This window comes from Cupressus sempervirens, chromosome 7 (assembly GCF_028749045.1).
Source record: "Cupressus sempervirens isolate cs-2001-9-10 chromosome 7, ASM2874904v1, whole genome shotgun sequence".
Lineage (NCBI taxonomy): Eukaryota > Viridiplantae > Streptophyta > Pinopsida > Cupressales > Cupressaceae > Cupressus > Cupressus sempervirens.
In genome coordinates this window covers 204,752,292-204,824,380 of record NC_143124.1, presented here as the reverse complement: position 1 = coordinate 204,824,380, position 72,089 = coordinate 204,752,292, and positions in this window count along the sequence as shown.

Below are 72,089 nucleotides of genomic sequence, written 5' to 3'. Positions count from 1 at the left end.
ATAGTACAATATAACAATATTACACAATGTGTGTAACACACATAATCTCAACAATCTCCCACTTGTTGTATACATTGCATAGAGTCAATTTGTAGCCACATAAATGAACAAGGGAACAATACCTAATAGCACATCCACCATGATAGATCAAAGTACATGAAGTGATCCATCTTGGTACCCACAAAAAAATCAAAGTATCCTATTATGACTCTAAACATACATAGAAGCCATCAAAAGAGAAAGCCACCCAATGTGTCACATTAGAAGATCATAAAATGGTGTACCAACTAAAATGCCAATTGTAAAAACTTTATCCAAATATAATCACATGTATTCATAGTTGCCAAAATATCCATAGCTGAAATAGAACCAACAACAAGTGCCAAACCCATCCAACTATCCATACCTCAAAAGGTATACCAAGTGAATCTCACATCATCAACATATCCAATCTGTAACCTACAATCATAAGCCTCAAGAAAAATAGTTGCCACATATAAACCAAGAATCTCCCATTGCAAATGATAATATAAAATATATAACCAATCCACTCACAAAATCTATAACAAGTAAATCCATTTAGTCTTAATAACATCAACAACACATAAACCAATAACCTATAGAAACAACTCTCATAAAAAATCTCCAATAGTCTCCCAAGATCTCCTTAACCAATAGAGGAAATAAATAAATGAATAACCTTGTCATCTCTCACATGACATACATTACCGCAAACCAGTGATCACAATCTCTAACCAATCTCAAATCTAATATAAGAAAAAATGAACATCTAGGAAAATAACCAAGACCAAAGACAAACTATGCAAATCATAACATGTATCATGTCCTTCTACACACACCTCTAGATGTAGACTATGCAAGTATTATCTCCTTCATAAAACCCCAACCAAAAAGCTGAAACAACACCCAAACCATACCATATAACTAATCATGAATGTAAGCCCCTCACAAGAAGATCAAACTCATAAACCATTCCTAATCCAATGAATATGTCCACTATAAAAGCATCTCCAAAACTCAACCAACATAACAAAATATGCAAATGGAGATAACCAATGATAACCATCTCTCAAATGAACACTCTAAAACTAAATCATGTACCATAGCTTGAGATCCATAGCCATGAAAGACAAGCATAAACATAATGCACCCAAGAGAAACAATTGGTTATACCTCTCAAGTAGAAAATCACTAAGTAGAGCAAGAGTGGGGAATGAGAATTCTCATCAAGATATCCAAGTGTCTAACCAAGAGTGATATAAGAACAATCTCCTCTCAAGTCCATATTAGGTAAATGCCCCTTAGACTCTGTTGCTGAAACCAAACAACTATCCCAACAAATATTTCTCTAATCCAAGAGAAATTAGCATCACCACCATCTCTAAGTATCCATTACCACCTATAACCAATCAATCTATGCCAACTCCAAATGCAACATAGAAATATCATAAGGTATCTAACAAATGATCAATGCACTCAATACCAAGAAACTAAACCAAGATCATTATCAAAGTTCCAACCATGGCCTCATGAACATAAACATGAAAACATGATCTAACCATCTCAACCAAAGAGATAACATGATCCATATGAACATACCATAACATGTCACAACTATAAATGCATATCAAGAGTATATCATGACATAAAAATGAAACCATCCTAACACCAAGGATAACATGTCAAATGAAAGCATAAACCACATCTTTACCAAGGACCCCATTAGTCCTCAAGATGCAACCATCTCCACACACCATGAAGATAACTAAGAACCCCATGAGTCCTCAAGATGTAACCATCTTCATACACCATGAAGATAACCAAGTGTACCGTGCAAATGTTAAAGATGCTTTTGTATCAATAGGATCTAAGACAAATCTCCAATATTTGCAAACATTGAATGAATACTTCAATTCCAAAAAAATCCCACTCAACCATGGTACCAAGGAATCATGAAACTCATCTCCTACATGAAGATCCCATAGGTCTATACTCACACAACCAAAGTGTTAGTACCAAGTGAAACCAAGATCTCCAAACAAAGAAGATACAAACCAAACCAAGAACTAATCCTACACTACCATCTCATCACTATCACAAGCTTCCACTAAATCATATATCCAAGTTATCCATTACATCATGACAAAAAACCGTCCTTTAACTATGAGAATCAATCAAGGCTTCAAATTTATCAAAGAACTCAAACTGCACATCATGAGCTTCTCAAAAGAAACCAAATAACCATCATCCTCAACCAAGAAGATATACCACCATAACCAAATTAGGAATTCAATCCAAAAAAAATCAAGGATGTACCTATACATCCAATTATGTCATGCCAAAAATCCATGGCACCATGATCACATCCATGAACTGAGCATCTGATTCTCAATATGTCCAACCTATCAGCATAAAATAGTCACCTACAATTTTCCACCATGAATCTACTTGGTAACAACATCTCATCCCTTCTACATGAAGAAAAATTAGAAAATCATGTCACTTAGAGCAAAGACAACCCAAATCAAAGAAAAATCTAAATATGCATCAATAATGAAAGATCAATAGGCAAAGACAACCCATATCCAAGCCATAAATATGACCTTTAAGTATAGACTACTTACAACATTGCACAACTTGTAGACCTAACTAGTCATCATACATATCCAAACCAAACACTAATAACCATATCAGTATGGGAGCAATCTGAAATATAAATTGAGTATACAATGACATTAAATCTTAAATCTCCAAACATACAATGTCATAAACTCACAATGCTACCATAGTCAATATATACCATAAACTATTCATATTAATATATCACTAAATAAACTATGCCAAACCTGCACCAAATCTAAACCAATGTGTAGAGCTCTCCAAGAGATTTCCTTTGACTACTTGAAGTCCAAAATCTAGCTCTGTATTCCCAAGTTATGTCCTAATCTGTGCTCAAAATAAATAACATTTGACTTTTAGGCTCTTAAAACTTGATAAAATATTAATATCAAAAAAACAAAACTACACCAAGATGTAGTACTCTGAATTATCTTTCCAATGCCTATAAGAAGTCTAAAATTTAATATCCTAAGAGAAAGTTATGATAGTTTTACTAAGATAGTCTTTTTACCATTTTCATTGCACCTTTTTTTTGTGACAAAAAATTCTAATGCAATTAAATTTGATGTTTGTCATGGGCTGAAACTTAAAAAATCTTTCATTTCCACTAAACATGGTCAAACTAGGACATATTATATATCAAATTTATGGAAACGTAAACTCTAATCCAATCATGATTTTTGTTTTTATGTAGGAGGTCATTTTTGCAAGCTCCCCTCTAAAACCCTCATTTAAATGAAACATCAAAAAACCTCTTTTTTCCAACAATTTCACATGTCCAAAATCTACCAATATCCCATCATATCAGCAAATCCATAACCATAGATCTATAATAAATAACTCATATATCTTTCCTTTTATTTTATCCTTTCATGCATTCCCATGGATTCAATCTAGGGTTACAATAATAAAACCATAGCTCTAATACCACTTGTAAGGAAACTTACAAGAAAAAATATAATTGTTTACACATAACCCATAATAGATATGAAATAAATATGCAACTGAAATCCACATGCAAGAGAATAGGAAACATACCCACAAAAATCCGACACAAGATAAACCCTAGGAAACCCTTATTAAGGGAGAAACCTAGCCTCCAAAAAAATCCATCAACATGTATTATTCAACAAAAAATACCATTGCAATATAACCATGGAGGACTTCAAAGCCATAGCCACAACCAAGAAATCCATGTGAATAAGCATGAATCCACACATCCCATGCAATGCTTCCAACATCACAAATGCTCCCTTGGCTAACCTATAAAGCCTTATCCCACTCGACTCTTTCCTTTTTGCCTTCTATCTTGTCTCTACAACTACCCTTATGGTTGCTTATATAGTCAAAAGTCCCACAAAACTACCACCAAGTGGTATTACATAAAATATAATTATTTACACATAACCCATAATAGATTGAAAATAAATATGTAATTGAAATCTACATGTAAGAGAATAGATAACATTCCCACAACAATTGTGACACAAGATATATCCTAGGAAATCCTCATTGAGGGAAAAATGTAGCCTTCAAAAGAATCCATTACCATGTATTATTTAGCAAAAAATACCATTGCAATAAAACTATGGAATCCTTTAAATCCATAGCCACAACCAAGCAATCCATGTGAACAAGCATGAATCCACACATCCCATGCCATGCTTCTAAACTTCACAAATACTCCCTTGGCTAACCTCTCAAGCCTTGTCCCACTTGACTTTTTCCTTTCTTACCTTTTATCCTATCTCTAGAACTACCCTTGTGGCTACTTATATAGTAGCAAGCCCTGCAAAATCACCAAGTGGTATTGCATAAACCTTGTGCTACCTTACCCATCGACTTCACATGTAGCATTGAAAATTTAATTCTTTTCCCTAATATTAAATAATTACATGAAATATTATCACAATTTTAAAATACAACTCATCAAATAGATCCCATGGGAATCATTACATGTTGCATGTCCATCTAGGTGTAATATTACATAATAAATTAAATAATATAATATAACAATATTATATAATGTGTGTAATACACATAATCTCAACATCATTTCCTCCGCTTGATTTTCCTTCCTTTGCTCTGCTTAGTTCACCTTGTTCTTCTCTATAATTCACACTTAATTAGTTTATTCAATCAACAACCAAAAGCAATCTCAATCATCACCTTAAATTATTAACCTCAACCTTCCAAATCATTTTAGACTTTTCTACTTAAACACATTTGTAGATTTCAAATTTCCTAATTTCAATGAAGCTAGACACTTGGAAAATAGAACTTTAGTGAACTTTGTGCTCATTCTTATCTTTCTTGAATCTTGTTCATCAAATCTTCATTATTAATTTTGATCTTTAGATCTTGTAAAAAAATTTGAATTTAACCTTTAAGTTCTCAAACATTCTTTATTTTCATCACAAGTAGGCCTTAGGTCTCATCTTTCTTAACTTGTTCTTCTGGATCATACTTAGTAAATATTACAACTTGAATTGGGTAACATTGTGCTTGGTTAACACTAGAATCACTCAATGAATACTAAAATCCATATTTACTTTCCGAGACACTCGATTAATGCTTTAGTTTCTTAGGAAATATTGTGTTCCTTCTTTCACCTTATAAACTATTTAGTTGGTATAACTAGTGTATCTTGATGAGTATATGAACTTCAACACAACATCACATGATTGCAAAACAATCAAACCAATATTATTCTATTGGGTTCTAATTCAATAAAGTGTCCATTGAGTAAAAATACTTATCAACTCTATCATCTTTATACTCCTTCAAATCCTCTTTGTCAATTGAATCCTCTTCATTAGTAAGATGATATGACATTCTACTTAATTCACATAATGTCTAACCAATTAAGGCTTGGCATTAATGATAACATAACAATTTATGTCTCATTTACATACAATAATAAACTTCTTAATTACATTATTAGTTGGGGCTAACACTAAGATAACATATTTGATTGATAAAGTGGATGATAGTTGGTTATGACATACCATAGTTTGTCACATTAAATTTGAAAGCATTGTGAAGATCAGTACAACAAATGTATTTAGAGATTTTCCTAAGATTGTGAAATCTTCTAACATGATTTGTAAATAATGTGTGATGGAAAAGAAAAATAAAAGTTTATTTACAAGCAAAATTTTTACTACTATAGAAAATTTAGAGATTGTGCACATAGATTTGAGTGGTCCTACAAGAACAAGAGAATTTCATGGTGTAAAGTACTTGATGGTTCTTATTGATGATTTTACTATGATGATCTAGGATGTAGCCTTCCTTATAGGGATTTCATGAGATTTTTAGAAATTCAAGATATTTAAGAGTAGTGTTGAGAATAAATTTGGTCTAAGGATTAAGTGTTTATGATCACCTAGAGGAGGATAATGGTATAAGGAGATGACTTTCAAATCTTAAGACACTACAACAGAATGAGATAGTAGAAAGAAGAAACATATTAGTAACTAAAGAAATGATGCTTAAGAATAATTTATCACATATGTTTTGGAGAGAAGTAGTGAACATCATAGTATACACAATGAACAAATTGCAGATTAGATAAGGCACTATTAAAATACATTAAGAACTTTGGTTTGGACATACACCTACAATGAAATACTAATTTAGAATCTTTCTAAGTAAGTTTTATATTAGAAGGGATAATGATATTGGGTATTTTTTATTCTAGAAGTGATGAAAATATGTTTCTTGGATATTTATTAAAGATTAAAGTATATAGATGTTTTAATCAAATATTGAAGACTATTGTCTAGAATGCTAATGTGAGAGTTCATGAAAAGTTTAGAATTCAAGATAGGATACTTGATTATGATTATAATAGAGAGAGTAATAAAAGGACTAAAAATCAAAATTTTGAGAAGGAATTATTTTATGAAACTAATACTAATTTGCAAAATGAATTACAAAAAGAAGAATAGGGAGAACAACCAATAAGTGAACAAAGATCAAAAGCAATAGTGGGAATCAAAATTTCCTTGTGAACAACATAATTGGAAGTGGAAACTGTTGGCCTAGTTTTTCACCATCCTTGTTTTGTTACATTTAGTAGTGAAAAAACTCTAAATGTGTGTTTTAAAATCCTGAAATTAGAAAAGGACCTTGGGTAAAATTACGTTAAAAAAACCTTGAAGCTTTTTTTTTTTTTTTTTTTGTCTTGGCCCTTGAAATTTTTGAAAAATAATATTTCAAATAGAATTTAGGCGCAAAAAGCTTATCCTAATAGTTTTATTGTGTAAGGCTTATTTTATTAATTTTCATGACAAACCTTTATTAACCTTGCCGTTAATCATAGTTATTTTGAATATTCTACTAAAAAGTCTTAACTATAGTAGCCTTTTTGATTAACCATTGAACCCAATAAAATTGATGGAGAGTGCTTACCCACTATAAGAAAATGCAAGATAGTTAAGTAAAGTAGGGAAGCACCAATGTGCCATGTGGCACATAATGATGTCATGGACTCATGTTTTCAGAGGATAGTAATAATGTTTCCTCTACGGCAGTTGTCAGTTATGCTGGATCATAAAGGGAGTATTTCATTGGTTAGTTTGGTTGATTGGGTCCTAAAAAGCTATAAGAAAGGACCTTGTTGAAATAGAAGTAGTTGGAAATTTTGTAATAAAAGTGCAAAGGGAAATTCTAAACTTTGATTGGCCTGATGACACTACTTTCAACGAGTGGAAAGAGAAATTTATGTTTGTAGAATGGATGGCAGAAGATGATGGGGTAGAAGAAGATGCAGAAGTAACTATTACTTTAATAGTCCATAATGAAGACAATGAGAACCCCCAAGTTGAGGCAAGTTTCCAGGTAATAGAACAAGACACATCACTCTCAAGACTAATAGCCACGTATACTGAAGATTTAGAATAGTAGCTACTCAAAATCAATAGCATGTGAAGATGTAACAAAAATGGGGCCTACTAAAAGAATAATTTAATGTGTTACCTTTTTGTTACATAATTTTTTTTCTTTTTGTGACAACTACATGTAAATATCTTTTGTTTAGTTGACAACTGTTATTTCTCTATGCCTCAAGCTTATTGCATGTCCATTATATAAGTGAGATTTTAGGGCTAGAGAGCAGCCTAATTTCTAACACAATTTTAGTTTACATTGAATATTAGTCAGTCCAATTATGGTTGCAAACTTTATGATGTATTTTCTCTGCAAATTTTCTAAGAATACATTGATGTTACATGATTATTATGTCTTGTTCTAGAGTCATTTTGAGTTTTATTGCAATTGTATACAATGTTCAAGGAAGATTATTACAAAATTGAATTGTCCCTATATCTATTCTTGCTAAAAAATTTCTCCATTTGTTATTACCTAGTTATTCTGATGTTGTTTGAGAAAATCTTATCCAATTGAATGCAATTCATTCAGGTTGTATGTTGATTCATTAATGTTATTGATTTAATGAATTAAGTAAACACTTTAGTAAATTTGATAGGGTTGCTAAGTTTATAGGAAGGATATCTATAAGAATGAATTGTAGTAAGAATTGCTAATAGTATTGGTTGTAATGCAATCAATTAGGTCCATAAATTGGAGTAGACTCTGAATCCCAATGGATTAGGCACTAATATACTTAATCCAGTCTATAGATAGAGAGATCATGAATGAGCACCAATTCTAAAATCAATATCAAATTTATTTTACTATTTCAAGAGTCTCAAAGAGGGTCAACACTTTTTTACATATGATATCTGAGTTTTGGATAACTACTATTTCAAGAAATATTTGTAAACCTAAGGAGAATTGTGACCAAATTTTTTATAAGCAATGTGTATCATCTGAAAATATCAATGAATGGATAAACTATATATATGTTAGAGGCATAAAATGAGAATCAGAATGAAACTAATAGATCCTCTTACGAAAACATTTATTTGAATCATCCCCTAGGTATACTCACCTTGGTTTTGTAGAGCCTAAAGAGTAGAAAGAAAATCTTAGTTTTGTTGAGGTTGGATCCAATAATATGCATACATAATTATTAATAGGAAGTAGCTAGTCCCTAGATTTGTAACTACTATTATCTTGGTATTGATCTTTGTTGTTTAGTACTTGAAAAACACCTACAAAATTGCAACTCTTGGGGGGAGTTGTTCAATACATGTGTAAGAAGGACTACAATTTCTTTGGTTGTGTTGTGTATGTGTTTGTTAGATTGTTTTAGTATTTTTTGTGGTTATGATGGAGTTATTTTAGTAGAAAACCTTGAGAATTTAAAAAGAAAAGGAAATCCAAATGCCATATGTGTACACTAATATATACAACCCTTTCAAGTGTCTTATCTATCAAGAAAGAGTTGTAGTTCTATGGATTTTGTGATTTATTCCTTTGTGTGTCATATTATCTTATGTCCTTCCCTAAATCTAGGAGTTATTTTATTGTTACTTTTCCCTAAAAATAGGGTGGCAACTTAGTCAAGGTTTTAAAGCTAGTGCTTATTTGATCAATAATAAACATGGTTTACAAAAGGAAAAACACAAGTGCTAATCCTAATGTACCAATGTATACTAACTTACATCAAGGTGGTAGGAAGAACCTAAATAAGAAAAAGGTAGACCCAAATCCTACCTAGAAACTAAGAGGAAGTGTATTTGTTAATTCTTGTAGACACTCAAAATTGTCCCTAAAGACCATATTAATTTATTTAATATTGCCCATGATATTATAATTAATTATTAATTAATTAATTATATTGCTCACATTCTTCTACTTATTTAATTAAATTAATTAATTAAATAAGTTTATTCCCCTGAGTATTTAAAATTAATTTAAATACTCCTAGCCCTAATGTGTTAAAATAATTTAACACATGATCCTCCATGTTTCCCCTTTTTTAAATAAATTTTATTTATTTAAATCCCCACATCCCATTAATTCTTCTAAACCTATGATTAAATTAAGTCCTATTTAATTTAATCTTAAACCTAGCCTACACCCATCATTTTTATCCTCTTAAGTCTGCTTCTTCTCTAATTCCACTTAATCATCCTAATCTCTTTCCTAATACCCCTCATTAGCCTAAGTGTGTGCTCTCACATGTTTGAGAAGGAATGCTTACACACTCTCTTTTGCACTCTTATCTTCCACTCTTCCTCTCAAGTTTGCTCACACATGTGTGAGAAAACTTTGAATATTTGACCACTTGCATGGCTTGCATGTCACCTTATGTGGCACCTACATGGATGGCACCTCACCAAGCCCTCCCTCAAGCCTATAAGTAGAGGCTTTGTCTCAAGCATTGGTATTTCTCATTATTGCATTGTTATCATGTTGGTTTGAGACTCAAGCTTTCATTATAGTTGAGCTTTCATGTAGTTTTTAAGCTTTCATAGTAGCTTTCATGTAGTTTTTAAGCTTTCATAGTAGCTTTCATGGTAGTTTTCATGGTGATTTCTAGATGCATACTAACCATTTGGTAGCTGGTTTAGCTTTTCACTTGTATTATTAGTCTAGCTTACTTATGCATTCACATTTTAGTTGCATTTACATCTTAGTGTTGCTTGCATACTTACTTAGTTTTCTTGGTTGCATTTCATTTTCATCCCTGAATGCCTTCAAGTATGGCTTTCTCCATAGTCATTTCTTCAGGTGTTCTTCATCTCATTTAGCTTAAGTTCATATTTCATCATCATTCACATTGCACATCCACATTCAAGAGATTCAATACATTGTTTTGTTTGAGAGAGCACACCAAATATACCTCACATCCTTACACACCAGCAAGGCCTCTCATGGGTGCCTTTGTTGAGCTGTAAAGGTGGCTTGAAGGCTTGATTTTTTGGTTGCTTTGAGTTGCAAAACTCAAGCAAGCATTATTTAAGGTTTCTTTCATTTTAATGAGTACTTGTTGCATGTTTTGATTTGAACTAATGTTTGGTCGTTTATTCATGTTCCCAATAGGTCACTTCTTCTAACACATATTTTGGCATGCCTGGTGGGACCCACATCCCTAATTTTGTCTCAAAAATTTACAAACAAAACCTTGTTTAGTCGTAGAAATCATTGCATTGTCGTCTCTGTGAGTTGTAGCGTCATCTGCAATAGTCGTCTACGCAGATCAGCATCTGTACAGATCAACATCTCTGCTTACTAGCATCTCTATCATATCTTAAACCACTCACCTTTTCCACAAGACACCTTATTTTAGCATCTACATAGGAAAACATTCTATCATCTAGGTTTCCACATTGTCATCTGCAAAAGTTTTCTTTGTCATTTGCGAATACCAATCTATCATCTACTTATTGTATGGGTCCTAGTTTGTCGTCTACAACTTTTAGTGTCTCTACATTTTACATTATCATCTATGTCTGGCATAGTGCCACATCACCAAAAAATCACACTAATTTTTTTTCATCTGTGAGCTTTGTCTTCTATGTGTTCTAGCGTCCCTGTATTTTATCATCTATGAGTTCTAGCATCTGCACTTGTAGTTTATCATCTGCACCTGTAGACAAAGTTGCCCAAGTTTTTAAATGATTTTTGCTAACTAGTGATTTGCATGTTTTTTACTAACAGTTTTCATGTAGAGAGTTAGTCTTGAAAACTTAGAAAAATAAAACCAATAGTGATTTTCATCACTAATGAAATTTGAAGTGATTTTTATCACTTAGATTCCAAAAGTTAATGAACTTGTATAGCTTAATCACTTTCATTTGAATGGATGAATGTTAGCATAACAAACATTTGGACTTGGTGCTTAAAATTAACATCAATGTTAGGGTAGCTAACATTTGGACTTGGTGCTTAAAATTGACACAAATTCTTAGGGTAGAAACAACATTTGAATTTGGTGGATAAAAAGAACTCACACTTTCTTGAATGCCTTAAGGGACAATGGACATGTATGCCTAGGCTAGAGAATATTTAGAATTGGTGCTTAAAATTGACATGTATTCCTAGGCTAGAACACATTTTAATTTGGTGCTTAAAATGAAGTCACACACTATTGAATACCCTAAAGTAAATTGACTTTATTTTTAGCATCTTTCATTTTCAGCATTTCATTTACACACACTTTCTTTACTTTCTTGTTGAGGAATCCACATTTTTCATTTATGTTGGTGCCATTTCAAGTTGGAAAGAACCTTGTATTTTTTAATCATGTGTGTCTTCAAGTAGATAGAAAACTTAAAGCTTCATTAGGAAAGAACAAGTTTCTTTTAAACTCCAAGGCCACTTCCGTATTCTCTCCCCTTGTGCCTTTTAGGTGATCTCGGGTGCACAAAAAATAAGTGGTCTTGTTTTTCTTTTTTAAGGAGGTTTATTTGGGGATTTCATCACCCCTTGGGATGACCTCAACTCCAGTGTTCTAGCGGAGTATAAATAGCAGGAGGTGAATTGAAGGACACTGCTTTTGGAAGAAAAATATTGTCACTCTTGGCTAAGCCCCAAAGAACTTTAGACCTTTGGGAAGTGAATGAGGAGATTTGGGTTACCATCTCCCCCTAGTTGTGTGGTAGTATTTTCCTTCATCTACATATTTGGACCTCACATATCTTGTGTATATCAATGATGCCCCTTAGATAAGCCTTGTTCATCCTAGTGGTAGCCTTATTAGGATTGTTGGCATGTTCAGTGTGCTTGTTCAAATATTCAAAACCTAAGAAAAAAATTAGAAAATTTCTAAAACGAGTGAAATTGTGAGGTAACCTTTCATTGAGTCAAATAGTGGTAAGTGAAGTCTTCTTAACTCACGGTTATTTTCAACAGTCTTACATTAAAATTGGTTGAATCTAGTTACATCTTGCTACAAAGCTTTTGGATGCTTGAAATTTGGGTCTTATTTTATTCCTACCATGACTGATAAAGTCAACCAATTCAAGCATAAGAATTGAAATTGTTTAAACCACCCATCTACAAGGAAAGAAAGAACCTAGCACATAGTGACAAACAATTCCAATATGATATCAAAGACATCTAAAAGGAAGAAGCTATATAAGACCATTACGATAGAATTGAATACAATAGGAAACTTCAAAATTGGTCTTCCTTCCCAACAGTGAACCCAAGGTTTTTATTTCCAGTGAAAGAGGATTGAGTTAACCACATAAATGACCATAATATCTTCCATTTTCTATATCTACCTCTATTTTCCAAACTCCTAGTCTTCCATTTTCAAATTTTCTTCTAGAGAGCTTGAACCTTAAAACATCTTTTGAAATTGTGATGCTAGACCTTTTATCCATAAGAAAACATTTATCCTAATTACACTTGCTTATTTGGGATCACAAGTCCATCTCCAAATAGTGAGCAATCAATTTGGTGTAAAATCTTGCCTAAGGATCACTTGACTATCTGTGGTAGGAAAAAGATATTATTATCCTCTAATCAAACTTTGTTTGCTAAACCAAGGTCTTTTGTCCACACTTGGGTAGTTGACCCTTTAATCACATAAGGTTAATAGCTCTCATCATCATTTTCTTTTTCTTCCATAATCTTCTACCCATTGGTTGGTCACTATTGCATGGTACACACATGATCAAGAAGGTTCACATTTAATCCCATGTCATATTTGTGGGAATCATTGAAGCAATAAAAGATGGAGAATCTATTTCCTCCACACACAACTTCATTAGGGAGCACAATTCCCTCTAGTTTGAACCTTGGTATGCCTAACTCAATATCCACACAAGAACCAGAAGATCCCTTTTGTAACACAACTTTGGGGGGTAATGATGAAGAAGTATACTAAAATAAAGATCCTATTGACCCCAACGATGTACCTAGTGATGTTAGGACATTCCTTGTGGGTCCCTACAATGTGGAAATGATGAAAAAATCCATTAGGGCAAACAAAACTCAGATATTCCTAAATTTGGTCAACGATGGTGTTAATTTTTCCCCCAAGCTTTGATGAGAGAAGTTTGTTTAGACAAATTTAAAAAGGTGGTGCTCCCTTAGTGCCCACTTCAAATGTAGCTCCAACATCTAGCAAAGGGAAAGAAACCATGGTAACAACTAGTGCTATGCCTACATCTAGCACTTCAACACAATCCACATTCCAATTGAGTGCACAACATATTCAACAAATCATTAGTGCCATGCCCAATGTTACCACACATGCTAGTATTCCACATCTACCTTGACAACTTCAACTGTGGGATAATTAGGCATTGGGAAAGTGCCTACTCAACCAATTGCAATTCTGACACAAGCAATGCATGCCTCTTATTTACAAGTGCCAACGAGTATGGTAAAGACAATTGGACCAATTCAAACAACTCCATATTAATACATTGGCCAAAGGGGAATACTTCCACCACCTCACACTACATTTGGGACTCCCTACAATTTAGGGGGTGGATTTATGAACTCCCAACAATCACAAGTATAACCCAATCATTATTTGTCTTGAAAATAATAAGAATTATGAAATTTGGTCCTATACATGAACAAAAAAGGAGCGAAGGATTTCTCTTTTGAGGAGATTTTTCCTTTTCCATTTGATAAATCCATTAATATGGGACCATTTCCACCCAATTTTGAAATTCCTAAATTTGACAAGTATATGGGAGAGACATGCCCTATCAGATGCTAAGTGTTCGTGGGCCCAAAATTTTCAAGGGAGCAAGAACAGTATATGGAGGATCTTTCATGATCATTGATCTCATGGAGATCAATGATCAATGGTTTTCTGCAAGATGAAGATGCGAGGAAATTAAACATTGTAGGGAAGCACCTAAAGGACACATGTCCCAGTGGGCCTGGCTAATGCATTAATAGTTAGAGCTGGTAGTTATGTGATATCACAGTTAGGGTTTTGGAGGTGGCACAATTAGTCAATTAGATGTGGTCAAACTTGGGAAGACCTTCTGGGTGGCAAAATGAAATAAAATAATTGGTCCACGTGGCCCATTCTGATTCTAGTATTCTATTGACTACTTTTTTTACCTTTCATGAGCTAGAAATGAAGGAGATCAAATTTTCTCGCTCGATCTAATCCCTATGATCATTGCTAACCACTCTTGGATGAATGTTGAACTCAATGAATGAAGGAGAATGCTCAACCATCTTAGTTTATCCATCTACTTGGTTAGAATTATTTAATAGCACCATTTGCTATCTTCTCGAGGCCCTATTTTGGCAAAATATTGGATTTCATTATATCTAAGTCTATGCCAAGGTTAGATTTGCCCTAGATTTGCATGATTATTCTCTATAACAATTAATGGTAGTGGTTGTGGAGTAAATTTTGTTAGAAAATATCTCAGTTATGCTTAAGCTATAATTGTAGATTTTGTTAAGGTTGACTCTTCTCTTTTTTCCCTGATATTGCTCTGCAATTTCATGTATAAATTCCCTTTGCTGTTGAATTGTATGAAATTCTACCTTATCTCCTTCAACCATTGATGTAAAGTGCAAGAATTATTTTCCTCTCATTAGTGTATTGTGGACATCTACAATCTTGCATGACTATATCTCTTTTGGCCTATGAATGGTATATAAGTGAATCCTCTCTTTCCTTGTGTCATTCATTTGGGGTTTTTGACCTACATGTGATTTTTAAATTTAAAAAAGTCTAGATTTGTATATCCTTTTGGTGTCATGATGGTTCAATAGTGCATGTATGGGTAGAGATTGGTTTTAACACTCTATTTTGGTGCATCACCCCCTTAGGTTAGAATAGGTAGATTTGCTTCTATGCATTCCTTCTCCCTTTTCCTCTTCAAGAGTAGTTAGGTGCACCCTAATAGTAAAGGAAGCTAGCCTTCTTCAAAGACTCAACCTCATAGTTCAAGTCCCACAGCTTGGAGGTTGTTTCCAAGTTTCACAAGGTTGTCCTTAGGCAAAAACTTTGGACAATGGTGTAAACTTTTGTGACAACAAGTTTTGGCATGCTCGATGGGACTAATATCAAATATTGAAATTAGTTTCAGAACCTCCACTAGTCATACCAATAGTTTTTGGCACTCCCAGTGGGACAAAGAAGATTAGCCTTTGGAGGCATCCAATCAAACAACATGGCGACTCTAGTGAAAATCTACTGGTTTCAAGCAGAAATAGTGCTGGTATGTAAAGATCATCTTTGATCTTTTTGTGATTTTCAAGTTTTCTACGAGATTGTAACATTTTATGAAGCTTTTTCCATGGATAAAATTCATAGAAATAGTTATTATTCCCTCCCATATCATGAAAATTTTATTCCTCAGCCTTCATATTGCCAATTTCAATCTCAACCCCAAGTTTCTTATAGCCAACCCACTCAAAGCTATTACTCCCTTCCTACATCTACTCCAACAGTCCCAACAGCCTCATATGAGAAGCTTAAAGATATGATGTTGGATATACAAAGGCAAACTGATTGCAAACTATAGGAGAGGAGTATGAGAATAGACTATAGGTTGCGTGAACAAGATGAGCTATTTCTAGACCTTGATAGGCAGCTTGATGAGGTTGCAGGGCAAAAAGAACTTGAGAGACAATAGGAGGAGATGGCCTACCAAGATTATCTCTAACAAGAAAAAGAAGAGAAGGAGAGACAAAGACATTTTGAGGAGAATCTTTCAAGGCAAGTTGCTGTAACAAGAGAGGAGGAAATGAGGCTCTGGTCAACTCATTTTCAAGCCAAGGAGACAAATGCCCCCCCTTCTTCAAAATATGTGATCTCAAACATTAAGAAGCCCCCTCCCTCACAACAACCTACTATTGTAGCCCCTCCACCCCTTGTAAGAGAGAGTTTGATTAATCATGAACCCCTCAAACCTATCACTATTTCCATATTTCTAAGTGGGCTGGTTGTATGGACTCCTGATGGTCCAAATATGGAGTTTCGGGAGAGTAAATCCAAACCCACAAAGATTCCATGTGAGGAGTTGGAGTCTATTGAGGAAAACAAAGAGGAGGCTACTAAGCTAAATGAAGAGGACCCAATCCTCTTGTTTTAAGTGATTCCCTCTTTTGTTGAGAATGAAAAAGAAGACAATAAGGTTGTTCCTCCCCTTGAGGAACAATTCATGGCTTTTGAGCCCTTGCTAGTGAATGAGGATCTGATGCTAGAGAAGGAAGAGAATCATTTGCTGCAATTGAAAACCCTCTATGATGTGGAGGATGAAAAGAAAGCCTCAAGGATAGCTTTGTCCTTGAGGAGGAATATGCTAACCTACATGAGGTTGCCCCCCAACCTTTGCATGTCTTTGCAATTGTAATAGAGGAGATCAATGATGAGAATGATCTTTTAGATGAGTTGGATGCTATCTCCTCTTCCATGGATATTGAATTAGTATCTCCTATATATGAGGAGCACATTCCACAATAGCAACAAGTGGAAGGTCACACCATACTAGTAGATCCAAAGGAAGCAATTCATGGGCAGCATGAACAAGATCTGAAAAAAAGTTGTTTACAACAAAAAGAGGAGCCACTTCCAAACAACTTGAAGACTACCATTGCAGAGCATAGTCAAGTGGTCAAGGATGATTCCTCTAGCCCTAAACCATCAAGAGGATTCCCCATAAGGTATCTATCTCTACAAAAAATCTACAAGTTGCCCCCAGTCATGCTCACTCTAGAGCATGAGGAAGATTATCACAAAGAGGAGCACGTATCTTTTGCTCCATAAGGAAAAACCCTAGTGCTAGAAAGCTTCATTTTTTTTAGCATTGGGAAGGAGGTATTCCATGCAACAGTATGCTTTTCATACCTGCTGATTCACCTAACTACCATTATGCATGGAACAAAAAACTAGTTGATAAGGGCACCTATTTCAGAAAACTAGTCAATGGGTTTGTTTGACCCCTCTCTTGTAAATATTTGTATATATTAGAATAGTTTTCTTTCTATTGGTTTCATACTTTCCAAGAAGTGCATGAGCACAAGTTCTCTCTGTGACATAGCCATTTTCTTTGAAGTTTTGAAGGTTGTAGAAGTTTTGGTCTCCAGTTCCAGTTGTAGAGGAGCAGAGATAGAGTTTTTAGTGTTTTCCTCCTATAGAGGTAGGGTTAGGGTTTCATAATGCACCAATCCACATATTTTACAACTCTTTAGCACAATGGATGCATAAGGTCATTGGTTAGATGCATAGCTGGCTTGCATCCCCTCTAAGTTGCTAGAAATGTTACCATTTTTTACCTCCCACAAAAAAATTGAATTTGAATGCTTGAACCCACCCAACGGTCACTCTCCATATTTAAATATTTAAAATGCATTAAAATTTTTAAAAAAAACATTTAAAACCTTATGGTATTTTCTTTTATTCCCTAAGTTATTTCTACCAGCCCACAACTTTTCGTGTTGTTAGATCTTTGGAGATATGCAATGGGTGCTTTCCCACATTTTTAAAATAAATGACCTTTACATAATGCGGGGAAGCCCTTCTGTAATGTGTGGTAGGTAGGTCTATGTTCTTTTTGTGGGTCACAGAGGGAAGAAATCTTAGTCTAGTTGGCATTTTGGTTGGTGCTCGCTTTCCCACATTCTGAGTTTTGTCAGACTTCTTGACAATGCAGGCAAGTGCATTTTTGCCATGTGTCCTCACGAGCCCAAAGGAATAAGAACTAAAGTTGTAGTGATGTCACATCTTCTCTATTGTACCTTCCATCATTAGATTCAAATAGATCAAGGGTTGTTGCTTCCTTGCATCATGAAAGTGCAAGGATGTTAAGCAATGCAGGCATGTGCCTTGTTGCCATGTGTCTCTTTGGGACCTCTTTCTTGTGTGGGCCATAGGGTGATGCTAAGTTGGTGCCATGTTAGGCTGAATCAGATCCTGAGTGTTCGTGGGCCCAAAAATTTTAAGGGAGCAAGCACAGTATATGGAGGATCTTTCATGATCATTGATCTCATGGAGATCAATGATTGACGCTTTCTTGCAAGATGAAGATGCAAGGAAATTAAACATTGCAGGGAAGTACCTAAAGGACATGTGTCCCAGTAGGCCTCGCTAAGGCATTAACAGTTAGGGCTGGCACTTATCTAATATCATAGTAAGGGTTTTGGAGGTGGCATGGTTAGTTAGTTAGATGTGGTCAAACTCAGGAAGACCTTGGGGGTGGCAAAATGAAATAAAATAATTGGTCCACATGGGCCATTCTGATTGTAGTATTTTGTTGACTACTATTTTTGGCTGATTCATGAACTAGAAATGAAGGAGATCAAAATTTTCCATGCAATCTAATCCCTGTGATCAATGCCAACCACTCTTGGATGAATGTTGAACTTAATGAATGAAGGAGAATGCTCCAACACCTTATTTTATCCATCTACTTGGTCAAAATGGTTTAATGGCACTATTTTCTACCTTCTTGAGGCCTTGTTTCAGCAAAATATCGAATTTCAGGGCATTTGAGTATGTACCAAGGTTAGATTTTCCCTAGATCTACATGATTATTCATTGTAAGACTTAATGGTAGTGGTTGTGGAGTAACTTCAGTTAGAAAATATCTCAGTTATGCCTAAGCTATAAAGGCAATTTTTGTAGATTTTTTTAAGGTCGACTCTTCTCTATTTTCTTTGATATTTCTTTGCAATTTCATGTGTAAATTCCCTTTGCCTCTAAATTGTATGACATTCTACCTTATCTCCTTTAGCCATTTATGTAAAGTGCAAGAACTATTTGCCTCTCATTGGTGTATTGTGGACATCTGCAATCTTGCATGACTATATCTCTTTTGGCCTATGAATGGTATTTAAGTGAATCCTCTCTTTCCTTTTGTCATCCATTTTGGTTTTTGGATCTGCATGTGATTGTTAGATTAAAACAAGTCTGGATGTGTATATCCTTTTGGTATCATGATGGTTCAATAGTGCATGTATGAGCAGAGATTGGTTTGAACACTCTATTTTGGTGCATCACCCCCTTAGGTTAGAATAGGTATATTTTCTTCTATGCATTCCTTCTCCCTTTTCCTCTCCAAGAGTAGTTAGGTGCACCTTGATAGTAAAGAAAGTTGGCCTTCTCTAGAGACTCAACCTAATTGTTCAATTCCCACAACTTGGAGGTTGTTTCCAAGTTTGACAAGGTTGTCCTTAGGTAAAAACTTTGGACAATTGTGCAAACTTTTGTCACAATAGAAAAATTTGCTAACTTTCTACAATGGTGGAGGCATCTTGCTAAGAACATGCCCTACAAAATTGAGGATTACCACCTTATGGATATATTTATCAAGAACTTGATACTTAAAATGTCTTTCCACATGAAGATGGCTAGCCTCAAATACTTTGCCACTTTAGTCAAGAAGGGCAAGAATATTGAAAATGGACTTTTGGAAAAGGTACCTTTAAATGTTGTAATTCATCATCCTCACACAATGAGACAAACAACAATAGCAAACCCAAATTCTGGTCCAAGAACAAAGGGGTCATCGATGATGGTGTCACTAATGTCAAAAATTTTCAAGGAGGGAACAACAACAACTATCATAACAAAAAAACAACAATTCAAACAATGACAATCAACAACTGTTAGGATAAACCACGGACAGAAATAAAAACTACATGCAAATATAACCAATAACAGAAAATAATAGAACACACAGAAATGAACACAAGGCACCAAGATTTAACGTGGTTCACCCAATCCCTGGGCTACATCCACCAAACAGCAAGTCCGATCTTATTACAATCCAGTGATTACAACCTGATTACAATCCGTAATCCCTTACAGCTCAATACCGCCGCAAGAACCAATTTCGTATCACCACATATGAAAATACCCAACCCTAAGCCCTTTTTATACAAGTATTAAACTGCTTTAGGGTTATAACATGTCGGCCATATGTTGGCCATAATATGTCGGCTACTATTTATGAAGTATGTACAGTACTTTCCTGATCAGTCACCACAATCTAACAACAACCTCACAATCAAACACAATTTTTTCCTTGCAACAACAACAATTAGAACCGTGACTATGATCACAATAGAAAGTTCACTAACTTTCATGAACCTTTGGAGGACATATTTCTCTAACTAGTGGATCACAATTTGATGGTATTTACTAATACATGACCCTTTGATGAGAACCAACCCAAATAAGGACATGACACAAACAAGTGTATCAAGCTCAAGATCTTCATTCAAAATCTTGTTGATGATGGAGAAATTGAGGTAGAAGGAGGACAAAACTCTAAAAATTCTAAATTGAAAATATTCCAAAAATCATTTCCCAATCACAATAATGATAACAACAATATCAAGAATGTGAATCAAGCTTCCACATCAAATGCATTATCTTATGATTATTCTACTAATCACATATCAATATTTGACTCCTTGTGTGGTAAGATAGAAACCAGCAATATATGTGGTTTTGACTCCATGTGTGGTTGCATTGAAGAGGTAAACACTCATGTGAATACCCTTGTCTTGCAAGCAGCTAATTGTGATGCCGCCACTCAACAAGGAATACTTAATGTGCAAGCCACAACTCCTAATTGCACTAATCCATCAATGGCACATGCACCTGTTACACCATCCACTTCACAAAGGTTCACTTCTCACTATGATGTGTTATCCTGGTTAGGTAAGACCCCTGGAAAAATATCCATTCTCAAGCTCCTTACCACATCACCCATCCACAAAGAGATCTTGGAGAAGGCTCATTTAGAGTCTTGTGTTCCTAAAAACATTAATGCTTCCCAATTCACCACCATGATTGGAAATCTTGCTGCCCAATAACACCTTGTTTTCATGGATAAATATTTTCAAGGTCTCAATCACCACCATAATTTGTCACTCCACATTGAAGTCCTTATACAGTGACATAAGATTAAAAGAGTCCTTATAGACAATGGATCTGGTTTGAATCTATGTACATTGAAGATGATTCATTTCTTGAGACTTCTAGAAGATCTCCTAGATGTTAATAAGAGGATAACAATCAAAGCCTATGATGAGAGGGAAAGAGGATGAAAAGGAGTTATTATGTTGCCACTAAAGGTTGGACTAGCCATCATAAATATTGAATGCCATATCCTAGACTTGGATTTGCCATATAACATTTTTCTTGGTCAACCTTGGATACATACACTAAAGGCTATCCCATCCACCTATCATCAATGCTTGAAATTCCCTCACCAAGGAAGGCAGGTCACAATCCCAAGGGATCCTACTCCTTTTGCATTTTGTAAAAGATTGGAAGGTGCACCATAATTTTTTTGTCCAATCAGTGAATTTTCCAAAGGTATACCTAAGCCTCTCACCATAATAGAATCACCTTCTACAATAGTGCCAGAGTTAGCCAATGATGATTCCAATTCTTGCAAAGGAAAAGAGAAGGTGGGAGATACTAAGGTCAATAATAAAAGGAAGAAGGTTACTTTTACTAATCTACGAATGGGAGAGTATAAGTTTTAAAATGCCTTGTGTGTTGGACAACTACCACTCTCCTCCCATTCCTTTGGAAAACCTTCACAATTGCCACCTCTTGCCAACAAAGAGACTATGCATATTAACAAGACAACATTTGAACATTAGGGTTCACTTAGTGATAAGCATATGGAGTCTAATATTTTAGATTGGCTATACTATGATGGAAAAGATGAACTTGTGGAGTTCCTCAATGATAAGAATGTTAAGGCCCCTCCCATTATCAAAAACATGGGATATCATGGTATCGGCCTTGGACCTAAAGAAGATGTAATGAGACAGCCCTTGGAAGCTAATAGCTATCCTAAAGGATGTGGTTTGGGCTCTATTAAAGCTAAGATATTCTTTGTTGACACCTATTGTGTGGTTGAACTTGATTCTAAGACTAAAGAGGATGAATTCTTCAAAGTGCATTTCCAATACATTGAAGATGACCTAGATAACTATGTCCACACCATTACCATAGATGAGCTCTCATCTACCGACCTACCTCTCACCAACCCCAACATGATAGATTGGGACCTTCAAGATAGACCACCAACTCTCAATATCTGTAAGTCTAATGAAGCAATGATGCCACTCTTTGGCCTTAAGAATCTCTGAGATTACGAACATGAGATCCAATACAACAAGGAAGCCTACTTTGGTAGCCAAGTCAACTCTCTTAGATGTAAAAGTGAAAAAGAAAATAAAAAATGGAAAAATAAAAGAAACATCCTCTAGTGAAAACTCTTTTGGGGCACTTTTGGATGAAGAAAGAGATAAAATAAAGGACACATCTTCTGGTGAAAACCTCTTAGAGGTGCCAGAAGAGGGAGAGATTGACTTGCCATTCAGATCTCTAGAAAGGTCATCTATTTTGAATTAAGACACAATTCCAATCAATTTTGGAATAGAGGATAATCCACAAATCACCCACATTGCTGCTACCTTAGGTCTTGAAGAACAAAAAGCCATGACTAAATTCTTGAAAAGGGGAAACATCAATTTTGCATGGACATACAAAGACATGCCTAGATTAGATATAGATTTGGTTGTGCATCATTTGATAGTGGACCCCAAGATTAAACCAGTGAAGCAAAAATTGCACAAGATGCATCCTAAGATAGCACTCTTAGTCAAAGTAGAATTGCAAAAAATGTTAGAGGAAAAGTTCATCTGTCCTATTGATTATCTTGAGTGGGTCTCCAACATTGTTCCTATAGGGAAAGCATCTGGGGGAATCCGTGTTTGTTTAGATTTTTGAGATTTAAATCTTGCATGTCCCAAGGATTATTTTTCACTTCCTAACATAGACATCATAGTGGATTTGACTACTAGACATGAGATGTTGTTTTTGATGGATGGTTTTTCCTATTACAATCAAATCAAAATTGTAGAAGAAGATCAACATAAAATGAAATTTACCACCCCATGGAGAAGCTTATGTTATCAAGTCATGCCTTTTGGATTGAGAAATACTGGTGCCACTTATCAACATGCAATTACTACCATATTTCATGATATTTTACATGTCATAATGGAGGACTATGTTGATGACATCTTAGGAAAATCAAAGACACATGAGTCCCACATTGATGTACTCACCACCATTTTTGAAAGGTTAGAGAAATATAAAGTGCACCTTAATTCAAAGAAATGTGTATTTGGGGTCAAATTAGGAAAATTGTTAGGCTGCATTATGTCAAGAAGAGGTATTGAGGTAGATCTTGCAAAAGTGAAAGCCATCATGGACATGCCTCCACCTACAACATTAAAACAACTCCATAGTTTTCAAGGAAAGTTACAATCCATTAGGAGATTTGTGTCACAATTAGCAGATAAGGGCCATCCACTTCAGCATTTTCTTTTCAAAGGAAACAAGTTTCAATGGGATTGTCTATGCCAAAAAGCATTTGAACAAGTTAATATATATTTGGCTAATCCTCTAGTTCTAGTCCCTCCAGTTGTAGGAAAATCATTGATTCTATACATTTCAGCTACTTTAGTTGCTCTAGGAGTAATTTTGGCCCAATTAGATGACAATGGGAATGAGAAAGCTATATATTACCTTAGTCAAAAACTAGTTGGCTATGAGTTGAACTAAACTGCTATTGAGTGAGCATGTTTGGCTATAGTCTTTTGCACATAGAATTTGTGCCATTATATGCTTAATCATACTACATACCTCATTGGAAAGATATATCCACTCAAATATTTACTATCAAAAGCCACCCTCACTAGTTGAGTAGCAAAATGGGTCTTGATTTTAAGTGAATTCGGCATTGTTTATAAGGATTGTAAGGCCATTAAAGGACAAGTAATTGCATATCAGCTTGTCGAAGCTCCTCTTCAAGGTGACCATCCCATTGTAGTAGATTTTATAGATGACACAATTATGACTATAGCCCCTAGTACACCATGGAAACTATTTTTTGATGGATCCTTTACACAAAAGGGATTGGGGGTAGGAATATTGTTTTTGACACCACAAGGGGATCTCATTCCTAAGTCTTATAAAATCTCATTCCCTTGTACAAATAATATAGCTGAGTATGAAATTTTAGTCACAACACTACATCAAGCTATCAAATAGAATATCAAAAACCTTCTTGTCTTTGGAGACTCACAATTGGTCATTAAACAAGTCATAGATGAATACCACACCAAAGACGAGAAATTATTGCCCTACTATAGGATAATTGAGGATCTTAAATAAAACTTCACAGAGATTGTTTTTTAATAGATAGCAAGGGCTAATAATAAAGTAGTAGATGCCATGGAAACTATTGCATGCATGATTGCCATGCTAGAATATAGTCCTAAATGTGAGTTTATTGTTGAGAATCTTTTTACTCCTGCTTATGAGCAAACTGATTCAAAGTTGGTGTGTGAGATTGTTGGTCTTGAGTCTCCATAGTACACTAACATTTTTTCCTATTTACATCACAAAATCATTCCCATAACCCTCATCCCAAATTAGATAAAAAACTTTATCCATCGCACAACCCGATATACCATCCTAGGTAACACACTTTTCTGAAAACATTTTGATGGAATCCTCCTCCGATGTCTCAATTTAGATGAACCCAAAACAACATTAGAAGAGGTTCACCAAGGGATTTGTGGTTCCCATTCTAGTGGCCTTACATTAGAAAAAAAGCTTCTTAGGACAAGTTACGTAATGGCCCACTATGGAAGCGAATGCATATAATTTTGTGAAGAGATGTGTTCCTTGTTAGCAACATGGTGATTTAATACATGCTCCTACCCAAGGCCTTCAACCCATCATCACTCCATGGCCCTTTTCCTACTTGGGATTCGATCTTGTTGGTCAAGTATACCCAAATTCCTCAAATGGCCACAAGTATATATTTTCCACCACTGAGTACTTCATAAAGTGTGTCAAGGACATTCCATTGACCTACATAACTAGAAAATAGATTTTGAAGTTCATTTTGAACTACATTATTTGTCATTTTGGTATACCTCAAGATATTATGACTGATAATGGAACCCCTTTAAAAAATTAGGAAGTTGCCACATTGTGTAGGAAATTCAAAATTACCCATCATTTTTCCACCAGATACTACCCCCAAGGCAATGGCCAAGCTGAAGCTACCAATAAAATCATTTTCAAAATCCTAAAGAAAACCATTGATGCAACTTGTCATGATTGGCACCTCCAAATTGCTCCTGCCCTTTGGGTCTACTGCACCTCCATCTATATTCCCATAGGAGCCACCCTATTTTCCCTTGTTTATGGTTCTAAGGTAGTCTTACCCATCAAAATTGAGCTCCCTTCCCTCGAAATCTCTCTCAAGAATCTAATGTTTGAAGAAGGATACTGAGTTTCTTACTTGAAAGAGCTACAACTCCTTGATGAGAGACTCCTTAATGCCCTAAACCACCTCCATGTGTATCAAAATTGCCTTCCTCTTCAGTATCACAAGAGAGTCAAGCCACAGGAATTTAAAGTGGCTGATTTAGTTTTGTAGCATAATATGAGGAACCTCTAGAACTATGAAAAGAAAGGAAAATTTGAGGCAAATTGGTTGGGTCCATTTATTATTATAGCCAAATATAGTTTTAGTGCTTATCAGATTGCTACTCTAGAGGGAGATTCACTCCCTAAGCCTATAAATATTCAACATTTCAAGTGGTTCTATGCTTGAGCCTTGTAGTTCCTATACAATGTCTATAGCCTTGCAAAAATCCAACAAAATTGAAAAATCAGAAAAAATACAAAAGAATTCATAAAATGTTCCTAAAGAAAACACCTAAAAAGTAGAAAATGTTCTTGAAAAAAGTATTGTTGATCCATTTTCTATAAGGCTCATTTCACTTCACCCCATTCTACCATTCCATTTGCCTTGTGCAAAGTCTTATCTAGCTTTTTTCTTTTCATGCACCCAATAAAAGACCTCTTATCTACCAGGCTTCACTTCACTTCCATCTTCTAAAGGACCTTTAGTCTACGAGGTAATTTTTCATCGAGTGTTGTTCCAATCCCATCACATTGAGCTTTTTCACAATAGTGACCACACTCGGATTTACAAAAAATCACCATTTGAGTCTTAATAATTTGAGAAACTTTTTTTCTTCACAGCCCTTGCTAGAAACACACAATTTTGACATTCCAATTTGACACATTTTTATAGGATGAATCCCTCCTATAAGCAACATTGCAACATTCACTTCTAGACCTAAGGTTCTTGGTAGGAACTGTGGATTGAATGACTACTTGGTCATGAGGTCTCATTTTGGTTGATTTTATTTTTGTGTCTTAGTGAAAGCCTTTTATGGTGCACCTTGATCTTCTATATTTTGGTTGTACTTGAAGGGCTCTCATTGATTACACATGTTGTTTGTGGTATGATCTATTTTTTTTGAGGCTTTATTTCATATGTGTTAGTTTTAGGTTATGTTAATGCATTTTGCAATGGGGGCAACGAGTTAGCACACTTTCCACCAAAGGTCCCTAAAAAGAATTTGGGTGTGCCCAAACCTCTCCATGACATATACGACATTTGATCCATCATGACTATGTAAACTACACCTATTTTTCTAAAGTCTCTAAAGTCTATACAAAAAAGTCATGTTATTTATGCTTTTATAGCATATAATGCATAAACTCATTTGCAAAATCAACTTAAGATATGCTCTCCATATAAACACAATAGAATCTCTTGATATGATGTAGTTAGATTTAATGTAGCTAGGGTCTTCATTCAAGTCATGCTTGAGACAAGGTCCTATTTATTCCCCTCCTCCTATGCTATGTTGCTGGGTTTCTATGAGTGATAGTTTGGACAAATATTTATTTTAGGTTGCACTTTCATTAGGTTGCATTCATTTTAGTGTTCCTTAGACATTTAGATTGCATTGTTTTTTCATTCCAATAATTACATGCATCCATTTTAGTCATCACATCTAGGAGCATCTACATCAAACAACATCTCATATATTCTTCCATATATAATAAAGTAATACATACATCTCATAATAGCCAACAAACCTGCATCATCCACATGTTAGGCATCATATGCATATAAATCATAGGAAACATCACATAGCATCACATCCCATATCACAAATGTCAATATCCACATCATAGATATCATATGCATCATATGTCTATACAAGTCCATATACAAATCATGTAGAATTATATAGTACAAATGCATCATCAAAAACTCGTTGCATCTGCACATATCTATCAAAAAACTAATCACCATACAAAATCAAGCCACTGGTTGTGAGGGCCTAGCCCCCCCTATATCCCCCCCTTAGGGAGGTCTCTACTATCTTATGGCCTACTCTAATCTGGCTCTGCCACTTGAGATCCATGAGTTGGCCCTCTATCAAAATTTGGCTATCACTAATTGGTAGGCATGGCCTCTATATATAGCGATCTGTAATAGGCTACCTCTCATATGACCTATGCCTCTCCTTGGCTAGCTATGATCACCTCTTGAATGACTATGACAACTACCCTAGGCTATAGAATTTTTCTCACTATGCCCCTTTGCCTATGGTATCTATCCAATTGTGCCTGATGGGTAGCTTGCTCAGCCCATAATGCAGCTACCTCCCCTCTAAGTCTTGCCAACTCCTTTGTATCAGTGTGGATCTCCATGTTTGCAAACTCTCTAGCATCCACTTATGCATGTAGGGCTGCTAAGGCCTCCTATGCACTATCCCCTCTGGCCCTCTACACATGTAGCTCTACCTGTATGGCCACCATGGCTTGCTCTAGGTTGTCTGCTCATGCCTGTTGCACTTATTCTACCCCCTATAATTGGGCTACCTCTACATGGAGGCTATCCCACTTAGCCCTCACCATATATGGGTCATCTTCTAGCTCCTATCTCTATCCACCTCTTGGCATCTATACCTATACCTGTGGCCCCTATCCTAGTGCCTGTGTTGGTGCCTCTACTAGTATCTATAATGGTAGTAGCCTTGGCCCTCTACTCGCTTGGTCTTTGTGACCTCATGGTCCCTCCTATGCCCCCTATGCTAGTGGTGACATCATAGTTGCCTACCCAACATCCCCTACTCCATCCCCCACCCCCTGTGCTTGCTCCACTAGTGGTGGTGCCCTAGGCACTATCAATCTCATGAGTTGATGAGCAGCCCACCACTGTGTATATGTCAGTGTCACACTTGCATCCCCCTTTTCCTCTCTATGTACCCATGGCACTATTGGTGTAGATACCCATGATATGCAAGCCAACTGAAGGTTGGTCCCATGCTCCCATAGTCCACTGTACTCCCTAGAAACCACAAGGTATAGGAATCTTTCTTGTATCACATCTTGTGTCCTCCCAAACTACCATTGCACCCAAGAAAACATGTAATGCATGATCATGTGCATGGGCTACCTAATGATCTAGCAATTAGTCTATGTGTATGGGAGGTAAATCTGATCCTTTGTGTCATCCTCCCTACTTGCTGCTAATGTCCTCTCCCACCAGTCCATCCCATCATATGGAGTCCACTCAAACATAATGATCTCATCAATTAAATGGTGCGAAAATCCCACTAATTCTATGTCTATGTACTAGATTGGTGGCCAATATCTATAGGTGAATAGCTTGCTAGGCTACCTGGTCTCCTGCCAGGTGATGGGCCATGTGACTCCAATGTGCTCCCATGACCACATCATCAAAAAAATCAATCCTAGTCCCATAGTCCATAGTGTATGATAGGCACACATTTGAAATCATGGTATAACTCTGCTAGGATCATCTGTCCCCAACAGTAAACCTCTTCATCCTCTTGTAGAAGGGTGTTTAGTACCTATGCTTAGCCGATAGGCCAACCATATCCTACATGATCAGGTAGCATTCACGATATGAGCAAGGCAAGATATACTGCCAACCTTAGTAATCTTTGCTCTAGAGCTCCCCTCCATGATAGCCACGATTGGTAGATTGGCAGTCTCTACCACTTTTTGCCAAAACACTCTCATAGAAATGCATTTGACTGCTTTAGTACATACTCTGGGTATGCCCCCTAGATGGGCACTGGCAAGATCTACCACACATCCAGAAGTGTGACTATAGCCTCCCTTGTTAGGAGATAGAAGCTCCTCATGGGCATGTACCATCACTCTATCAATGTTGATAGCTATGCTGAGTGAGCCCTTATATCCAACCACTCATGCACGTTCTCCAAGTCACATAGCCACATGTGTCCCCAATCCATGTTAGTCAATCACTCTTATACTACCATGGTAGGAGGGTAGTGCTCCCTCAACCTAAACACCACCATGTCCTCCTACAACATAGACATGTAGAGAGTCAATCCTTTTAGCCTATGTCATCCCTAGAGTGGGGCATCTTCCCTTGCTCTTTGTCGATTTGTCCCAATCAGCAAAGTTGCTAATCAACATACACACTAAAAAGTGAAGTCATTGATCGACACAAATGCTAATCTATGTAGATGTTGATCAGCGTCTATACTAATTAGCATAGACAATAGACCTCTATCATCTACGGAGCCCATACCCTTTCTAGTGTCTATGCAAATGATAGGATTATGCCTATCATCTTCATGGATGCCTTTATTACCACTTTTTTTTCTACATAGACGATAAGGTGGAGACTGTCATCTCTGCCCCAATGACATTTTGCGCACATTTATGGTGCAATAAATGACCCTAATCTAGCCTAGTCTACCAAAAGATGAAGAGGATCAGATGACTTACCAATGGGCCCATCTCAACTACTTTTTGGTACTCCTAAGCATGCTCACTAAGTTGCAATTGATCAATGGGGTCCATGCTTGCTCTGGATGCTCTACTCTTAAGGTGTGAATATGACCTTCTTTGAGCCCCTTAGAGGCTTATATAGCCCCCCTAAGGATCCTATTTGAGCTTGTGTCTTCTTAGAGCCATGTCCATCCCCTGTCTACCTACAAGTCATGCAAATGTTGTCATTTATTCCCTTTTTTTCTCCTTTTCCTTCTTTTCCTTCTTTTCCTAAGACCTTTTCATGGAAATTCCTCAAAATTTATTTTTTGTGCAATTTTTGTGAGGGGGCACCCTTCTCCTCTATGAAAGAAATAATGACATTACCACTATGTGCATATCTTTCATCTAGTTGCCATATCACCAAATAGAAAATATTTTTGATTTACTAAATAGGCTTGAGGATTTTGATAATAAATGGGTTTCTATTTAGAAAAGAATAATAATTTTGCTCTCCAAGTAAATAACTAAGAAGTTTGACCTTTTTCCTAGTGCTCTCAAAAAGGTTGATAGAATAAAAGAAAAGGAAGAATGGAAAAAGGAATTAGATGAGATATTGTGCCAAAGAATGAACAATGTTGTAAACAAAAAGGGGCATATAATATGGGCAATGACTAATGAAGTGTTGGTCAAAGTGAAATTATTTTACAAAGCTATAAGAAAGGACTTATTTGAAATAGAAGTAGTTGGAATTTTTTTAATAAAAGTGAAAAGGGAAAATCTAAACTTTGATTGGTCTAATGACACTGCTTTCAACAAGTGGAAAGAGCAATTTATGTCTATAGAAAAGATGGCAGAAGATGATGGGGTAGAAGAAGATGCAGAAGTAACTATTACTTTAATAGTTCATAATGAAGATAACGAGAACCCCCAAGTTGAGGTAAGCTTCTAGGTAATGGAACAAAACACATCACTCTAAAGACTAATAGCCATGTACACTGAAGATTTAGTATAGTAGCTAGTCAAAATCATTAGCATCTGAAGATGTAATAGAAATGGGGCCTACTAAAAGAATAATTTGATGTATTACCTTTTTGTTACATAAATCTTTTTTCTTTTTGTGATAGCTGCATGTAAATATCTTTTGTTTAGTTGAAAACTATCAATTCTCTATGCCTGAAGCTTGTTGCATCTCCATTATATAAGTAAGATTCTAGGGCTAGATAGCAAATCGATTTCTAATACACTTCTATTTTACATTGAATATTAGTCAGTCCAATTATGGTTGCAAACTTCATGATGTATTTTCTCTACAAATTTTTTGAGAATACATTAATGTTACATGATTCTTGTGTCTTTTTCTAGAGTCATTTTGAGTTTTATTAAATTGTAAACAAGGTTCAAGGAAGATTAATACAAAATTGAACTTCCTCTATATCTATTCTTGCTAAATTTAGTCTCCATTTGTTGTTACCTAGTTATTCTGATGTTGTGTGAGCAAAGCTTGTCCAATTGAATTTAATTCATTTAGGTTGTATGTTGATTCATTACTGTTATTGATTTAACGAATTAATAAACACTTTAGTAAGTTTGATAAGGTTGCTAAGGTAATAGGAGGGACATCTATAAGAAAGAATTCCAATAAGAATTGCTAATAGTATTGGTTGTAATGCAATCAATTAGGTCCATAAATTGGAGTAGACTCTGAATCCCAATGGATGAGGCACTGATCTAGTTAATCTAGTCTATAGATATAGAGATAATGAATGAGCACCAATTCTAAAATCAATATCAACTTTATTTTACTATTTTAAGAGTCTCAAAGAGGGTCAACACTTTTTTACATATGATATCTGAGTTTTGGATAGGTACTATTTCCTAAAATATTTGTAAACCTAAGGAGAATTGTGACCAAATCTATTATAAGGGATTGTATTATTTAAAAATATCAATGAATGGATAAACTATATATATGTTAGAGGTATAAGATGAGAATCTAAATGAAACTAATAGATCCTTATACAAAAACATTTATTTGAATCATCCCCTAGGTATACCCACCTTGGTTTTGGAGAGCCTAAAGAGTAGAAAGCCAATCTTAGTTTTGTTGAAGTTAGATCCAATAATATGCATACATAATTGTTAATGGGAAGTAGATAGTCCCTAGATTTCTTAGTACTATTATCTTGACATTGATCTTTGTTGTTTAGTAGTTGGAAAACACCTATAAAATGGAGACTCCACTAGGGAGTTGTTCAATACATGTGTAAGAAGTACTACAATTTCTTTGGTTGTGTTGTGTATGTGTTTTTTAGATTGTTTCAGTACTATTTGTGGTTATGATGGACTTGTTTTAGTAGAAAACCTTGAGAATTTAAAAAGAAATGGAAATCAAAATGCCATATGTGTACACTGACATATACAACCCTTTCAAGTGTCTTGTCTATCAAGCCAGAGTTGTAGTCTTATGATTTTTGTGATTGGTTCCTTTGTGTGTCATATTATTTTATGTCCTTCCCTAAATCTAGGAGTTATTTTATTGTTACTTTTCCGTAAAAATAGGGCGTCAACTCAATCAACTTTTTGAAGCTAGTGCTGATTTGATCAATAATACACATGGCTAACAAAAGGAAAAACACAAGAGCTAATCTTGATGTAACAATGTATACTGACTTACCTCAAGGTGGTAGGAAGAACCTAAATAAGAAAAAGGTAGACCCAAATGCTACCTAGAAACTAAGAGGAAGTGTATCAATTAATTCTTGTAGATGCTCAAAATCGTCCATAAAGACTATATTAACTTATTTAATATTGTCCATGGTATTGTAATTAATTATTAATTATTTAATTATATTGGTAACATTTTTCTACTTATTTAATTTAATTAATTAATTAAATAAGTTCATTCCCCTGAGTATTTAAAATTAAGTTAAATACTCCTAGCCCTAATGTGTTAAATTAATTTAACACATGATCCTCCATTTTTCACCTTTTTTAAATAAATTTTATTTATTTAAATTCCCACATCCCATTAATTCTTCTAAACCTATTATTAAATTAAATCATATTTAATTTAATATTAAACCTAGCCTACACCCATCATTTTCATCCTCTTAAGCCTACTTCTTCACCAATCCCACTTAATCATCCTAATCTCTTTCCTAATCCCCCTCATTAGCCTAATTGTTTTCTCACACATGTGTGAGAAGGCATGCCTACACACTCCCTTTTGCACTCTTGTCTTCCACTCTTCCTCTCAAATTTTCTCACACATGTGTGAGAAAACTTTGAATATGTGACCACTTGCATTGCTTGCATGTCACCTTATGTGGCACCTACATGGATGCCACCTCACCAAGCCCTCACTCAAGCCTATAAATAGAGGCCTTGTCTCAAGGATTGGCATCTCTCATTATTGCATTTTTATCATGTTGGTTTGAGATTTGATCTTTCATTATAGTTGAGCTTGCATGCTAGTTTGAGCTGTCATAGTAGCTTTTATGGTAGTTTTCATGGTAATTTCTAGATGCATACTAACCATCTAGTAGATGGTTTAGCTTTTCATTTGCATTATTAGTATATTTTACTTATGCATTGACATTTCTATTATATTTACATGTTAGTGTAGCTTGCAAGCTTGGGAGGAGAGATGACCCATGGTTGTTCAATCCCAAGAATAACAAGAAGAAGGAAGTTGATAAAACTTCTACAAATAAGAAACCTGAAGCAGCTAGAATAGGTCAAGTGTTAGATATGTTAAAAAAGAGGAATCCAGTAGTTTTTAACACAAAAAAACCTAATTTTGGTGAGAAGACCCCAATGCATAACAACAATTTTTAGAGACAACCCAGAATGCATAATTATCTTTACACCACTCAAAGGAAAGATGGTAAACCAATCCCTAACTAGGCCCAAAATGTGAAGGAAAAGGGTACTCCATACCCTCTATACAGGAGATCTATTAATATGAATGATGATGTACTATTTTGCATTATATGTCAATCACCTCATTCTTTAGATTATTGTATGGTTGCTCAATCATTTACCTCATATCAAAGTGTATGACATGAAGAGGAAGTTGAAGAGAAAAGCCATGATGATATAAGTTGCAACATGGTAAGCATGTATGATGATTTTATAGATTCTGATTTAAAATAACCTAAGTTAGAGAGTTGCTTACCATTTACACCATCAGCAAGTGCTCTCAGATGATGAAGATTATGATGAAAATAATGTATGTGTTACATCTTCTAATGTTAGTCACATAAACTGGAGAATGCCTTCTAAAGAGAAGATTGAGTATCATTGCAAAAATGATATCCCAAGTTCATAGCAATTACAATTTGAGGAACCTAATAGTCAATAATGATGCTAGAAATCTCTCTAGTGTATTTATCAAGGATATTACACATAAGATGAAGGATGAAAATAAGAAGGTTAATATAGATATTCCCAAGATGAAAGACAATAAGTCTAAGAAATGGGAACACAAGAAGAAGGTTCAATTCCAAGAAAATGAGACAAAAAAAGTAGTTGTGCAAGAAAAGAAAGCAAAAGCTAATGCTATCAAGAAAATAATAGTGCCTACTATTCAAAAGGTTTCAACTCTAGGTATTCTTGTAAAACCCACTATATTTGAACCCATTGATATGATATCTATGTTATCCCAAATAACTGTAAAGGTTCCTTCATCTAAACTATTTAGAATTGAAGAGAATAAAAGAAAAGCCTTGTCATGGTTGGGAGGGATAGGAAATAATGACAATATTGTAGAACAAAATGTTATTCAAAAAACCCCATTGGTAGTAGAAGATAGTGGTATTATATCTCAGATCCCCCAAATGTTTTTGGATGATTCATTAGTAGCAGATATAGAAGATATTTACCCATTCTTTCTCGATTTGATTATAAATGGAAAGACCCTAAAAAATTACATGATAGATTTGGAAGCCTCCAATACCATCATGCCCTTCAAAATAATGGAAGCTTTAGGTTTGAAAGTAGATACTAAGCAAGGTAGATGTAGAGGTATGGATGCTAGGGAAGTCTCAGTCATAGTTACTATCATTGCTTTACCATTTAGACTAGTTGCATACCCTAAGGTGGAATTGACCATGTCACTCCTTGTAGTTGATATTCTCCCACATTATGGAATGTTGCTCTCTAGAAAATGGAGTGCTACTATGGGAGGGAGTCTATAATGTGACCTAACTTATGCAACATTTCAGATAGGAGATAAGCCTGTTAAAGTAGATAGAGAACAAAGGGTCACTCATATTTTGGGGGAAGATATTGACAAAGATTCAAAGTTGAGTTAATTATCAAAGAAGTTGAGAAGTTTCTTGCTATGATTGAACATGAAGTTGAATTTTATATGGATTCACTAGTATTATGGACCATGTATTTTGATGGGGCCATCCCTAAGGAAGGTTCAGGGGTAGGGGTGGTTTTTGTTTCTCCTAAGAAGAATACTTTTAGATACTCCTTCACCATAAATTTTTTATGCAACAACAATATAGCTAAATATGATGCCCTTTTATTGGGACTAAAGGTTGCTACCCACCATGGAATAAAGAAGTTACATGTCATAGGTGATTCTAAATTGATTATCTCATAGATGAGGGAAACATATGCTTCTAAAAATAAAAGGTTGAAACAATGTAGAAATGTTCTTTGGGATTAAATAGAATTTTTTGATGCATTTGGTATTTCATGGAGAGACATAAATCATAATAAGATAGCCGACCTATTAGAAAATGTAGCAATTAAACCAAAGGATGTATCATTTGTAGGACTTTCATAGATTGAGGTTCAAAATAGGCCATCAACATCTGACAATATTGAACATTGGCAAGTCTTTGAAGATGACAAAGACATTGTGAATTTCTTGTTAAATGAAGATAAGTACCATGGTTAGGAATTGGATTGTAGTGATTTGATTGAGAATATAGATGGCAAGGAAACACTTTTTTGGTCAAGAGGTCATACAATTAAAGACTAATAAAGTACCTAAGGGTCTGGTTGTTTTAGAGAACATGCTTGACAACCAAGATAGGGTAAGGCCTAAGGCTAAAGATTGTAAACCTGAAGAGCTGGAAGAAATAAACCTTGAAACTAATGAGGCCCCCAAGAAAGTTTATATTGGTCAAAATTTGTCAACTAAAATCAAAAAACCATTGATTGACCTACTAAGAAAATATAGACATGTTTTTGCATGGTCATATGAGAATCTCAAGGCTTATAGAGAAGACTTTTTCCAACATGTTATACCACTCAAAGAAAATGTGAAATCTTTTATGCAGAAACAAAGACTAGAAAATCCCATTTTAGCACCCAAAATACAAGATGAACTAATGATGTTAAGGGATGAAGGGTAATTATACCTATTAGACATTCCACTTGGGTCTCAAATTTGGTACCTATCAGGAAAAATAATGGAGACATCAGACTGTGTGTGGATTTCAGGAATCTAAACATTGCTTTCCTAAAAGATAATTATGGGTTGCCAAACATGGAGGCTTTGTTACAACATGTAACTAGCTCTAAGTTGATGTCCATGATGGATGGCTTCTCAGGGTATAACTAGGTCTTGGTAAAAGAAGAAGAGAAATTTAAAACAACATTTGCAACTCCATGAGGAACTTATGTGTATGTGAGAATTCCATTTGGATTGATTAATGGTGGTGCCACTTTTCAAAGGGCTATGGATGTAGCTTTCCATGAGTAAATTAATAAGTTCATGGTTGTATACCAAGATGACCTTATAACTTATTCCAAAAGGGATGAAGACCATTATAGACATTTGGAGAAGATTTTTATCAAAGCCTTGGAATATGGAGTGTCATTAAACCCAAAGAAATGTACATTTGGGGTAACTAAAGGAAATCTTCTAGGACACATAGTATCAAAGGATGGAGTAAAGATAGATCTTGAGAGAGTGATAGCCATTGATAAGGTTCTTAAGCCAAAGAATGTGAAGGGAATACAATCTTTCTTTGGGAAAGTTAACTTTTTGAGAAGTTTTGTTACTTTGCTGAGATTAGCAGGCCTATTTTAAAAATGCTTAAGAAAAGAGCTACTATCAAATGGGATGGTGAACCCTCATAGAAATTTCAAGATATTAAAACTACCATAAGGAATGCTCCAGTCCTTAGGACTCTAGATTACACAAAACCAATACACAAATTTTATTTTGCATCTTTCCATGCTATAGCTAGAGTTTTTTTGCAGAAGAATGAGGAAGAATATTAATAGCCAATTGCATTCTTTAGTAAATCACTACAGCCTACTAGACTAAAATATGAAATCAATGAGAAGCAAGCATATGCTTTGGTGAAATTATTTAAATCTTTTAGATGTTATTTGGTAGGTGTCATTGTTATTGCATTTGTACCAAGTGTTGTTGTAAAGGACATTTTTTCTCAACAAGAAGTATTAGGTAGAAGATGTAGGTGGATTAATAGGATTCAAGAATTTAACATTGAAATACAAATATCAAAACTGGTGAGAGGTCAAGGATTAGCTAAGCTTATGGCTTAGTCTAATTTGGATTCTAATTAGATAAATATAGTAGAAAATGACTTAAGGTTTGATTTATGTGATATGGACCATTGTGAATGGTATACTAATGTTATCCATTATTTACAAAACATGGAAGCTCCTTCCCATTTGATTGAAAATGAGAAAAGGAGTACTAAGCTACAAGCCATTAGGTATATTATTGTCAGAAGAAATTTATGGTGGAGAAACTTTGAGGGAGTACTACTAAAATGTGTTCAAGAACAGGAAAAAGGGGTGTTGAATGAAATTCATCTTGGATTTTGTGGAGGGCATTATATGGCCAAGACCACTACACACAAGGTAATGAGAGCTAGATTTTAGTGGCCATCCCTTTTTAAAGATGCTCAGGTCATGGTTAGGAAATGTGATACTTATCAAAGGTATGCAAGAAAATTGAAATTCTCAAGTAATACTCCATTAAATCCATTTGAGGTTCAAGCACCATTTCAGCAAAGGGGAATGGATTTCATAGGTGAAATTTCCCCTGAATCTAGTACTAGTTATTCATGGATACTAGTTGCAACTGATTATTTTACAAAGAGGGTAGATGCCATTCCAAAAAGAAATTTAACTAGTAAGGTTGTAAATAATTTTCTTTCCAACAACATTATTTCTAGATTTGGTTACCCAAAAAATATTGTGATAGATAATGCAATGTGCTTCAGATCTGAAGAATTCATAAAATTTTGTGATAAATATAGATTAACAAGATCAACATCTTCCACTTATCATCCACAAGGAAATGGACAAGATAAATCCACAAATAAAAGCCTATTAAAATTTATTAAGAGAACTCTAGATGATAACAAGAAGGCATGGGATTCCAAGTTGTAATTAGCAATATGGGCTAACAAGGTGTCTATGAGAAAGGCCATTGGTGTAGCACCTTTTGACATTGTATATGGAATCCAGGCAAGGATGCCTCATAATAACCTAGTGGGTTTGTATAAATACATTCAAATTTATGATGAGGATATCATTGATGATATGTAAAAAATATTGGATGAGTTATTTGGACTAAATGAAACCAAGAAAGAGGCAACAATCAGCAATTAGAAGTTGCAATTATAGGTCAAAGCACTTTATGATAAAAGGATAGTGGACAAGAAATTTGAAGAAAGAGATTTAGTCTTCATGTGGAATGCTAGGATTGAGGATAAAGGAAAACATGGTAAGTTTTATCCTATATGGTTAGGTACCTATCTGATTGAAAATACATGCAAAGAAGACTCTTATATTCTCAAGGATTTGTCAAGCAACATTCTTGAACTTCTAGTTCATGGATAGTTCTTGAAGAGGTATTTTTCCTAAAAAAACACTTGTTTCTTCCATGAATAGTAGTCTAGGTTACCTTGTTTATTTTGTAAAATATTTGTGTCTTCTGTATAGCTCCTATATAATTTTTGTTCTGTGTTAATGCTCTCTTAGTGTTGTCAAAAGTAAAAAGGTCAAGCTTGTGGTCTGCTTCTCCCAGGGATTCTAAGCCCACAGATGAATTTTTCCTAATTTTCCACTATTGGCCTAATTTTTCACCATCACATTCAGTAGTGAAAAAACCCTAAACGTGCATTTTAAAATCTTGAAATTAGGATAGGACCTTGGGTATTAATTCATAAAAAAAACCTAAAGCTTTAATTTTTTTTTTCCTTAGCCCTTGAAATTTTTGAAAAATAATATTTCAAACAAAATTTATGCGAGACAAGCTTATCCTAATAGTTTTATTTTGCAAGGCTTACTTTATTAATTTTCATGATAAACCTTTATTAACCTTGCCTTTAATTGCAATTATTTTGAATATTCTACTAAAAAATCTTAACTACAACAACCTTTTTGATTAGCTGTCAATCTCAATAAAATTGATGGAGAGCACTTACCCGCTATAAGAAAATGCAAGACAATTAAGTAAAGTGGGGAAGCACCAATGTGCCATTTGGCACATAATGATATTATGGACCCACCTTTTTAGAGGATAGTAATAATGTTTCTTTCATGGAAATTGTCAGGTAACCTGGATCATAAAGGAAGTATTTCATTGGTTGGTTTGGCTGACTAGGTCCTAAAATGCAAAGAGTTTGATTCACCATCAATCTTGGTAAGATCAATGAAAAGTGCTAACCTGCATTAAGAAAATGACTGAACTTTAAATAATGTAGGCAAGCACCAATATGCCGTATGGCATGGTGGGACCAAGCTTTGAGAAGGATGTTGAGTCAAGCTAGGTTGTAAAGATTTGATGAATTGGAGCATATTCATTAGTAGAACATGACATGTAAATTCCAGGTCAGACATGATGATGTCATGGGTGTGAAAATTTTAAGAGTTAATATTGCAACTTATACCACTCTCAGACTTCTCAAAACACATTTGATTTTTTGGTGATATTATTGGTCAGGAGTAAATAGTATGTTTTTTCTTTGTCATAGCTTTATGTCATAAATCTAAGGAAGATTGATGGAAAGTGCTTCACTACTTGATGAAATTGTATGAGTTTTAAATAATGTGGGAAAGAAATTCAATGACACCTATCCATGCTGATGTAATTATGGGTGTTTACATTACTTGAACATATACAAATTGTTCCACTATTGATCTTTTGAAGATCAATGACTGGTGCTTACCCATTTTGAGAAAGTGATTGATATTAAGATAAAGTAGAGAAGTGCCAACATGATACATAGTGGATAATGACATCAAGCATCAAACCTTCTCAAAGGAATAATGAATTCTCTATCATGGTAGTTTTTAGAGCATGTTGTTTTGGAAGGTGATATTCTATTGGTCAAGTTAGCTGAGTAGATGTTATAAGGATACAATTTTTTGTGATCATCGATTTGTGCAAGATCAAAGGTCAATGCTTACCCACATTATGAAGTTGCATGGTGTTTAAATAATGTTGGAAAGTGCTAATCTAACACATGGAAAGGTGGGACCAATTGTAATAGATATGTGCTGAGTTATGCCAAGTTGGAAAGAGGTGCTAAAGTGTAATGCCAATTGGATCTCAATAGCAAAGGTTGTATTTCAAAGATGTTTGAATCCTCATGACTGTAGATCTTTTGGAGATAAATGGCTAGTGCTTACTCATATTATCAAGATGATTGAACTTTAAAAAGTGTAGGGAAGCACCTATTTGAAATGTGCCCAAGCTTTAAAACTTTAAAGTAGTTTGCTTTTTCAAATAAAGTCATTCGATGTTGTAAGATCAATGGATGAAATTCAAACTTGAGGCACAACATGAAGTTAACGGCTAAAAGAAATTAATATGGTTCAAAATTGCTTCATGTGATTTTAATGCCATGGTATAATTTGCAAAGTTTTCCATTACTGAACCACAAAATCATAAAAAATTATCAGAGCGCAAGGGTTTTTTAGAGTTAGGGCACAAATTCTGAAAAGTATTCAACAAAATTACAACAAAATACATAGAAAAAGGAGAAAAATTCAGTGGGTAAGTGATCTATAACTATTAAAAATCAAGAGATTATCATTATGTGAAGTTAAAATTTTCAAAAGATGCCTCCACAAAAGGAATTCTCCAATCATATTGATTATCATAAGAGGTTTGTGCAGATGATTTTCTTGAACAATTTCCACTATCTATGAATGAAATAGTCAAGGGGAGAGAGCTTGTTTTAAAGAACCCTAGGTTGATTGTAGCTGATGGTTTCTATAATAGGGCTAATTGGGTAAGAGATGCCCAAATTTCTATGGGAGGGTTAGAATTATTCAAAAAATGGTTTGCTAAGAGAAACCTAGACACCCCTATGAGAAATTTTTGGGAATTTGATATTGGAAAATTAGTAGTCCCCTAGGTTTTCTTTGATAGTGATCTACTAGTTGACTTGGCTAAAAGGTATGATCATATTACTAGGGTTGAGAAGAATTATGCTGGAGACAATCTACCTAGGGTTTCTCCTGAATTCATTTGAGAGGTTTTTAACTTCAACCCTAATCATGCTATACATGAGCATATTGACATGGATGACCTTCAAGCAAGATATGATGCATAGAGAATGTATCTAAGAGTAGGGCCTCTGTAACAACATTTTTCTAGAATTGGTACATTACCCTTGGTCACATCCACTACTCTAGAGCCATTAATGAGGAAATACTTCAATCCTAGGCCTCAAGCTTTGTACTTCACCCTCTACAAAATTTTTGGGATGGATGAGGAGGAACACATCCAAAGCTCTATTGTTCTTGTTATGGCTCAAACATTACACTTTGGAATGAGTACTATTCTTGAGTTTGCCACTTTCCTTGCATAAGAAATTCATAATGGTTTGGTGGGGATATCACAAGGAAAGGTAAATAGACCCTTTTTATGGTACTCCTTCCTTATGTACATATGTCTTTATAAAGGAATTTCCTTTATCTCTAAAGGGATGGAACTGGAGCTAACAAAACATGGTGAAAAGTTACTAGTTTAGTTATGGAGTGTTGACATGACCTAGGAAGCTAGGAATGCAAGTTATGTGAGATTTGATAGATATTTTGCATCTAGGCTTAGATTACTTTTGAAAGGTGATAGCCCTAGAATCCCACAATCTCTACTAGAGTTGATTAGACCCAAAGATCATGCAAAAGGACTCTTGGTTAGTTATAATTGGGGGGGATATAATCCCATATAATGTTTATTCAGTGATTAGAGTGTATGGCTTTTTGGTAAGACCCCATGCACCACCTTTCCATGTGCCATTAAAAATAGGGATAGTAGAACTATTGTGGTAGATCAAAATTATTGAAGAAAGAGACATGATTGGTAAACTTAAAGGTACTTTCTTCCCGATTGTCCCTTTGGCTCATGATTTTATTTTTGTAAAGAAAGGATGGAGGCATCTTAATTTGTTTTTGGATAGATAAAAAATGGAAAAATCACATGCAAGGTATATTGATCCAGAGGGATTTTATGATCTTTTGATAGAAAGGACAAAAGCCAAAAGTGTTATACAACAAGTATATTTTCCTGAGGATATTATTAGGAATATCTTCTCATTACAAGAGTAGGAGGTTAGGAAAGAAAATTGGATAGTTTTTAGTAAAGCTCTAGAATTCATTAATGCTTTTGACCCCAATTATAATACTTTAAAAGAAAAAAAAATATTGGGGTGCCAAAATACATGTACCAATGAATAATTTTGCTGAAATGATGCAAACCATGAATGAGAAAAAGGCTACATATGTTAAAGCCTACCTTGATAAAGCAATAGAGGTGGACAAAAGAATTAATAGTAGGATGATTGTTGCTCCAGGGTAGTATACATTGCAAAAGAGGGTAGGATATATTGTGGTCTAGAATATACAATAGGTTCTCCCTCATAGAGAGCTAAGGCTAGAGAGCCCACCTGCAAGTAGTGCTCCAAAAAGGTAGAAACTAGAACAAGGGTCTTCTTCTCATGTAGAAGAGAATTCCCCAAGCCAAACCCAAATTAGAATAGAGGATGAAGCATCTTTAAGAGAGAAACTAAGACAAATGGGTGGGGAAGGGAATGTAATTGTTACTTCTATAGACATGGATAGAGGAGTGCCTCAAGAGCCTCCTATTCCCTCCTTAGACCTCACAGTAGCTGATTATCAAGGTAGGAAAATATACCCAATTATTGCTCAAGCTTCATAAAAATTCATTGATGATGAGAATTTTGTTAAATCTAATACTTTTCCACAATTTTTGTGGAGAAAGAATATAGGAAATTTTAAGCAAAAATGTAAAGCATTGAGAATAGAGCAACCAAATAGATTGGAGTCTAAAATTGAAGATGAGATCAAGGCCAAAATTTTGAGTGACTTTGCCTAGTTAACACTTGAGGTCAAGAGGAAACTAGATAGGGAGTCAGGAGTTGTAATTTTTCTTGATTTGGACATAGCTAATGCTATGATTTTTTATTCAATTAGAAAGGAGAAAAATGTGCAATATAAGACCGAGGAAGAAATATTACAAGCACATAGGGGAGTCAAATTTAGTAATGATTATCAAGCCATGGTAGTTTAGTCAAATGAAAAAAGAAATAAGACTAGAATACAAGAAATTTCTAGTGTAGAACATATTGGTACTCTCATAGTATATAGGGTTGATGAAGTGAGCAATCAACAAATTACTAACATGGCTAAAGAAATACTAGAATTTGGGGCTACAGTGTTTGGAAAAGAACAAGATAGGTTCTTAGAACTCAATGCCAAAACTAAAGAAGTATCAAATGCATATGAGGAAAGGGGAAAATAGATACAATTACTAGAAAATCAGATATCTCAAATGGATAAGCAGCTTGGGAAGAGAAAGATGGGAGAATCCAATAGGCCAAGAATTGTATATCCATGGCCACCAGTTGAACGATTTAAGTCAACCCCTATTGTTGAAATACCATACACCCCATAGACACTCAAGTTTTATACTATAGAGAAATATGAAGAAGAAATGGACAAATTGTAGGAAATTCATATAGAACTGAATAATCAATATGAAGAAAAACTAAGGCAAGCTATTATGTACTTGATAGATAGAATTGAGTGGCCAACATTTTATGATCATTTGGCAAGAATTGTAGCTATTTGGGATGAAATAAAAGGAGGTGAAGATAAATTGATACCCATTGTACATAAGTGGAGTGAAAGAAATAATGACATTACCACTATGTGCATATCTATCATCTAGTTGCCATGTCACCAAATAGAAAAGATTTTTGATTTACTAAATAGGCTAAAGGATTTTGATATTAAATGGGTTTCTATTCAAAAAAGTATAAAAATTTGTGTCTCCAAGTATATAACTGAGAAGTTTGACCTTTAGTTCTCTCAAAAAGGTTGATAGAATAAAAGAAAAGGAAGAATGGAAATATGAATTAGATGAGATATTGGGCCAAAGAATGAAAAATGTTGTAAATGAAAAGGGGCATATAATATGGGCAATGACTTATGAAGAGTTGGTCAAAGTGAAATTATTTTACAAAGATACAAGAAAGGACCTCATTGAAATAGAAGCAATTGGAAATTCTATAATAAAAGTTCAAAGGGAAATTCTAAACTTTGATTGGCCTGATGACATTGCCTTCAATAGGTGGAAAGAGAAATTTATGTCTACAGAATAGATGGCAAAAGATGATGGGGTAGAAGAATATGAAGAAGTAATTTTTACATTAATAGTCCATAATGAAGACAATGAGAACCCACAAGTTGAGGTAAGCTTAGAGGTAATAGAACAAGACACATCACTCCTAAGTCTAATTTCCATGTACACCAAAGATTCAGAATAGTAGCCAATCAAAATTAGTAGCATGTGAAGATGTAATAGAAATGTGACCTACCAAAAGAAAAATTTGATGTATTACCATTTTTTTACATAAAATTTTGTCTTTTTGTGACAACTATATGTAAATATCTCTTGTTTAGTTGACAGATGTCAGTTCTGTATGCTTGAAGCTTGTTGTATCTCACATTATATAAGTGAGATTCCAGGGCTAGAGAGAGGCCCAATTTCTAATATAATTTCAATTTACATTGAATATTAGTCAGTCTAGTTATGGTTGCAAACTTTATGATGTATTTTCTCTACAAATTTTCTAAGAATACATTGATGTTACATGATCCTTGTGTCTTTTTCTAGAGTCATTTTGAGTTTTATTACAATTGTATACAATTTAAGGAAGATTAATATGAAATTAAATTGTCCCTATATCTTTTCTTGCTGAATTTTGTCTCCATTAGTTGTTACCTAGTTATTTTGATGTTGTGTGAGCAAAGCTTGTCCAATTGAATGCAATTCATTTAGGTTATTTGTCAATTCATTATTGCTATTGATTTAATGAATTAAGTAAACAATTTGGTGAATTTGATAGGGTTGCTAAGGTAATAGGAAGGATATCTTTAAGAATGAATTCTAGTAAGAATTGCTGATAGTATTGGTTGTAACACAATTAATTAGGTCCATAAATTGGAGTAGACTCTAAATCCCAATGGATGAGACACTAATCTAGTTAATCTAGTCTGTAGATAGAGAGATCATGAATGAATACCAATTCTAAAATCAAAATAAACTTTATTTTACTATTTGAAAAGTCTCAAAGAGGGTCAACACTTGTTTACATATGATATCTAAGTTTTAGATAGCTACTATTTCTAGAAATATTTGTAAACTTAAGGAGAATTATGACCAAATCTATTATAAGGGATGTGTATAATATGGAAATATCAATGAATGGATAAACTATATATGTATCTTAGAGGTATAAGATGTGAATTAGAATGAAACTAATAGATCCTCATACAACAACGTTTATTTGAATCATCCCCTAGGTATACCCACCTTGGTTTTGAAGAGCCTAAAGAGTAAAAAGATAGTCTTTGTTTTTTTGAAGTTGGATCTAAATAATATGCATACATAATTATTAACGGATAGTAACTAGTACCTAGATTTGTGAGTACTATTATCTTGTTATTAAGATTTTTTGTTCAATAGTTGAAAAAAAGCAACAGAAACAAAGGATTTATGACAAGAAATAAAGTGAGTGAAGAATTGTGTTTAAAATCTCAAGTTGAACCTAAGAATGTAGATGAATTTTGGATTAAGACTATGAAAGAAGAGCTTGAGAAGATAAAAAATAACAAAACTTGGGAATTAGTTCCTAGAACTAAAGAGAAAAACATAATTGGAAAATTTGGGTATTCAGAAACAAGATGGTTGAGGAACATGAAGTAGTGAGAAATAGAGAAAGATTAGTATGCCAAGGGTATTTACAACAAGAAGGAATTGATTTTGAGGAACCTTTTTCACATTTTCTAGATTGGAGGTAGTTAGAATATTTTTGGCACATATAGCTAACCATTTTCTTAAGGTTTATTAGATGTATAGTAAGTCATCTTTTCTTAATGGAGAACTTGAAGAAGAGGTATGCATTGAACAACTTGATGGTTTTTCTTTGATAGAAGAAAAGGATATGCTTTGAAAATTGAAGTGAGCATTATATGAACTAATGAAAACACCTAGTGCTTGGTATGTGAGGTTGGATGTAGATATTTGACTAGGTTGGATGTATCAATGACATTTTGGAGAGAAGACATCAATAAAATAGTATATACAATGAACGAATAAAGATAAAAAAAGGTACAAACAACACACCTTATGAACTATAATTTGGACATGAATCGTTAGAGAAATATTTCATAATTTTTGGAAGTAAATGTTAGATCAAGGGAGATGATGAAATTAGTAAGTTTGATGAAAGAATTGATGAAGGTATGATCCTTAGTTATTCATTTAAAATTGAAAATTGTAGATGTTTTAATCAGAGGACAAACACTGTTGTTGAGAGCACAAATGTGAAAGAGGGTGAGAAGTTTGCAGTTAAATAGATAGTGTTTGATTATAATTCTGATGATGAAGAAGCTAATCCTAAGCCTGATGTAACACCCCAACCTTGCTTCCAAACCCCAAGCTCTCTCTCAGGGCTACCTTAGGTCATTCACTAGACCCACTAGGGCTTCTTCACACCCTATAATTACTAGGACCTTGCTCAAGAGATCCTAATCCTTCAGTTGGGGGTACACCAACAAAGTAACATCAAATTTCTTACTAGCTGGCTCCAGTCCGCTATTAACCCTCAAGTCCATCTATAGCTCCAAGGGTACCAGTTCTTCATCTAGGTTTTTTTTTTAGACTCCTTCTAACATCCATGACCCTAAACATTGCTGATTTCATAGGCGCATTCAATCTACTAGGGAAGATACACCAAATTGCTCCAAAAAGGCTATTAGGAATTAGCCCTCCTAAATAGCTGGAAACAAGATTTTTTTAAAAACTTCTTAACAACCCTACAAAAAAACTATATTTTTGGATACCCTTTTTAGAGTACTTCAAGATTTTGTAATTTTCTAGCCTCCAAACTTTCCGTACAATAAAAGTATTGTTTTAGGCCAAAAATGAGGATTTCAAGTGCTTTATCGCTGTTGTGATGGAAAACCACCTTAGACACCTTTCCAAGACCTCTCCTTTGGACTGGAGCAAGGTTAGACCTTCTCATTACTTGCTATGCAGCTGGATTAAGGTATTTGTACACTCAATCCTCTCCATAACTCATTTTCCAATTGTGATTCCTAGCCAAGTTGCATTTGGCTTGCCTAGGGCATCACCTTAAAAATGCTTGCTGATGCTTTCAAGGGCCCTCCTTCTTGATACATAATTTAAATGGATCCTAGTTCCAAATCCCAAAATACCAGAGGTTTCCAATGGTGGGAAGTGGCCCTAAGATCCCATTTTCTAAGTGCAGCCCTGTTCAGATCAGCAACTTGCCAAGAACAAAAAGATTTTTCTACACTAATGAAAACGAATTAAAATGATCAAACCAACACTACAAAAAGATTAAAAACAATATTTCAGAACTTTTGCAACACAAAAATCAGGCCATTCAATCCTCCTCTATTAAAAATGCCTTGAAATGCATAAAACCGGCAACAAAATACTTGCTCAATTCGTACAAAAATGCAAAACCAACTTGTCCAACCCCCTAAAAATGGCTGTCCTCACGTTTTTAAAGGCTCCTCCATCAGTTCCATAACTGTTCTAAACAGTTAGGACGTTCTAAACACACAAATGCCAAAAAGTTGCTTTTTGCAAGAAAATGTTGTCATGACAACATGACAACATTTCAGCAACTTTTGTTCTACATGGAGTTAGACCTCCAAATTTGGCATAAAAACAAAGTAGACATATAATATGCATAAAATGACTTCAAATAAACAATTCAAAGCCATTGGAACCTTTCTAGACCATTTTAGCCTTTTCCGGACCTAAGTCACCTAGTTGACAATAGTCGGCAACTTCTAGCAACTTGGTCACTTTGGGTCTTGCCAAGTCTCCTAAACACACCTAAGGACCACATAGGACCTATTATTAGAATAGTGATGTGGCTAGCATCACTACAATCCAAAAATAAAGAAATACCTAGGTTTCACACTTAGCCTACCTAGGTGCTCCTGCACCAAAGCCTATCCAAGAAAATATTGAAAATTATTTGAAACTAATGATGATTTGCAGAATGGCATTCAAGTTGTGGAATGGAGAGAATAAGCAAGATTTGAGCCTAGAGAAGAAGTAAGAAATGATTTAGTGACACCAACACCAAACATGAATTTGACAAAGAATCCTTCTGCAAACCATATTTTTGGAAGAAATGCTATAGGATTTATGAAAGGAAATAGAGTTCATCAAGAATTATGTTTGATTTCTCAAGCTGAACCAAATAGTGCTAATGAAGAATGCAGGGATGATCATTGGATTTAAGAAATGAAGGAAGAACTGGATCACATTGTGAAGAATGATACATAAGAATTGGTCACTAAACCTAAAAATTAAAATGTTATAGGAACTAAGTGGGTTTTCAAAATTAAGATGAATGAACAAGGTGAGGTTGTGAGAAAAAAAGAAAGATTTCTATGTAAAGGCTATTCATAGCAAGAAGGTATAGACTATGAAGAGACATTTGAACTTGTTGCTAGAATTAAAGCAGTAAGAATTTTTTGGCTTATGTAGCAAGTAAAATGTTCAAAGTATATGAGATAGATGTGAAGTCAAGATTTTTGAATGGAGAATTTGAAGAATTTTTTTACATTGAGAATCCTAAAGGATTTCCTTTAACAAAGGAAGGAGACATGGTATGCAAGTTGAAAAAAGTATTGTATGGACTAAATCAAGCACCTAAAATGTGGCATTTGAGGTTGGACAAGTATTGGAAAAAAATGGTATTTTCTAAAGGTACTATAGATAGTGACCTTATATTTGAAATAAATTGAGTATGGCTTGTTGGTTATTGTAATATTTGTGGATGATATAATCTTTGGAGGAGATGACGAAGAAAGTGATTTTTTTTTAATGAAATGAAGAATGAATTTGTGATGAACATGATTGATGAGATGAAATGTTTCTTAGTTTTAAAGATTATGTAGAATAATATTGATTTTCTCCTATCATAGAATACATATTTGAAAGATTTGTTGAAGAGATTTTCCTTGGAAAGTTGCAAGCCTATTGGTACACCTATGATAACTAGTCATAAGTTATCTAACAAAGATGAGACACCAATAGTTAAGCATAAGAAGTAGAGATCCATGATTGGAGGTTTACAAATCTAACTCACATAAGGCTAGATATAGAAAATGCACTTGGTATAGTAGCAAGATTTCAAGCTGACCCTAAGGAATCACACTATACAATAGTAAAAATAATGTTTAGACATTTGAAGGGTACACCTAATTTTGGGTTATTGTATGACAAAATCAAATTACTTGGAAGGAAGTATGGATGACATAAAGATTAAAAGTGGTAGAGATTTTTCCTTAGAGGAAGATTGGTTTCTTGGTTGAGAAAGAAACAAGAATGTATTTTATAGAGTACAATAGAGGTAGAGTATGTAGCACCTATAAAAAATTCAATTAGGTCATGTGGATGAAACAAATGCTGACTAATATTGGTTTAGAGTTTTCAAAAGTTGTTATCATACATTATGATAACATGAGTATAGTAAGTATGTCTAAGAATCTTGTGTTAAATTCTAAGAAAAAGAATATATTGATTAAGTATCATGTTCCAAGAGAGAAAGTTTTACAAAAAGAAATCAAATTAAAGATATTAATATAAAGGAGTAGATTAAAGATATTTTTATGAATCCTTTACTTCAAGATACATTTGGGTACTTGTGAGGTATACTTGGGGTTAAGCCCTTGCCTATTTAAAAGTAGATGATGCAATGATTGCATTAATCTAGTGGTATGTAAAGATCTATTGCTTATCTAGACTAAATATTGATGCTTCCTATATGGGAGAGTATATATCTATGGTTGAAAAGAGTCATCAATGACTCTTGGTAGCTAGTATGGAATGGTGTCTTTGAACACTTGAGTTGGTTGAAGACAATGAATTTCCTATTGAAATAATGATGTCTTTTCCATTGATGTCAATGGGGGAGAGAGTTTATGAAAAATAGCTTCTGATATTATGGGAGAGATGTATAATCACATTGAGTTATATCAATTGAAGAAAAGTGTGAACAATTGATTCCCATCCATGTAAGCAATGAGGAAGAACTAATGTAGATTGTTCTTGTAAGTTTCAAATTTAATTGATCAAGAAGATTCAAAAAGATGAAAGCAACAACAACAAGAGAGTTGAATCTAGTATTCTTGGAACTTAGATGTTTGTTACCTATGTTGCCATCAATGTCAAAGGGGTATATTGTTAGCATGAATGATGAAGTATTCCTTTAGGAGAGTATCCAAAGCATTTTTGAACATTTTTAGGAGATTGACATGTTGCATTCATGACATTATTTGTCATTGAAGTCAACATAGTATTATTTCTATAAAGACTAGAAGAATAGTAGATAGAGAATAAGGTCATACTAAATATGTATTGATGATGAGGTTAGATATGGTTGAGAATTGTTGAGATTAAGATCAATTTTTCTATTAGTGACTCAACACTTAGTCAATTGGTTACATTTATATCAAGCTATATAGTTTCTACTAAGCTTATCATGCATCCAACAATGTTAACCAAGTGTTTCAATTTCTACTGTGCTAAACAGTCAATTTATTGTTCATGCCAAGCTACATAGTATCTATTGAGCATTAGAGATAGTTTGCAATATACCTAAGCATAGTAGTGTCAACAAACATATCCAATAGAAGTGATGAAAAATATAGTGTTAACCAATTTTTGTAATGTATACCAAGCTTATAGTATTAAAAAAGTGAATCTAGTGTTGACAAAGTGATGTAGTGTCAACCGAGTGACTCAATAGCTACTGAGTTTCTCAATATTCATTGAGTAACATAGTGTTGATTGAGTTCAAGCTACTCAAAATTTATTAGTATGGACCAAGGTTTAACTTCAACCAAGTGCTAGAGTTTTCTAAGTGTTGATAGTGTTTTTCGAGTATCATAACATTAGCAAGCTTGTCTTTAGAACCCAAGTTATAATAGTTGGGCCAACTTTGTGAATTATGATGAAATTGGTATTGTAGCTAACTACAATAATTAGTTATTTGGATCTATATATATGTAGCTCATTGTATCATATCCAAGTATGTAATTGAGAAGGAATATGAAGTATATGAGTGTGAATTAGAGAAGGCTCAAACCAATATAATGGGCAACAGAGATTCATTTATCACATCGAGGTTATCATTGTAATTCAAGGAATTTCATTAAGAAAATAAAAGTTGCAGATAAGAGATAATCCATTGATTCATCCTAATAGGTGCATCAGCCAAATCCTTTAACCTGGTGGACTTAATAGTCTTTTTCTAAATCTCTTAATAGAGCACATACTTCATTGTATGTTTGTAAATACTTTAAAAAGGTGGACCTTATAGTCCTTATTGCTTCTATTAGGGAAGATCATTAGAAGTGTTCAATTGTAAGAATTAATAGGTTGACTTTATACTGTAGTACTAAAGCTTATGGGTATCATCCCCACCCCAATTTTTCTTTCTAATTGGAAGGTTCCTAGGTCACCATATCCTGGGTCAAAGTTTTATGAATGTTTTAATTCTTTCATTCTTTCATACATGCAATTAGATCAAAATAATAAATGAAGGATTAATTGGTGAAACAAGTTAAATTTTTATTGGTTCCTGATTCACTCCTCCCCTCTCAATAACCTAGCCTACCTTATATTTCCAAAAATTCGTATTAGAGCTTTTGTTTCTCATAGAAGAAGTTTAATAGCTTGAGATAAGATTAGAGGCAATGGAGGTATATAGACTAGATAAGGGTATTGATAAAGAAAATTTGGATTTGGAATTGGTCATTGGACAACTCAAGAGAGAAAAGGAGCAACTCTCTCAATCATTGAAAAGAAGGAAAGATCTTGCAACACAAATGGATGGCAATCTCTACATTGAAGAAAGAATTGAAGACTTATGTCTAGAAAGAAATTTAGATGAAGCTGATATAGAAATCAAAGGCCTTTTAGAGAAGAATTCCAATCTTTAGGAAAAAGTTAGAAAGCTTAAAAGAGAGCAAGAAATCTAATCAGTTAGATTATGTGAAGTCATGGAAGAAAAAGACAAATCCATAGAAGTGATAAAAGAAATGGAAATTGAAATTCATGAACTATCCCTTTAGAAAACATACTTCATTGATCAAATCAATGATGTGAATCAAGATTTTAAAATCTAAGGACAAAGAATGAAGGACTATAGAATGATCTTAGCACTGCAAAGGAAACCAATGAGAGAATGATGAAATCTTAATAAAGTATGAACAATTGAATGAGAAAAATTAGTATAGACACAAAGGAAAAGATGAATTAGGATATACAAAAGAAGGTGAATCATCTTAGCAAGGAGCTCAAAAGAAAAAAAAGACCTACTTTTAATCATTGTGGTAAGATAGGTCATACATCAAATAAATTTTGGAGCAATGGAAAAGAAAAATTCAATGGAAAGTGTTACAATTAAAACAAGCATAGACATAGAGAAAGAGAATGCACAAAAAAACCTAAGTTTGAAGGGAAGAATCACAATTGCAATAAACAAGGACACAAATATGCACAGTGTAAGAGAAAAAAGTGGAACCCAATAGAAAAAATTGTAAAAGAAATATTTGGATGGGATTACAACACATGGTGCATATGTCACTACTATGGTGAGTTTGGGTGTATTGGAGAAAACTATGTAAAACATCACATGAGGAAAAGAGATACTACAAAGAGATGTTTTATTTGTACAAAACTTGGACATCTTACCAAGAACTGTATGAACATAAGAAGAATTGAAGATGAAAAGAAAGCCAAATCTAACAACATTAGAAAATAAATAAGGTAGCAATGTTTGCAAAAATCTCTAGAGAATTCAAGCCAAATTCCTCAAATTGTTGACACCTAGGTCAATGAGTCAGTTGGTCCAACCATTTAAACTTAGTTCCCTATGGAGATCACTAGTACTGTGATTCAAAAGAATTTACCTAACATTAGTTCTAGCTAGCAAGAAAAAACATCCATAGAAGAATTCAAGATGCATAAGGATCACTGAGTGATGATGGAAACTCAAGACCTAACTGAGAAAGGTTAGGTCACAAGACCTTACCAAGCAAGGTCAGGTTAGATATCTTTTCTAGATACAAACACCAAGTTGGTGACTCTACCAAGTACCAAGTTCATACCAAATGGTGGTAATCTTACCAAGTTCAAAGTTCTCTGAGTTGGTAGTACCTAACAAGTAAGGATACCTTACCAAGTTGAAGGTATCTTCCAAGAATTAAAGACCAAACTATGTGGAGGATAACATATCACTAAGTGAGAAGGCATATGAAGCATTAATGATGATCAAAAAGAAGAAATTTGTTAAAAGGAAGAAATCAATTGTATTGTTTCACCAACAAATTTTAGAGGATAGAGTGAAGACTGAATTTAGAGCCTCTAAGAAATTAAAACAATTATTATTGAAGATTCTTGCATATTCAAAACCCTACTAAGAGATAGTATCTTCAAGCATCAAAGTTAAGAAAGGTTTAGAAATGTTGGTTTGTGGAGTGGATTGCAAGGCTCCCACATTCAAACTAAGTCTATAAATTGAAGAGACATTGAACCCCACTGGAGTGTAATGAAAAATTCCACTAAAGCTACTTCTTGTCCACAAAATTCATTCTTTCTATCATTGTTCTAGTTAGGAGCTTGGAACCCTAGAGATGAATGAAGTGTTTGATGAATTATATGTGGATGGCATTCTCAAAGCTATGCACAAACATTTGGAGACAAAGGGTGTAACACATATTTTTGATATGCTGAAAGATTTTCAAGTGAAATGGATTAGATTTATCCTGATTCATGTTCACAATGGACAGTTATGGTTTGATCATCCCTTCCCATTCTGATAACCAATAAGATAATACATAAGATTACTAGATTATCCATGTTAAATAAAGATAAGACCACTGAAACCTTAGGTCTAGTAGAATTGACAAAGAAAACTCTTTCCATGTGGGACATAAGAGGCATGAAGCTAAGTGGTGTGGCTAACATGGAATTGAAGTTTGGAATCCATGTGATAGCTCAAAAAATCTATAACTCAAGCTAGTTGAACAATGTGTTGTGTGAAGTAGTTGATCTAGCATACAAGGTTGTGAAGAACAATATATCTTTTGACCTTACTGATCTAATTTTGAATCAATTTAACAAGAATATGGATGTAAGTTTGGTACTCTCTTGACATGCTTATTCTTAAAATTGTTAGTGTGGTTTTTTATTTTTCCTATTTTGCTAGGTTTTTCCTACACTTTTAATAATCTCGCTTAGGTTAATAAAGCATGTCTTATTAGGTGAATGGTTGTGAGGTGTCACCTTCCTACATGTGAGCATCCATTAGCTATCTTGGGAAGATACTTTGCTATCTTTACTCTGATAGATGGTTGCTCCTCATTGGTTGGTGTTGCCACCTCCTCTCTCTTCCTAGCCTATATAAGCATGCTACCTGGCTTGTATTTGCATCTCTTATTTTTGCATCCTCTTAATGCTATTTTGCTTCCAGCATTTGCATTACTCTCTTGGAGACTAACTCTATGATGCTATTTTGATTTTGTATCATTTGCATTCATAGTTTAGATATTTACTCTTTGCACTAGTTTTCTGGGTTATTAATCTTTTCAGACTTTAACATGGTATCAGAGCTTTTCTATGTGCAAGAGTAGATTTTAGTTTCCTTATTTGAGATATTCGGGGGAGGCAAATAAACTTTACTGTAGTTTTTTGAAAAACAAGTATGCTCTTCTCTTGCATCTTTGGATGATCCTGAGAATCAGAAAAGTTTTGACAAAAATAGTTTTTCTCTGGGGTTTCAATCTCAAATCTGACAACCAACTTGCATATTTGGAGTTTTCAATCAGTTTTGCAGGTTCCAGCATGCCATTGATGGACTTAATAAGCTGATCTAGCATTTTCATGTCATATTTTGGTTGCTGGGGTCATTTTTTAATTTTTGGAGCCATTTTTTTTACTATTAAAGGCGTCTAATTTACACTACAGCAACATCTTCTATACATCAACAAGAAAAATGCTTTTTGGGTTTTGTTTGCAGCCCCAAAAAACCATCTGGGTATCTTTTAGATTTTGCATGCAAGTTGAATATTTTTCAAAATCGAGCATGCAAAGCTACAGCCATACCCCTCTCCGTTGGCAATCGTAGATTTGAATGCAGTTTTCAACTATCTCATTCTTGCTCATACAGACTCTGATTTTGATGATTCTTGTTATGAACTTGGCTATTTTTTTGTGCTCTATCCACTAGTGGAGTTGGTTTTTGATTTTCATGCATGAATTCTTCAAAAATTGCAGATTCTCAGCTATGACTATGCACAGTTCTCGTTTTGAAAACTTCGGAGGATCATAACTTTCTGATATGACCTCATATCAAGGCGATTCTTTTTATGAAAGTGCATGATTTTTTGAGTAGATCATAGTGGTGCTATTTGTTTCCTTGATTATTGTGCCCAAGTTTCACTTTCAACATATGCTCTTCATGAGGGTTTGTAATGCATTAAAATCAAGACCACTATGTATTTCTTTCTAGTGGTAGTTGTAAACACATGAAAATAAAGTGCCAAGTCATATTTCTTCGGGGGGTAGGGGGCAGGGTTCTTTGATTGAATAAAAAAGGGGGGGGCATTGTTGTGGCTGGGTTCTCTTCTTTTTAGCATTTCTTCTCTACATTTTTTCATCATGGATCAAACAAATATGCCCATCCTAACTCCATACAATTACTTTGAGTGGAAATCATGCATGAAAATTCACTTAAGGAAAGCTGGATTAAATAGGATAACTATGGGACTTGAAACTGAACCTGCTAAAGATGAAGATAAGCCAAAGTGGTTTAATAAATGTGATGAGGCATTTGGAACATTATGTTTGTCTGTTTGTCCTAACTTTCTATTTCACATTGAGTCTTTGGATACACCAAATGAAGTATGGACAAAGCTAGAAACACTATTTGGCACACAAGATTCAATGAGGGGTCATATGTTGGAAAATGAATTAATTAGTTTGAGTCTAGGCAATTTCAACACAATCCAGGATTTCTTCACCAAATTAAAATTACTAAGGTTGCAGTTAAAACAATGCGGAATTGAAAAGAAAAATGAACAATTGATTCTTAGTATTCTCTCTAAGCTAAGTTCAAAATATTTTGAGTTTGTCTCTACCTTCTATGCTACTAAGGGTGCACTTGGTACTCAATTCACCATGCCATCTTTAGATGATTTTGCTATCAATCTCACTCTAGAATAGGACAAGCTAATCTAGATGGGCACTCTTAAGTCTTCTAAGTCACATGCCTTGGCTACCAACCAAGGCACACAAGAACAACAAGGACAAAGTAGTAACAATAATAGTAAGATAAGAAACAAAAGAATAGCAAGGAGAAGAAGGATCAGATATCGATTTCTTCAAAAGTAACTATTGATACACCATCTTCCAAGGGCGATAAGCCTAAGAAAGAAAATTTCAAATGTTCCTATTGTAAAAGAACTGGTCATGATGAACATAAATGTTTGCAGAAACAACTTGATCACTTGACATACATTCTTGAGAAGAATAATATTAGTGTTCCTGAGACTATCAAACAAAGTTCTACTGAAGGGTCCAACAAAGAAAAAGAAAATAGAAAGGGGAAAGGAAAGGGCAATGCTCTTTTTGCAGTTGCTTCCTCACCATCCACTTGGGTTCTTGATTTGGGTACTTCACACCACATGGCTTCATCTAAGGAAGAAATTGCATCCTTAGAGCCATGTAATATTCTTTCTATGTTGATGGGTGATAACACTCCTGTTGAGTTGTGTGGGAGAGGGTCTGTTGATGTGGGGGATGGGACATTCCATGATGTTCCTTGTGTACCCTCAATGTCAACTAATCTCCTATCGGTATACCAGATCATGCACACAAGTTTAGGCAAGCAGGTTGAGTTCACTCCTAGTTCAGTGGAGATATGTGAGGTTCACAATGATTCTACAGTTGCAATTGGGAGAGAAGATCATCAGTCATGACTCTATATGTTTTCTCACTTTTTTCCTGATCCTCCTTCGACTGTTTCATTCACTCACTCTAATGATGTGAGCAGATTATGGCATGAGCGGTTTGGCCATCTTAACTTCCACTACTTGCATCAGCTTAACCAGCAGAGCATGGTCATAGGGTTGCCTTCTACTTTGACATTGGAGTCACTTGGAATACATGATAGATCTTCTAATGGGTTAGATTCACTTGAGCAGTCTTCTACCTCCACTTTTGATGCAGAGAGTAACTCAGAGGACTCACCTCCTTCCTCGCCTAGTCATCATTTACAGGTTGATGATTCTCCTCTAGATTCTCCATCTTCTAGTCCACTTTGGGCTAGACAGACCTTGCAGTTTGCAGGTGATTGGGTTGGGGATCCATCAGACACCAAGCAGATTCGTTCACAATTCCAAGATGCTCTACATATCTTCATTGCTATTGCCTCAAATCCACAGTCCTTTCATGAGGCTTCTAGTATTTTTGAGTGGGATACAGCTATGCAAGAAGAGTATAGTTCCTTGATGAGGAACCACACTTGGGATCTTGTCTCTTTTCCTAAGGGAAGAAAACTTGTTCGATGTAAGTGGATCTATCGGACAAAATTTGCAAGGTTTGTTGGAGGTACGGGATGCTTCATCTTTTGGGGGGGCCTCTTCCTCTCACTTGGAGTCCTAATTTTCTTTGGGGAGTCTCTTTTCTCTCTCTTTTGGGGGAATTTTATGTACATGGGTACCTCATCAGGCTTGACTTGCCGAGACCCATTTCTACATCCACCTAAGCTTCGCTTATGGGGGGTTGTTAGTGTAGTTTTTTATTTTTCCTATTTTGCTAGGTTTTTCCTATACTTTTAATAATTTTTCTTAGGTTAATAAAGCATGTCTTATTAGGTGAATGGTTGTGAGGTGTCACCTTCCTACATGTGAGCATCCATTAGCTATCTTGGGAAGATACTTTGATATCTTTAGTCTGATAGATGGTTGCTCCTCATTGGTTGGTGTTGCCACCTCCTCTCTCTTCCTAGCCTATATAAGCATGCTACCTGGCTTGTATTTGCATCTCTTGTTTTTGCATCCTCTTAATGCTATTTTGCTTCCAGGATTTGCATTACTCTCTTAGAGACTAACTCTATGATGCTATTTTGATTTTGTATCATTTGCATTCATAGTTTAGATATTTACTCTTTGCACTAGTTTTTTGGGTTATTAATCTTTTCAGATTCTAATAGAAATGAATAAAGGAAGGAAGAGGGTAGAGAAAATAATCAAGAATACCAAGTCATCAAGCTCTCCTCCAATGCTAATAGAAGGAAAAGGAGATTATGTAGAGGATAAAGATGAAGAGGATGAAATAGAGGAAATAGAATCTAAGGAAGTCAAGCTTCCCAAGGAGAAAGGGAAGGTTATTATAACTAAACCTCCTAAATCCTCCCCTATAGTGTTTACAAGAATAGAAAAACTAAAGAAGATGCTCAAGTTAGGTGAAGATGAAGTTGAATAGATTATCTTTAAGATAACTAAACCTACCCTTCAAGAAAAAACAAAGAAGATGGAAGAAGGAGCATGTATGAGATTTTTTAAGTCTCTTAAGTATGAGACTAGAAGTGAAGAAGAGAAAAAGTAGATTGAGGATAACCTTATGGTAAAATTGGGTAAGTGGAAATACTCACCTTATGAACTTTCACAACAAATTTTTGATGAACTTTTGAAAGTAGTTAAACCTAGATGAAATAGTGCAATGAAGACTACTAAGGACATCTATGAATAAAACTTGGGACAATTTATGCCAAGTCTCAGTGAGAAATAGGTAAAGGAATCTTTGAAGAAGAATGAGAAGAAGCTCACTCTCAAATTCAATACATGTCTGATACTTCTTAAATATATTGAATATGTGGTACAATCTACTACTACCATATGGAAAAACATCTAAGGGTTGCACAAACCAAGTAACTTTATTGTGCATATTGATGACAAAGATGGTGACTACGAGGATACAGAAGAAGATATATAAATAAAGGATGATGAGATAAATGATGTCAATCTTGATGGTGAGGAGGAAGAATAGGAAGTTATTGGAGGAAATCTTCTAGAAATATTGAATATTGAAGAATTCGATGTACACTAATTATGAGTTCCTTTTATTATTCTCTGAGAAAAGCCTTAGTGAAATCAAGCTCAAAGAAGCTTCTACCAAGTTGGTTGTGGTTACCACCTTGCACCCAACCAATCTCTAGATCTATACTGCCAAGTGTTTTATTGACTAAATTGCCCAACACTTCATCTATCAAGTAGCTAGTCCCTCAAACATTAGATTTTATTGAGTAGCAACCAAGTACAAAAAGAATTCCATCTATCACTATATTCATTATTACTTCATATGTTTCTACTATTATTTCAATATCAAGTGTATCCACATCTAGTGCAATGACAATTGAGAGTCAGTCTCTATCGACTACTAAAGTTATCAATAAAGGAAAAGAAATTATTTCATCAATAATTTTAGAAGAAAAGTGTAAAGAGGAACAAATTGATCTGGATGAGGACACTATTATTCCAAATTGGGATATCTCTATCCTCACTCCTGATCAAATGGATAACATAGGAGAAATTTTGAAGAAAAGGGCTAAGTGACAAAAGCTTAGAGAAGAGTACAAGAAGAAAATTAAAGTCCTTGAGGACATAAAGAGAATATTTATTAGTGCTCTAAGTATTGAGGTTGATAGAAAACAACCTATTCTAGATCAGTTAGCTAAAATTGTCCATAAGTATAATGAAGAATTGAATGGACAGGAAAAATTGTCAGAGAGAGCTACACTAGAAACATCTATTAGTAATGTTGTTTCTTTATTTGTCAAATTTAGTAACACATCTATCTTTACAAAGGAGATCAAGGATAAATTATCCAAGATTTATGAGGATATGAAGGCAAGTGGACACCAGCTATCACTTGATCTAATTTATAGTTTTTCACACTTCACAATGATTAGATATCTAAAAAAAATATAGGAAAAATTATTGACGAAAGAAGCCAAAATTAGGACCACACCTATTGAAATTCAGGGCATGATTCTTCCAAACATGGATGCACTTCAAAAGCAAATTGCATATGCAAAGACTCTCATCCATGATAACAACTTCTCCATAGCTGACTGCATGATGAAACTATTAGTAGAAGTGTAGATATCCTTGCATGTAAGTATGGTATTACAAGAGAATTGGGACAAGACTATGGTACTAATCTTGATGGTACATTCTGATTTCTTGTCACATTTTGGTACTAACTTGTAGATATTATACACATTTTTCATTTCTATCAAAAATGGGGAGAAGTAAATATGCTTATTAATAATAAGGAGGATAATATTATTGGTAAAGGGGAGAAAGAATGCTATACTCCAAATATATGTATAGGAGAGATATATGTATGGGAGAGTAGTATGGTAATGTATAGATTTAATAAAAAAATATCTTTACATAAGCAATTTTGAAAAATTGGAAAAATAGAGTATTTTACGGAGCTACTCCAATAGGAAGTCAAAACTAAGTTGGGGACACAAAATGTTGATAAAGGAAGTTTTTGATTTATTCAAATATTTTTTTTTTGATAATTTTTTTTGTCACTAATGCCAAAGGGGGAGATTGTTGACATTAAAGTCAATTTGTCTATTAGTGACTCAACACTTAGTTAGTTGGTTAAATTTCTACTAAGATCTATAGTTGCTACCAAGCTTATCATTCATCTAGTAGTGTTAACTAAGTATTCCAGTTGCTACCAAGCTAAATAATATATTTACTATTTATGCTAAGCTGCATAGTATCTACCAAGCATTAGATACAATTTGCAGTATAGCTCAAGATAGCAATGTCTACCAAGCTAGCCAGTAGAAGTGATGAAGGATCTAGAGTAATTAATCTCTACAATGTCTACCAAGCTCGCAATGTCAAGAAAGTGAATCTAGTGTTGACCAAGTCCTACAGTATCAACTGAGTGATTTAATAGCTACCAAGTTTCTCAGTGTTCACTGAGTCACATAATGTTGACTAAGTTTGAGCTACTTGAAAGTGATTAATATGGACCAAGCTTCAACTTCAATAGAATGCTAGAGTCTATGAGTGTTGATAGTGTTTGCTAAGTATCAGAACATCACCAAGTTTTTCTTTAGAACCTGAGTTATAGCCATTGGGGTAACTTTGTGAATTATGATGAAATTGGTTTTGTAGCTAACTCTAGTAAATAGTTATTTGGATTGATATATATGTAACTCATTGTATCATATCCAAGTATGTAATTGAGAAGGAATATGAAGTATATGAGTATAAATTAAAGAAGGTCGCAAGTTGTATACAGGGAACTAGAGATTTATCTTTCACATCCATGTGATCATTATAATTCAAGGAATCTCATTCAACAAATTAAAGTTTTAGATAAGAGACCAACCACTAATTCATCCTAATAGGTATATTAGTCAAATATTTTAAATGGGTGTGTTGGAGTTTTAAAACTATTGAGCAACAAAATGCTCAATACCAAAATGATATCACTCACACAACCTAAGAATTAGCCAATTCCTATTAACAATCATATGTGCAAACTATTTGGATCCAACATTAACAAAACCAAGGGTGGTTTTCTACTCTTTAGGCTCTGCAAAACCAAGGTGGGTATACCCAGGGACAATTCAAGACTTAGAAGATACTATATGAGAATCATTTTAGTTTCATTCTAATTTTCATCGTCAATTCATAAACACACATCTAATTGTGACTTTTTAAATAGAATACATCCCCTATAACAGTTTTGGTCGTAAAGTCTTCTATAGATCTACAAGTATTCTTGGCAACAAGGGCTACCTATGGCTAGAATATTTCATGCAAACAAGTATTGACCAACTTTGAAGTTCTTCAGGAAATAAAAGTAAAATTGATTGAAATTTTGCATTTGATACCCATTTATGATCTATTTCTCTTTCAGCTAAATCAATTTGACCAGTGCCTGATCCAGTAGGGTTCAAAGTCTACTACAAATCTATAGATCTAATTTTTTGCATTACAACAAATATTATCAGCAGTTCTTATTAGAATCCATCATTCAAAATATCCTTCTCATTACTACAACAACCTTATCCAACTGATCAAAGAATTTACTCAATTCATTGAAGTAATAAAAGTGGTGAATAGATATATAACTTGAAGGATTGCATTCAATTGCACAAGCTTTTACTCATACAAAATCAAGATAACTAAGTAACCCAAAGGAGACAAAATTTAGAGAGAACTAATATGGGGATAGCTCATAATTTGTATTCATTTTCTTTAAAAATTGTATACATTTTGTAGCAAACTCCAAAATACCATAGGAAGAAAAATAGAGATCATTCTATATTAATGTATTCCCATAAACTAACAGAGAAAATACATCATAAAGCTTTTTCAAATTACTTAGAATGAAAAAAAACTAAGTATCACCAATAGCATTAGAAATTGGACCCTCACATTGTCTTGAAAACTCATTTATATAGGCATGAGTTGCAATAAGTAAAGGGAACATGTGATTGATAGGTGTCCTTTACAAGAGATATTTACATACACCTATCACGAAAAGACAAAACTATGAATAACAGAAAGACTAGTACATTAAAAATCCTTTTGTGGGTTCCTTTCTATTATTCCACTTGGAAAGAAAAAAATACTATGATAAGATTCTTTTATCATTCTAGTTCCTTTGGGTAGGTGGCCATCAAATGTGAAAGTGAGGAGTCATCTCTAGCTACCTGAGGATTCTCTTTGTCTTTGTCATCAACAGCAAGGGTGACTTCTATTTTTTTACCTTCTTCTTCCTCATCATCCTCTACCTCATCATCTCCTATCATCTATTCTATAGAAATAAAGTTTTCTTTCCACTCATTGTAGGTAGTGTCATCTGGCCAATCAAAACGCAAGACCTCTCTTTGTATAGTTATCAAGGAATTTGCAATTGCCTCCATATCCACAAGATCTTTTCTCATGGTGTTGTAGAACAACTGCACTTTTACCAGCTCTTCATTTTTCATTGCCCATAATAGGTGGCCTAGCTCATTTATTACATTATTCATTCTTTCACAAAATATTTCATCCAACTCCTTCTTCCATTCCTCCCTTTCCTTCACTTTCTCAATTGTCTTTAAAGCACAAGGGAATAAATCAAATTTCTCTATAAAATACTTGGAAAAAAAAATAGTTAATCTTCTTTGGAAGGAATCTTGTTTATCATCAAAACCTTACAATTTATTTAACAAAATCAAAAATCTTTTCTATCTAATGACATGTCAGCTGAATAATAGATATACACATAACAATGATATCTTCATTTCTTTCTGTCTATTTCTATACAGTGGGTCTAAATATAGCTTCATTTCCTTTTAACTCATCCCTAATAGCTATAATCCTTGTTATTAAATCACAAAATGATGGCCATTCAATTCTATCTACTAAATACATGATACCCTGCCTCAATTTCTCTTCATATTGATTATTAAGTTCTACATGTAATGTATATAATTTATTTTTCTCCTCCTCAAAATCCGTTGCCCTATAGAACTGAGGCCTTTTTGGGGTATTTGGTATCTTAATAATTAGTGTTGATTTAAAAGGCTCAATAGGTGGCTGTGGGGAGTATGCAATCCTAGGGTTACTATATTCTCCTAATTTTATTTTCCTGAGAATCTTCTCCATTTGAGTCATTTTATTTTCTAATGATTATATTTGCATACCTGTATCCTCATATGCATTTACAACTTCTTCAAACCTAGAATTGAGTTGGACAAATCTATCTTCTTCTTGGCCAGACACCACATTGCCAAATTTTAGCATTTCTAATGCCATTCCCCATTATTTGTTTACTACCTCCCTCACCAAACCTAAATACTGTCAATGCACCAGTGTGTTTTGCAGTAGAAATCTAATGCATTCTGGTATTTTTCCTTTTTTCCATAGACCAAATAACAAGGGCTTGGTGGTCATCACTAAACTTGACTCCTCTATGAGCCCGTAATATCTCTTCCTCAATCCTTAGTTGAACATCCCTCTATTTTCTTACTGAATAAAAAATAATGGCATTTACTATATCCCATTCTAGTAGATGGAGGACTCCTGGCTGTTTAACTATCGGCCTCCTAGCTTCAGGAGTAAATTGAGAAAACTCATTCAAGAATTTAGACTTTACTTCTTCTTTAATATCAGAGTCAAGTTTGTCTAATTGTTCTGCCTTTATCTTCTCACAAGTTTTCTCAAAATTTTCAATGTTTAATCTACACAAAAATTGAGCAAAAGCCCTAGATTTTAAAAAATTCTCATCATTAATAAATTTTTTTGAGGCTTGGGCAACTATGGGATCAATCTCTTTACCCTGATAATCAACCATAGTGAGATTTAATAAAGGTGTAGGTGGCTCTTAAGGCTTTCCAATCTCCAAATCTGTGGAAGTAACAATTACATCTCCCTCTTCACCAATTTTTCTAAGATGCTCCCTTAGAGATGTTTCATGATCAATTCTAATAGGGGATTGGCTTGGGGAATATTGCTCCACTTGGGAAGAAGATATTTGCTCTAATCTTTGTCTTTTTGGAGCACTGGGTACAGATGGGCTTCCTGGGTCTGGTCTTTGCTGAAGAGGAACCTGTTACACATTCTGGATCATCACATATCCCTCCCTTTTCTACAATTTATATTGGCCAGGAGCCACTACATTTCTACTATTGATCCTCCTTTGCACCTCTATAGGCTTGTCTAGATATGTCTCAACATATGTGGCTTTCTTTTCATTCATTGTTTGGATAATCACAGTAAAATTATTCATTAATACTGGCATCTTGGCTCCCCAATATTTTTTTATCTTTCAATGGGTCATACTAGGGGTCAAAAACATTTATAAATTCTAGGGTCTTGCTAAATACTATCCATTTCTCCTTTCTCAATTCTTGTTCTTGCAAAGTAAAAATATTTTTGATTATATTCTCTAGATAATAAACTTGTCGCACCATGTGAGAATCTTTCACCCTCTCTCTTAAGAGGTCATAGAATCCTTTAGGATTAATAAATTGGGCATTAGATTCTACCATGTTATATTTTTTCTAGAAACAAATTCAGGTGCTTCCACCCTTTTCTCACAAAGACAAAATCATGGACCACAGTAACAATTGGAAAAAAAGGTACCCTTCTTAGGAAACTCCCTCTCATCTATAGTTCCTATTTTCCATAACAGCTTAGCTATTCCTATATTCAAGGGCACATGAAAAGGTATCACATGTGGCTTCCCCACAAAACCATATACTCTTATTACAATTGAAACATTATAAGGGATTATATCTCCCTAATTATGACTAACCAATAGTCCTTGTGCATGGTCCTTAGGTCTGACCAATTCTAATAGTGCTTGTGCAATTATAGGGCTTTCCCTTTTCAAAAGTAATCTAATCTTTGATGCAAAGTATCTATCAAACCTCACATAACTAGCATCTATAGCCTGTGAAGTCATATCCACACTCCATAACTGCACCAAATTCCTCTCTCCATCCCTGGTTGTTTCTAGTTCCATACCCTTGTAGAAAAAGGTAAATCCCTTGTACAAGCATATATACATAAGTAATGAATACCAATAGAATGGTTTGTCCACTTTTCCTCATGCTATCCCCACCAAACCATTGTGAATGTCCTTTGCAAGAAAAGTAGCAAAATCTAGAATGGTGCTCATCATGAATTGAAGAGTTTAAGCCATAACAATGACAATTGAGCCTAGGATTTGATCAGCTTCATCTATCCCAAAAATTTTGCAAAGAGAAAAATATAATGCCTAAGCCCTAATGTTAAAATGTCTTCTCAGTAATGGCTCTGGGGTGTTGGCAGTAATCACATGCAAAGTACCAATTTTTGCAACATGTTCTAATAGTGTCCCTGTCCTTAAGTAAATCCTTTATACATCATACCTTTCTTGAAGGCCATCCATATCAATAGTTTCATGCATAGCATGGTTAGGGTTGAGATTGAAAACTTCACTAATTAATTCAGGGAAAACCCTAAAAAGATTTACTCCAACATGGTTCTTTACCCACCCTATGATTGGATCATATTTTTTGGCTAAATCCATCGATAAATCAATATCAAAGAAAACTACGGGGACTATTAATTTCTCAATATCAAACTCCTAGACATTGCTCATAGGGGTATCCAATTTGTGCTCTGAAAACCATTTCTTGAACAACTCCAAACCCCCCATGGAAACCTAGGCATCTCTTACCCAATTTTCTTTTTCATAAAAACCTTCTGCTATAGCTACCCTAGGGTGTTTTGGAATGAGTTCCCTCCCCTTAGTTATTTCATGTACTGATAAAGGGAATTGTTCAAGAAAATCATCGTGCACAAAATGTTTCAGATAATCTATTTGTCCAGTGAACTCTTTCTGGGGAGGCATTTTGAATAAACCCTAGAAATTTTATAATAGAATATACTTGATTTTCAAAGAATCTTAGAGCACTTACCCACAAAAATTTGCACTTCTATACTATGTGGTTTTCTCTGCAGCTTACTAGATTGCTAGATAAAAATTTTGTGCCCTAGCTCTGAAATTTTTTAATGCTCTGATGTTCTTTTTGTTCTTTGGTGACTCATTAATGGTGAGATCATGAGTTCTTTGCATGCATTAAAATCACACAAATGAACTCTCCACCATATTTACTCTTAGTAACTATTACCTCCAAATTAAAACTAGATTTGAATCCTATCCGTAGACTTTTGCTAGATCAAATGGCTTTGATTTTAAAAAAATGATCTTTATGGCTTTTAAAAACAAGGCCACATGTCGCAATACTACTTACCTGCATTCCTTAAATTTCTTTAACTTAGAATTGTGGGGAAGTGCCACTCGTTGATCAAGATAAGATCAATGATCAGACCTATTTACATTTAAACAAAGTCTAGTTAGCTATACTGACCAATAGGAAGCCTTTATATGAGTTTATACCTCCTGACAACTTCCATGCCAGTGGGTCCTTGATATCATTCCTTCCACTTGTCAAACTGGTGCATTCTCACTTTTCTTATTTTTTCTTTCAAGTTCAAAATATGGGCTTGCACTCACCTTGATCAAGACAAGATCCATGGTGTGAAAAAATCTACACTTTGTGATTGAAGCATCTAAATGGACCAATGTAATGACTCTTCTCAACGCTCATGCTCTGACCCATCTGACTATTGCATTAATTTCTGAGGTTTCCACACCCATAGCATAAGTACTTCTAGCTAAGTACAAGTGACAGACCACATGGTGTGACTCAGCATTCTTCCATAATTTGGCCCCACTGTGACACATGGCACAAAGGTGCATTCCTGTTTTCCTTATTGAACAAGCATCATCAAAATGCGTGCTTGTGCTAACCCTTGATCTTTAAAAGATCTATGGTTGATAAAGCTTTTCTCTTGTCTACTAGACAAACTTCTTTAGTAGCACATCTGGTAGTACATATCAGTGATCATTTTATAGCATGTCACACCATAACATACACTACAGATTCTTGACACCACCTTGCTACGTGTCAAAAAACTACTTTCCTGCATTATTTATCTCTCGTGTGGCTTGAAAATGTGGGCATGCGTTGGTCTTTAATCTTTGATAGATCAAAAGTCATAGAATTATGTGCCTCAAATACCATGTCAACTGAAGTGATGAATAAAATATTTCCATCCATTCCAACTCATTTGACACTTGCCATAGAAGACATCTCAACATTGCCCCTAGAAATGGTAGGCCTATGTTGTCAAACTATGCTACATGTCCTATTGACACTTCCCCGCATTATTTATTTCTTGTGCATCTCCTTCTTGCGGGAAAGTGCTAGCCCTTGATTTAAATGAAATCAATGACTAATGATTCTTGGTGATGAAGGCATACCTCTATTAGTAACTCAACCAATGACATTGTAGGAATTGTAAAGCATGCACAAAAAGTACTAACAAATCTGCAAAACGTTCTAACAACTTATGACTCATCAAAAACTTTACGGCTCATTGAAACATGAAAAGGGCAAGGGCTACATGTCACCAAAGTCCATGCCCACATTATTTAAAAACCTTGCATCTCAAAATTGTAGGAATGCAACACCCATTGATCTGAAAAAGATCAATGATCATATAAAATTTTCATCACAAGGGGTATTTATTAATAAAATGATCTAGCTATTTGCAAGAAAAGCACAAACACCTAAGGTTTAAACAAGATTTTAATGAAGTCATGCTTGCGCAAGCCCCTCCCTGGGGAAAAATTAATATGCCTTAAGAGCATTTTTTTATATTACTTTCAAGGGTTTCCAAGAATAAGGTAAAAAGTAATAAGGCATTAGGGTTTTCACATTTAGGGTTTTTCAACTGATTGCTCTATTGACAAACCTTGAGAAACTGATAAAATTCCAACAACACAAAGATTAGGACATGAACTAGGGAAATATAAGAATTTTGAGAAATACAATGAGAAAACCCTAAATTGCATAATATAATACCCACAAATGACTTTTCACTGATCTTTCAAAATTTTCTTTGTACTATGAAAAATCAAACCAATAGGGTGGATTTAACAATCTTTTGCTAAATCTCCTAATAGAGTGCATACTTCATTGTATGTTTGTAAATCTTTTAACATGGTGGACCTTATAGTCATTATTGCTCCTAAAAGTGTAGATCACTAGAAGTGATCAATTGTAAACCTTAACAAGTTAACTTTATACTATATTACTAAAGCTTGTGGGTATCATCCCCACCCCAATTCTCCTTTTTGATTGGAAGGTTTCTAGGTCACCATATCTTGTGTCAAAGTGTTATGAATATTTTATTGCTTTCATTCTTTCATGCATCCAATTAGATCAGAATAATATATGAAGGATTAATTGGTGAAATAAGTTAAAGTTTTATTGGTTCCTAATTCACCCTTCTCCTCTCAATAACCTAGCCTACCTTATATATCCAACAGAGAATATGCTCTATTTTATTTCTTGATGAAGTGGACAAGTGTAAATGAAAAGATTTGAAGATATGTGAATGTTATTTGTGACCTACAGAAGATAGTATGTAGACAGAGAACCTAATAAGTTCTTTCTAGTTTTTAGATTGTATCTCCTAATAGGGATAGAATCACAATGAAAAAAATTAGGCAGTGATAGTATAAAAATTGATAATGACATCAGTGAGTGTGCAAGGTTTGAGGTCACATGTGTGAAAATTTATAAAGACTTTGAGTTGATAGTGTTATTTAATTTTTAAAAGATGTAATGAATTGTATTATCATAATGAGGTCCTCTTGTAATTAATTTAGAAAGAGTAAAATCTAACTCAAATAATTATTTTGAGGACATGGTATAATGCAAGGTTATTTTCCTTGTGAAAAAAGATGGAATTGTGTGTAATTATGTGAAAGTTCAAGTAATACGTGATTATGGTAAATATGAGTGAGCTATCAAAGGGATGAGTGTAACATAAAGTTGGAAATCTGGTATTGAGTTATCAGAAGTATTTAGTGTGGTATTGCCATAGAAAGAACATAGAGTAAGATTTCAAGTTGTGTAGATCACTTGAATTTATATTATTCTAAAAGGAATAATCTAGAGGCAAATTACATAGTGAGTTTGGAGGTCTTTCCCCTAAAGGTGTTTGGATAGTGGGTCAATCTACCTTCTACAATTCCTAACAAGGTTGGAATCTTCTCACATGAATTCAACATCTCCTATTAGGGATTGATATATAATGAATGTATTTGATTGGATCCTAACAGATTTCATCCTCTTACAAGAAACTTATATATTAGTACATAATTTTTTGGGTACCATCCCCATTGAGGTTTTTTCTCTAATCAAGGGTTTCCCTAGTTAACATATCTAGTGTTATTGTGTATGTGTATGTTCTAATGGTTTTTTATTATATTGATCACATGCTTTACATTTAACAAGATTGATAAAAGTTATATAGATATGATAACTGATTCAGCCCCCTCCCTTTTAAATATCTTGGTGGACTTTACTTCCTAACACCTTCTTTAGAGTAGTTAATGCACATATTGCATCACTCTAGTATGAATTAGAGCACTATTCTTTTTCCTAAACTAGACAATTGATGCTTCTCCTATGTGAGAGTATCTATGCTAAAGTTGAGTCATTAAGGACTCCTGGTAGTGGTATTCAAATAGTGTCTTGTCAAACTTTGAGATATTTTATAGATTGTTTTGGAAATGATTAAGTTGGCATAATGCCAACTATTTCATTGATCTTAATGGGGGAGAAGAATCCATGAAAAAAAATGAGTGTAGATCAATGGTGGAGATTAGAACATGAAAAATGTTTTCGCAACTTGTTTGTAAGAGAGAGATATGTTTATACATTTATGAGAAACATGAATGTGGGATTAAAGGTAGATGAAGAAGAAATATATTTTGATATTCATGGTACTTTTAAATTTTTCATTACATGTTTCCATCAATGCCAAAGGGGAGCTCATTTGCATGAATTCTTCATTTTACTAGAGGTATGACTATATGGGGGATATTGTATGTATGTTAGAAAGATAATAAAGTGCTTATGTGTTTAATTCATGACTATGTTTGTCATTGTTGTCAACATATTATTTTTCTCAATAGTTCAATTAGAATTATTGAGGAAGATTTGTTTATGAGGTTTTTGGTCAAAGATTTATGTTCTTGTGCACTTGGAGGAAAATTAATGAATGCATTTTGATGTTGTGGCTATGTTCATGGAAAGAGATATGAAGATTTTTATGAGTTACATAATATTTTGTGGAGACTTCTCTCTAAGTGAGACTCTAGAAATTAATAACTTTTAAGCACGTTGTATCTTTTTTATTATGATTAAAATCAATCATTGGTCTTGATTTATGGTATAATACATGTTTAGGATACTATGTGTAACATGGAATAATAAAATGATCATTCTGTGAAGATTTGTGAGACTATTCAATGTGTTGTTCCTAGGAAGTCAACTATTGTTACTATCATTATAAGAAGTATTATTTTTAATATAATGTGTAAATGTAATATATTAGTGTGGTCATATAGTATTTATTATGAATTGAGAAAGAATCAAGGCCAAATCAAAACCTTTTTTAGGACTTCGTATAAAGGTTGCTTCAGCACCTCGACACAAGATCAAGGAATTCAAGGACAAGCACAATAGTAGACCAACAAGGTATGATTAGAATAACTATATCCAAAATTGATTTGTCATCATTCAATGTTTTTTCATGTACATACACACTAGGAGTGCCTAAATATAAAGGCTCTGGGATGATTCTAGAATGT